General features: G+C 49.3%; 2 pseudogenes; both read right to left on the bottom strand.

Annotated features, from left to right (window-relative positions):
- Positions 1–30533: 30533 nt before the first annotated feature.
- On the bottom strand, positions 30534–31285 carry LOC132508289 (phosphoethanolamine/phosphocholine phosphatase-like; annotated as a pseudogene).
- A 6114-nt stretch (positions 31286–37399) lies between these two features.
- Positions 37400–52656, bottom strand: LOC132507976 (voltage-dependent N-type calcium channel subunit alpha-1B-like; annotated as a pseudogene).
- Between the last annotated feature and the right edge of the window lie 19433 nt (positions 52657–72089).

Raw genomic sequence — 72089 nt, 5'->3', positions numbered from 1 at the left:
AATTCGTCCCCGTCCCCTAACCCTATCCCTAGCCCGATCCCTAACCCTAACCCTTCCCCGAAGCCTTATCCTCACCCGTCCCCTAATCCTAACCCATACGCTAACACTAAATCATACCCTAACACGTACGCTCACCGAAAACCATTGTCATACCGTAACCTGTACCGCAAACCGTCCCCATCCCCTAAACATAACCCTAGCCGTATCCCTAACCCTAACCATTACCCAAAACCTTACCCTAAGCCATCCCCAAATCCTAACACGTACGGTAACACTAACCCATACCCTAACACGTACGCTCACCCTAAACTGTTGTCGTACCCTAACCTGTACCGTAAAACGTCCCCGTCCCCTAACCCTAACCCTAGCCCTAACCCTTACCATAACCATTAACAAGCCTTACCCTAACCCTTCCCCTAATCCTAACCCATACGCTAACACTAAAACATACACTAACACGTACGCTTACCCTAAACCATTGTCATACCCTAACCTGTACCGTAAACCGTCCCCATCCCCTAACCCTAACCCTAGCCCTAACCCTTATCCGAAGCGTTACCCTAAGCCATCCCCAAATCCTAACCCGTATGCTAACACTAACCCATACCCTAACACGTACGCTCACCCTAAACTCTTGTCGTACCCTAACCTGTATCCTAAACTGTCCCCGTCCCCTAACCCTAACCCTAGCCCTAACCCTAACCCTAAACATTACCCGAAGCCTTACCCTAACCTGTCCCCAATCCTAACCCATACGCTAACACTAAACCATACCCTAACACGTACGCTCACCCTAAACCATTGTCATACCCTAACCTGTACCCTAAACCGTCCCCATCCCCTAACCCTAACCCTAGCCCTAACTGTAACCCTAAACCTTACCCGAAGCCTTACCCTAGACCGTCCCCTTATCCTAACCCGTATGCTAACACCTATCTGTACCCTAACACATACGCTGACCCTAAACTGTTGTCGTACCCTCACCTTTGCCTTAAACCGTCCCTATCCCCTATCCCTAACCTTAGCCTTAACCCTAACCCTACCCCTTACCCTAAGCCTTACCATAACCCGTCCCCTAATCCTAACACGTACGCTAACACTAACCCATACCCTAACACATACGCTCACCCTAAAACATTATCGTACCGTAACCTGTACCCTAAACTTTCCCCGTCCCCTAACCCTAACCCTAGCCGTAACCCTAACCCTAACCATTATCTGAAGCCTTACCCTTACCCGTCCCCTAACCCTAACCCCTACGCTAACACTAAACCATACCCTAACACGTACGCTCACCCTAAACCATTGTCATACCCTAACCTGAATCCTAAACAGTTCCCATCCTCTAACCCTAACCCTAGCCCTCACCCTAAGCATAACCCTTAACCGAAGCCTTACCCTAAACTATCCCCTTATCTTAACCCGTATGCTAACACCTCTGTACCCTAACACGTACACTCTCCCTAAATCTTTGTCGTGTCCTCACCTTTGCCCTAAACCGTCCAAATCCCCTAACCCTAACCCTAACCCTAAACCTACCCCTTACCCGAAGCCTTACCCTAAACCGTCCCTTAATCCTAACGCGTACGCTAACACTAACCCGTACCCTAACACGTACGCTAACCCTAAACTGTTGTCATACCCTAACCTGTACCCTAAGCTGTCACCGTCACCTAACCCTAACCCTAGCCATAACCCAAACCCTAACCATTACCCGAAGCTTTACCCTAACCCGTCCCCTAATCCTAACCCATACGCTAACAGTAAACCATACCCTGACATGTAGGCTCACCCTAAACCATTGTCATACACTAACCTGTACCCTAAACTGTCCCCATCCCCTAACCCTAACCCTAGCCCTAAACCTAACCCTAACCCTTAACCGAAGCCTTAACCTAAGCCATCCCCAAATCCTAACCCGTACGCTAACACTAACCCGTACCCTAACACGTACGCTCACCCTAAACTCTTGTCGTACCCTAACCTGTATCCTAAACTGTCCCCGTCCCCTAACCCTAGCCCTAACCCTAACCCTAAACATTACCCGAAGCCTTACCCTAACCTGTCCCCAATCCTAACCCATACGCTAACACTAAACCATACCCTAACACGTACACTCACCCTAAACCATTGTCATACCCTAACCTGTACCCTAAACCATCCCCATCCCCTAACCCTAACCCTAGCCGAAACCCTAACCCTAACCCTTACCCCAAGCCTTACCCTAAACCGTCCCCTTATCCTAACCCATATGCTAACACCTATCTCTACCTTAACACATACGGTCACCCTAAACTCTTGTCGTACCCTCACCTTTGCCCTAAACCGTCCCCGTCCCCTAACCCTAACCTGTACCCTAAAACGTCCCCATCCCCTAACCCTAACACTAGCCCTAACCGTAACCCTAACCATTACCCAAAGCCTTACCCTAAACCGTCCCCTTATTCTAACCTGTATGCTAACACCTATCTGTACCCTATCATGTACACTCACCATAAACCGTTGTCATACCCTCACCTTTGCCCAGATCCGTCCCCATTCCCTAACCCTAACCCTAGCCCTAACCCTAACCCTACCTCTTACCCGAAGCCTTACCCTAACCCGTCCCCTAATCCTAACCCATACTCTAACACTAACACATACCCTGACATATATGCTCACCCTAAACCGTTGTCATACCCTAACCTATACCCTAAACGTCCCAGTCCCCTAACCCTAACCCTAGCCCTAACCCTAACCCTTAACCGAAGCCTTACCTTAACCCGTACCCTAATCCTAACCCGTACGCTAACACTAAACCATACCCTATCATGTACGCTCACACTAAACCGTTGTCATACCCTAACCTGTACTCTAAACCGTCCCCATCCCCTAACCCTAACCCTAACACTTACCCGAAGCCTTACCCTAAACCGTACCCGTATCCTAACGCGTATGCTAACACCTATGTGTACCATAACACGTATGGTCACCCTAAACCGTTGTTGTACCCTCACCGTTGCCCTAAACCGTCCCCATCCCCTATCCCTAACCCTATCCCTAACCCTAATCCTACCCCTTAGCCGAAGCCTTACCCTAACACGTCCCCTAATAATAACCCGTACGCTAACACTAACCCGTACCCTAACACGTAAGATCACCCTAAACCGTTGTCGTACCCTACCCTGTACCCTAAACTGTCCCCGTCCCCTAACACTAACGCTAGACCTAACCCTAACCCTAACCATTACCCAAAGCCTTACCCTAACCCGTCCCCTATTCCTAACCCATACGCTAACATTAAACCATACCCTAACACGTACGCTCGACCTAAACCACTGTCATACCCTAACCTGTATCCTAAACCGTCCCCATCCCCTAACCCTAACCCCAGCCCTAACCGTAACCCTAAACCTTACCCGAAGCCTTACCCTAAACCGTCCCCTTATCCTAACCCGTATGCTAACAGCTATCGGTACCCTAACACGTACGCTCACCCTAAAGCGTTGTCGTACCTTCACCTTTGCCCTAAACCGTCCCCATCCCCTATCCCTAACCCTAGCCCTAACCGTAACCCTACCCCTTACCCGAAGCCTTACCATAACCCGTCCCCTAATCCTAACACGTACGCTAACACTAACCCGTATCCTAACACATACGCTCACCCTAAACCGTTGTCGTACTTTAACCTGTACCCTAAAATGTCCCCGTCCCCTAACCCTAACCCTAGCCCTAACCCTAACCATTACCAGATGCCTTACCCTAACCCGTCCCCTAATCCTAACCCATACGCTAACACTAAACCATACCCTAACACGTACGCTCACCCTAAACCATTGTCATACAAAAACCTGTACCATAAACCGTCCCCATCCCCTAACCCTAACCCTTGCCCTAAACCTAACCCTAACCCATACCAAAAGCCTTACCCTAAGCCATCCCCAAATCCTAACCCGTACGCTAACACTAACCCATACCCTAACACGTACGCTAACCCAAAACCGTTATCGTACCCTAACCAGTACCCTAAACTGTCCCCGTCCCCTAACCCTAACCCTAGCCCTAACCCTAACCCTTACCCAAAGCCTTACCCTAAGCCATCCCCAAATCCTAAACCATACGCTAACACTAACCCATACCCTAACACGTATGCTTACCGTAAACAGTTGTCGTTCCCTAACCTGTACCCTAAACTATCCCCGTCCCCTAACGGTAACCCTAGCCCTAATCCTAACCCTAACCTTTATCTGAAGCCTTACACTCACCTGTCCCCTAACCCTAACCCATACGCTAACACTAAACCATACCCTAACACGTACGCTCACCCTAAACCATTGTCATACCCTAACCTGTATCCTAAACAGTCCCCATCCCCTAAACCTAACCCTAGCCCTAACCCTAACCCTAACCGTTAACCGAAGCCTTACACTAAACTGTCCCCTTATCCTAACCCGTATGCTAACACCTCTGTACCCTAACACGTACACTCACCCTAAATCTTTGTCGTACACTCACCTTTGCCCTAAACCGTCCCCGTCACCTAACCCTAACCCTAGCCCGAACCCTAACCCTAACCTTTACCTGAAGCCTTACCCTAACCCGTCCCCTAATCCTAACCCTAAACTGTTGTCGTACCCTAACCTGTACCCTAAACTGTCCCCGTCCCCTAACCCTAACCCTAGCCCTAACCCTAACCCTTACCCGAAGCTTTACCCTAACCCGTCCCCTAATCCTAACCCATACGCTAACACTAAACCATACCCTAACACGTACGCTCACTCTAAACCATTGTCATACCCTAACCTGTACCCTAAACCGTCCCCATCCCCTAATCCTAACCCTAGCCCTAACCCTAACCCTTACCCGAAGCCTTACCCTAAGCCATCCCCAAATCCTAACCCGTACGCTAACACTAACCCATACCCTAACACGTACACTCACCCTAAACCGTTGTCGTACCCTAACCTGTATCCTAAACTGTCCCTGTCCCCTAACCCTAACCCTAGCCCTAACCCTAACCATTACCCGAAGCCTTACCCTAACCCGTCCCCTAATCCTAACCCATACGCTAACACTAAACCATACCCTAACACGTACGCTCACCCTAAACCATTGTCATACCCTAACCTGTACCGTAAACCGTCCCCATCCCCTAACCCTAACCCTAGCCCTAACCCTAACCCTAACCCTTACCCGAAGCCTTACACTAAACCGTCCCCTTATCCTAACCCGTACGCTAACACCTATCTGTACCCTAACACGTACGGTCACCCTAAACCGTTGTCGTACCCTCACCTTTGCCCTAAACCGTCCCCGTCCCCTAACCCTAACCCTAGCCCTGACCCTAATCCTACCCCTTACCCGAAGCCTTACCCTAACCCGTCCCCTAATCCTAACCCGTACGCTAACGCTAACCCATACCCTAACACGTACGCTCACCCTAAACCGTTGTCGTACCCTACCCTGTACCCTAAACTGTCCCCGTCCCCTAACCCTAACCCTAGCCCTAACCCTAAACCTAACCATTACCCGAAGCCTTACCCTAACCCGTCCCCTAATCCTAACCCATACGCTAGCACTAAACCATACCCTAACATGTACGCTCACCCTAAACCATTGCCATACCCTAACCTGTACCCTAAACCGTCCCCATCCCCTAACCCTAACCCTAGCCCTAACCCTTACCCGAAGCCTTACCCTAAGCCATCCCCAAATCCTAACCCGTATGCTAACACTAACCCATATCCTAACACGTACGCTCACCCTAAACCGTTGTCGTACCCTAAACTGTACCGTAAACAGTCCCTGTCCCCTAACCCGAACCCTAAAACTAACCCTTACCTGAAGCCTTACCCTAACCCGTCACCTAATCCTAACCCGTACGCTAACACTAACCCATACCCTAACACGTATGATACACGTTAAATATCCCAGATAGCGAAAAATGGATAAAGAAGATGTGGTACTTACGTACAATGGAATATCACTCAGCAGTGAAATCTATGTCATCATGCCCGTAGCAGCATAATGAGTGGATTCATGTACGATGATTCTAAGTGAAATAAGTCACACACCACAAGAAACATCATAAGATATCACTAATACTCAGAATGTAACCTTCCCTACACATTAACTGAATTACAAAACAGAACAGGGTCTCAAATTTAGAAAACGAACTTATGCTTGCTTAAGGGGAAAGGTGAGTTGGGGTGCTGCATAAAACCAGAGGTTGAAGTTAGCACCATAAGCCAAATATGTAATAGACAAGACCTACTCCTTGCACAGCGAAATGCACGCAACACCCCATTTTCAATGCCTAGGAATATACCTGACTAGTAAGAATCTTAAAACCTATGTATTTATACGTTTCCATAGGAAAATCAAGTGTGAGTAAAACGGCATAAACGCAGCAGGGAAAATCAGCTAAATCCATTATAAAAACAAATTTCAAAAACAAAACACAATCACAGTGAAATAGAGAGCAATTCTTAAATAATTCATTCAGGGCTTGTGATGAATCCTGGATTTACCATATCTACACCCACAGCTGGGTGAGACATAAGGCTGGATACTTGGGGCTGATAGGATTGGTGAGGTTCGGTGAGCAAATGCAGACCCTTTGAAGTAATACTGCATGGTACCCACTCCATGGGTCCCCAACTCTCCAGGTTTAAGGGATTCTTCCTTCAGCTAAAACATGCATGGGGAACCCAGAGTATGGTCCACCGTGTGATCGGGAAACGTTTTTAAATGCATCTCAGTTTTTGTCCCCTGGTACTCGGGTTCACCATTCCAGACGCTTTACTAACACTCTCCCCACTTGGAGAGTCAGTGCCTTTAACCTCCTGTTTGCCACAGTTTGCAATTTCTGCGCAAGATGAACAGGAATAGGGAGAACCAATGAGAGACTAGCTGTAGGCGTCTGGACGGGCACATTTAACTCTAATTTCCCACCAGAAAGAGGAATTCACCAAAGGCTCAGCGAGCCGTGCCGGAACAAGATTACGGTCTGAAGCAATCCTGCGGTTTTGCGGCCAGCTCACAAGAAAGCGAGTTGAAGAAAGGAGCTCAGGGGCACTGTAATTCACAACCTGCACAGTTATAAATGACAGCTTTTGTCCAAAAATATATTGAAGTAAGGCTGCGAAGAGGACTTGAATGCGGGGCAGAATTGCAGGAAACCGATTTCAGGAGGTAGACTGGAATTGCATTTAAAGCATATGAAAAGAGGCAGAACGTCGACAATGATGCACTTGGCCAAAAAGGGCGTATGCGGTTTTTCCTGAATATATTCAGGAAAAAACTCATACGCCCTTTTTGGCCAACCAAGCAAGCGTGCAATGGAAATCCGCACTACAAGGAAGTCTCACTTCCCCACGGTCAAAAGGGCCATCTGAAAAAAGTGTAAAATCCAGAAAGGCAGGACAGGCCATGGAGAACAGGGAGCCTTGTTATGCAGATGGGCGGGATGTAAATTGCCAACAGCCACTCTGGAGAAGTGTATGGTGTTTCCTGAAACATCTAAAAAACAAAGCTACAGAGCCTAGGGCACTTCCACTTATGGTCCTATAGCTTAGGGAAATTAAAATCAAAAAGACACGGCCACCCCAAATTTTGGGACGGCTCTGTTTACAAGAACCTCGTCCACGGTACAAGTTAAATATCCCCGAAAGCGAAAAATGGATAAAGAAGTTGTGGTACTTACATACAATGGAATATCACTCAGCAATGAAATCTATGTCCTCAGGCCCATAGCAGCATAAGGAGTGGATTCATGTAAGATGATTCTAAGTGATATAAGTCACACAGAAAAAGAAACATCATAAGATATCACTAATACACGGAATGTAAACTTGGCTACACATGAACTGAATTACAAAACAGAGTCTCAAATTTAGAAAACCAACTTATGCTTGCTTAAGGCGAAATGTGAGTTGGGGTGCTGCATAAAACCAGAGATTGAAATTAGCACAGATACCGTTCCATAAGCCAAATATGTAATAGACAAAGACCTACTCCTTGCTCAACGAAATGGACTCAACACCCCATATTCAACGCCTAGGAATATACCTGACGAGTAAGAATCTTAAAACCTATGTATTTATATGTCTCCGTAAGAGAATCAAGTGTGTGTACAGCGGCATAAATGCAGCAGTGAAAATCAGCTAAATCCCGTTATAAAAATAAATTTCAAAAACAGAACACAATCACAGTGAAATAGAGAGCAATTCTTAAATAATTCATTCAGGGCTTGTGATGAATCCTGGATTTACCACATCTACACCCACAGCTGGGTGAGACATAAGGCTGGACACTTGGGGCTGATAGGATTGGTGAGGTTCGGTGAGCAAATGCAGACCCTTTGAAGTAATACTGCATGGTACCCACTCCATGGGTCCCAACTCTCCAGGTTTAAGGGATTCTTCCTTCAGCTAAAACATGCATGGGGAACCCAGAGTATGGTCCACCGTGTGATCGGGAAACGTTTATAAACGCATCTCAGTTTTCGTCCCCTGGTACTCGGGTTCGCTATTCCAGACGCTTTACTAACACTCTCCCCACTTGAAGAGTCAGTGCCTTTAACCTCCTGTTTGGCACTGTTTGCAATTTCTGCGGAAGATGAAAGGGAATAGGGAGAACCAATGAGAGAATAGCTGTAGGTGTCTGGACGGGCACATTTAACTCTAATTTCCCACCAGAAAGAGGAATTCACCAAAGGCTCAGCGTGCCGTGCCGGAACCAGATTAGGGCCTGAAGCAATCCTGTGGTTTTTCGGCCAGCTCACAAGAAAGCGAGTTGAGGAAAGGAGCTCAGGGGCAGTGTAATTCACAAACCTGCAGTTATAAATGACAGCTATCGTCCAAAAATATATTGAAGTAAGGCTGCCAAGAGGACTTGAATGCGAGGCAGAATTGCAGGAATCAGATTTCAGGAGGTAGATTGGAATTGCATTTAAAGCATATGAAAAGCGGCAGATCTTTGACAATGATGCACTTGCCCAAAATGGGCGTATGCGTTTTTTTCCTGAATATATTCAGGAAAAAACGCATACGCCCTTTTTGGCCAACCAAGCAATCGAGCAATGGAAATCCGCACTACAATGAACTCTCATTTCCCATCGGTCAAAAGGGCCTTCTGAATAAAGTGTAAAAACCAGAAACGCTTGACAGGCCATGGAGAACAGGGAGCCTTGTTATGCTGATTGGCTGGATGTCAATTGCCAACAGCCACTCTGGAGAAGTGTATGGTGTATCCTGAAACATCTAAAAAACAAAGCTACAGAGCCTAGGGCACTTCCACTTATGGCCCTATAGCTTAGGAAAATTAAAATCAACAAGACACAGCCAACCCAAAATTTAGGGCTGCTGTGTTTACAAGAACCTCGAGTGCAGTACAACTTAAATATCCCAGAAAGAAAAAAAATGGATAAAGAAGTTGTGTTACTTACGTACAATGGAATATCACTCAGCAATGAAATCAATGTCATCAGGCCTGTAGCAGCAAATTGAGTGGATTTAAGTACGATGATTCTAAGAGAAATATGTCACACAGAGAAAGAAAGTTATCATAAGATATCACTAATAGAGGGAGTGTAAACTTGGCTACACATGAACTGAACTGCAAAGCCGAACAGAGTCTCACATTTAGATAAAAAACTTATGCTTGCTTAAGGCGAAATGTGAGTTGGGGTGCTGTATAAAACCAGAGATTGAAATTAGCACAGATACCGTTCCATAAGCCAAATATGTAATAGACAATACCTACTCCTTGCTCAACGAAATAGACTCATCAATGAGGCATCTCCTCACACCTGTTAGAATGGGCATTATCAGAAAATCTACAAACAACAAATGCTGGGAAGGGTGTGGAGAAAAGGAACCCTATTCCATTATTGTTGGGAATGTAAACTGATACAGTCACTATGGAGAACAATATGGAGTTTCTTAAAAACCTAACAATAGAATTATCATATGATACAGCAATCCCACTACTGGGCATACACCCAGACAAAACCATAAATCAAAAAGAGACATTCACCGCAATGTTCATTGCATCACTATTTACAATATCCAGGTAATGGAAGCAACCTAAATGCCCACAGACAGACGAATGCATAAAGATGTGGTACATATATAAAATGGAATATTACTAAGCCATAAAAAGGAATGAAATTGGGTCATTTGTAGAGACGTCGATGGATCTAGAGACTGTCATACAGAGTGAAGTAAGTCAGAAAGAGAAAAACAAATCTTGTATATTAATGCATATATGTGGAACCTAGAAAACTTGTACAGATGAACCGTTTTGCAAGGCAGAAATAGAGCAACAGATGTAGACAACAAACGTATGGACACCAAGGGGGGAAAGCTGTTGGGGTGGTGGTGGTGGGAGGAGTTGAGAGATTGGGATTGGCATGTATACATTTATATGTATAGAATAGATAACCAATAAGAACCTGCTGTATAAAATAATAAAATAAAATTCAAAATTAAAAAAAATAAAATTTAAAATAGTAAAACAGAAAAAATTTCTTCCCTTCACATACATGTATTTATATCAATAAATTATTTCCTTGCTTATATCTGTAAATACAAAAAAGAGGAATAAAATCTACCTTGAACCAAAAATGAAAAAAAGAAAAAAAAAAAACAGAACCCACCAGTTACACAGAAGAAAACCGTATCAGGGCACTTGCTCCAGTTGTAAACAATTCTGAAGTTGGTCAGTGGTGGGGAATTGTCCCCCATTCAGCCAGCAGCCCCCATGCAACAGCGTCCTCACTGCTAAGCTGGGGGACCGTGCCGAGGCATCTGCGAGTAAACGTGAGCTGAGCCCCAGGCCAGCTGCTGTTGAACTGCTCCCACCCTTCCCAGGTAAAACACCTGAATATGTACAAGGACTTGAAAGCCTAGAGGAAGGGCCATGGAGCCACACAAGCAACAGCATGCTGGCCGACTTGGTGTCTGCAGGCCAGCCAGGATGGTCCTGGCCCTTGGTGCTCTTCTGGAAGATTTCCATTTCCCTGCCTGTGATACCCCTCCTGTCCCGGCCCCCACTGCTTTTTTCCTGCCTCACCTCTGCCCTGGGAGAAATTCCAGCGGCAAGTATGGGTGACACATCCTCTTCTTTAGCAGGTGGCAGCCTGGCAACTGCTGCAGAAAGTCCAGCAGAGCCCCCTCCACTCACACTGGGCCACCCACAAAGCCGTGGCCTCTCACCCCCTCCCACCAGCCCAGCTCCGAGACTGCTGACAGGGCAGAGAAAATGGCGTCAGGCACAGCTGCAGGGGCTCTTGCTGCCTGGAGCGGTGTTTATATTGATCTCAACTCAGGCACACCTGGGAAGGGCTGGCCGGCACGGTCAGGCTGCCCAGGTCAGCCAATCATCACCCCTCAGGGGCTCACAGTTGCAGAAAATGGAACTTGCTGAACCAGCCAGGTCCAAGGAACAGGTGTGGGCTCCTGAGAGTCAGGATAGACAAGGGGCTGCAGCTCTGGCTTGTTTTCTAATCATTTTATCTGGCCCATGAGTGGGAGACAACTTCCAGAAAACCCTCTCCTAATGAGAGGAACCCAGGAGTCAGGGAGAGGAGGGGTGGGTGGTGGGTGGAGACAGAGGCCTGGTGCCCCGGGTGCAGTGGAAGTCTCTGGAAGACCAGGTGGAGGGAGGCCTCACAGAGTGATGCCCAGGGTCACAGACCTGTTGGAGCTGCTGTTTGTTAGTTCAAGTCCTGCTCTGAGGTGCTCTGTGTCAGCTCTGAGCGACAGGTGAGCTGGGGGTGCTCTGCAATGAGGGCTATGTGCACGGTTCCTGTGTGCCCAGCCCTGCCATGGTACCTGCAAGGGTAGCTCTGTATCCTGGGAGGGGCCTGACCACGAGAGCCCTGTGGGCTGGGGTGGGAGTGGGGTACCTGCCCAGGTGAGCTCCATATCCTGGGATTGGCCTGACCACGAGAGCCCCATGGGCTGCTGGGGACCTGATAAAGGATGTCAGGACAGTCAGTGAAGCCACCGAGGATATACCTCCAGTAGTTCCTAATTCCTACACCCTGCTGGTCATTCTACCAACCACCAGGACATGGTATTCTGTATTAGTCTTCAATGATGCCTTCTTTTGTATTCCATTAGTCCCAGAGTCACAAGAAATTTTGGCTTGTGAGTGGCAGGACTCAACACACAACTAAAACAATACTTCCGGTCCGTCTTGCCCCAAGGGTTCAAAAATTCCCACACCATCTTTGGGGAAAGCTTAGCTAAAGACCTAAAAGTTCTACCTCTGGAAAAGGAAACCCTCCTTCAATATGCAGACGACATTCTTATCGCCAGCCCTACTAAGGAGGCCTCTGAACTACCAAGCCAATAAAGGATAGAAGTTGTCCAAGAAAAAGTTCAAATATCACAGACTACGGTGACCTGCCTGGGCTTCATTCTCACAGAAGGTCGGAGAAGCCCATCCCAGGAAAGGGAAGAAACCATTTGCAGCCTTACCTCTTTCTAAAACTAGAAGACAGCTTAGGGGTTCCTGGGGAGGCCAGGGTTTGCTGCTTCTGGATCCCTAACTACAGTCTACTAGCTGGGCCTCTATATGAAACACTGAAAGGAAAAGATGATGATCCTTTTGAATAGAATCCAGAAGTGGCCTTTCAAGAATGGAAAGAGCAGTCAATTCAGACCCTTGCCCTGGAACTCCCTAATTTAGCTAAACCCTTTGACCTTTACATTCCTGGTGAAAGGTGAATCGCCATTAGAGCATTAGTGCAAAAACTGGGACCACTTGAAATGGAACAATGCAAGAATGCCATCCAGGTAGGATAAACTACGGTCACCAAGGGGCTTGGCCCACTGCCACATCTGGCCAAGATACTGGCGGTATCTAAAAACCTGAAATCAGCAGCCCAAAAGGCCACCTCCCTCCTAAGGGAAAAGGACCCCACGTGGTGATCCTAACCACCAACCATGCCCTGAAGTTGCAGGGTTCGCTCTGTGGGCACACCAACCTCGAGTGAGGAGGCCCTCCAACTCCAACATCCAGAGAGATAACCGGGGGCAACGGGGCACCATGACGACTCGTGTGACCATCACTTGACCTGGAGTTTCTCTCATAAAACAACAAGAGTGTGTCCCGAAAGAGTAGACTACTGCTTGCAGGACTTACTGCACCCAGAGGGGAGCTAATAATCTTGGCGGGGGAACCGTATATCATGCTGTCACCATAGAAAAGCCTACAGACACCGTGATGATGGTGGCCAATAAGACCGGCTGGACTCCTGTTTACTTCAAAAGGCTGTTGACTCAGTGGCCACCATGGTCCTTGATCACCACTGACCCTGGACTGTCTGGGAGCTGAGCGGGCAGGGCTCTGACACCTGGTGCTGTTTTTACGTTAATTCAGGGGCCTAATTGAAGAAAGCACAGACTACTGGTCAGAGCATCTAGGCTGGCAGAAACGGTCAGCCTAAGTTGGCCGAACAAATGTGGGGCGGGGTGAAACCGGCCCCCACAGCGTCTCTGCACATCTCTTTCCTGGACCCTTAAAGGTCATTAGAATCTATAACACTTCCAATGCTGGTGCTCAGGCAGACGAGCAGGGAGGCAGGAGGCCTGGGGACAATCAACGTCACCTGGAGGCTGCTGGGGAGAAGTTTTGACCCTCGCCCCTGGGTATGAGGGCTCCCAACTCAGCACTCAGCAGTTACAGAAGAAGGGTCTGCACCCTCAGCACTCCAAGAATGAGGAACGGGACAAAAGGCAGAGGAGGGGTTTGTCCCCAGCAAAGCCCATTAAAAATCCCTGGGAGATAAAAATAGAATCTGGGCAATAAAATAAAGTCTAACCTTTTTTTATCCTTTGTGCTTTGTCTAATTTCATGTGCTCCTAGGGTCCCACATGCAGAGGTTCCACACCCGGCACTTCAGACCAGATTTCCTAGTGCAGAATGGCTGGGTCGACACCTCAGCTCCTGGGGCCCAGTGCAGACTCCGCGATATAGAGCCTGAGCTGCAGCCAACCCGGCCCTCGAGAGCTCCGCCCCCTCCCTCCCACTGACTCTGACAGGATCTCTACACAGCAGCCCAGCCCACAGCCCGCGGGGTAGCTCATGCTCTCACCTCTCCATTCTCTGATCAAAATATAAAGTTTCCTTTGCTTCTGAACCAAACTCAGTCTCGATCTGTTGGCTCCAATGACACTGGGCAGGGGGACACTTGTTGGGGTCCACTCTGGAGGATCAGTAACAGAATTTGAGAACATTGTAACTTCAATGAACAGATGTGTGAGCCAAACTGTAATTAACATAGAACAGTGTATAAGGCACGGGTAAAATAAGATGTTTCTAACACTTCCATTTGATATTTCCATCACTTTATTATAAGAAAGTTCAGTGAAAAGGTTTGTCTTATTTGTCAGGTCAATATTAGAGAAACGAAGTGATTTCTTTACAAGGATGTACATCTAATAATCTTGGTTAAAGCTTCAATCTTGTTTTAAATGCTTTTCCATTGAAAATGATACCTCTCTTTCAGCTCCCCCATTTCTGAGAAGTATAAAGTCTTATAATTTATTATTACCAAAGGGGAAAGGTGGGAGGAGGGATAAATTAACAGTTTGGGATTAACACATACACACTGCTATGTATAAAATAGATCATCAACAAGGAACTACTATATAGCACAGGGAACTACACTCAATATTTTGCAATAAGGGGAAATAATCTGAAAAAGAATAGATATTTTTATTGACATCATCTATCAATGACAGTTAAAATGTAACCTAAGGGAAGCCGGTGGTGAGTGCTTCTGACCCTGAAGACTTCAATCATCTAAAGTTTGGACTCTGCCTACTTCCCAAGGCCCTTAATGAACATATGTGTAGCCGTAGCCTAAAAAATTCCCCAGTTTGGGTTTCGGGGAGACACTGATTTTGAAAAAGCCCTGGTGTTCTCCTTACATGAATGGGACCCTTCCTACTGCTAAAACATGCCTGTCACACCCAGAGGATGGTATACCGTCTGATCGGGAAGAGTTTGGAAAAGGCATCTCATCTCCTCATCTCCTGGTTCTCGGGTTCACCCCTCCAGCGTCTTTACTAACAGTCTCCCCACTTGGAAATGTCAGCACTGTCAACATCCTGTTGCATACAGTTTGGAATTTGTCCAGAGGATGAAGCGGAAGGATGAGGAACAATGAGAGACAAGTCCTAGGTGTTCGGACAGGCACATGTCACTCTAATTTCCAATCAGGAAGACGAATTGACCAAAGGCTAGGGTTGCCCATGGAAACAGTATAGGGCTTGAGGAAATCCCGCTGCTTTGTGGCCAGTTCCCATAAACACAAGTTGAACAATGGAACTCAGGGGCAGTAAAATTCATGAAACTGAAGAGTTGAAAATATCTATCACTGAAAAATGTCTTGAGGAAAATCAGAGAAAAGGACTTGTAAGCAAGGGAGAATGGCAGGAAAGGGATTTGAAGAGGTAGAAAGGACTCGCCATTAAGCACAAGAAAAGGGGCTGAACATTGCCAACATTGCAGTTGGCCAAAAAGGGTGTATGCGTTTTTTCTGTATATATTCAAGAAAAGGGCATACACTTTTTTAGCCAACCAAACAGGTGGGCACTGGAAATCAATACTACAAAAGATATCACTTCGCATCAGTCAGAAGAGCCGTCCTCATAAACTGTAAACACCAGAAATGCAGGACAGGGCAAGGAGAAAAGGGAGCCCTGTGAGGCTTATAGTGGAAATGTATATTGCCAACGGCCACTCTGGAGAAGTGTATTGTGTTTACTAAAGCATCTAAAAAATGAGCTACAGAGCATAGGGCACTTGCACTCATGGGCGTATATCTTGGGAAAAACAAAAATCGAGAGGACACAGGCACCCCAATGTTTACCGCCTCTCTGTTTAAAAGATCCTCGACTAGGATATAACTTAAATGTCTCTGGAGGGAAAAAATGGATAGAGATGTGGTACTTAGGTAGAGTGGAATATTACTCAGCCTGGAAATCAATGAAATATGGCCAGTTGTAACAACTCCGGAGGAGTTACGTATGATCATTCTAAGTGACATAATTCAAAAAGAAAAAGACACATATCATAAGATATCACTTAAAGGTGGAATCCAAAATGGCTACACATGAAATAAATTACAAAACAAAAACATAGTCAAATATGTAGAAAACACGCATAAGGCTGCTAAACAGGAAAGGTGGGGAGGGGTGAGGCATTATCCAGGAGGTTGAAATTAGCAAAGATACCATTCCAAATACCAAATTGATAATCAACAAGGCCTACACGGTAGCTAAAAGAACTGCACTCAGCACAGTCAAGTCACTGGAAAAGAATATATACGACTGGTAAGAATCCGAAAAAGAATTTATTGATGTCTCTCTGTACGTGAATCAAGTGGATGTAGAGCAGCAAGAAACAGAGCTTTGAAAATCAGCTGTAACCGATATAATAATAAATTGAAAAAAATAAACGACAGAGAGACAGAGAAAACCTCTTACAACTTTTCCTCAGGGACGGTGATGCAACATGGATTGAACACATCTAGACCCACAGCAAGATGAGACATAAGGCTGGAAACTGTTCGTGCTAAGAGAAATGTGAGGTTGGATGAGGAAATGCACACCCTTTAAAGTAATACTACCTGGTACCCATTCAATGGGTCCCAAATCTGCAGGTTCAAGGGATCTTCCTACAGCTAAAACATGCATGGAAAACCCAGAGGACTGTACACCATGTGATCGGGAGATGTGTCTAAAATGCACCTCATTTATCCTCTCCTGGTGCTCCTGTTCACCATTCCAGCCACGTTACTTAGAATCTCCCCACTTGGAGAATCAGCACATTTAAACTTCTGTTTCGCACATTTTGCAAATTGTGAGGAGGATGAATGGGAAGAGGGGGAACCAATGAGAGAATAGTTGTAGGGGTTTGGACGGGCACATGTCACTCTAATTTCCCATTAAGAATAAGAATTTAAAAAAGGCTCAGCCCGCCACGCCGGAGCCAAAATAGGGCCTGAAGCAATCATGCGGTTTTGAGGCCAGCTCACAAAAGAGCACCTTAAAAAATGGAGCTCAGGGTCACTGCAATTCACAAACCTGCAGAGTTATAAATGAAAACCAACGTCCAAAAATATGTTGAGGTAAGGCAAAGAAGAGGATCTGAATGCAAGACAGAATTGCAAGAAACAGATTTCAAGAGATAGATTGGACTCGTCTTTAAAGCACATGAAAAGCGGCAGAATTTCAACAATGATGCAGTTGGCCAAAAAGGGCATATGCGTTTTTTCCTGAATATATTCAGGAAAAAATGCATACGCCCTTTATGGGCAACCAAGCAAGCAACAATGCAAATGTGCACAACAAAGAAGTCTCATTTCCCACCGGTCAAAAGGGCCATCTGAAAAAATTGTAAAAACCAGGAATGCAGGACAGGCCATGGAGAACAGGGAGCCTTTATACACTGATGGGTGGTGTGTGAACTGCCGAGAGCCACTCTGGAGAAGTGTATGGTGGTTCCTGAAACATCTAAAAAACAAAGCTACAGAGCCTAGGGCACTTCCACTTATGGCCCTATAGCTTAGGAAAATTAAAATCAACAAGACACAGCCAACCCAAAATTTAGGGCTGCTGTGTTTACAAGAACCTCGAGTCCAGTACAACTTAAATATCCCAGAAAGAAAAAAATGGATAAAGAAATTGTGCTACTTACATACAATGGAATATCACTCAGCAATGAAATCAATGTCATCAGGCCTGTAGCAGCAAACTGAGTGGATTTAAGTACGATGATTCTAAGAGAAATATGTCACACAGAGAAAGAAAGTTATCATAAGATACCACTAATAGAGGGAGTGTAAACTTGGCTACACATGAACTGAATTACAAAACCAAACAGAGTCTCACATTTAGATTAAAAACATGCTTGTTTAAGGGGACAGTTGAGTTGCGGTGCTGTATAAAACCAGAGATTGAAATTAGCACAGATACCGTTCCATAAGCCAAATATGTAATAGACAATACCTACTCCTTGCTCAACGAAACAGACTCAACAATGAGGTATCACCTCACACCTGTTAGAATGGGCATCATCAGAAAATCTACAAACAACAAATGCTGAAAAGGGTGTGGAGGAAAGGAACCCTCTTCCACTATTTTTGGGAATGTAAATTGATACAGTCCCTATGGAGAACAATATGGAGTTTCTTAAAAACCTAACAATAGAATTACCATATGATACAGCAAATCCACTACTGGGCATATACCCAGACAAAACCATAAATCAAAAAGAGACACTCACCGCAATGTTCATTGTATCACTATTTACAATATCCAGGTAATGGAAGCAACCTAAATGCCCACAGACAGACGAATGCATAAAGATGTGGTACATATATAAAATGGAATATTACTAAACCATAAAAAGGAATGAAATTGGATCACTTGTAGAGACGTCGATGGATCTAGAGACTGTCATACAGAGTGAAGTAAGTCAGAAAGAGAAAAACAAATCTTGTATATTAATGCATATATGTGGAACCTAGAAAACTTGTACAGATGAACCGTTTTGCAAGGCAGAAATAGAGCAACAGATGTAGACAACAAACGTATGGACACCAAGGGGGGAAAGCTGTTGGGGTGGTGGTAGTGGGAGGAGTTGAGAGATTGGGATTGGCATGTATACATTTACATGTATAAAATAGATAACCGATAACAAACTGCTGTATAAAAAAATAAAATAAAATTCAAAATTAAAAAAAATTAAAAAGTAAAACAGAAAAAAATTCTTCCCTTCATATACATGTATTTTTATGAACAAATAATTTCCATGATTATATCTTTAAATAAAAAAAGAGGAATAAAATCTACCTTGAACCAAAAACGACAACCCTAACCATAACCCTAATCCTAACCCTAACCCTAACTCTTAACCGAAGCCTTACACTAACCCCTCCCCTAATCCTAACCCGTACGCTAACACTAAACCGTACCCTAACACGTACGCTCACCCTAAACCGTTGTCGTACCCTAACCTGTACCCTAAAACGTCCCCGTCCCCTAACCCTAACCCTAACCCTTACCCGAGCCTTACCCTAACCCGTCCCCTAATCCTAACCCGTACGCTAACACTAACCCGTGCCCTCACATGTACACTCACCCTAAACCGTTGTCGTACCCTAACCTGTACCCTAAACCGTCCCCTAACCCTAACCCTAACCCTAAACCTATCCCTAACCCTTGCCCGAAGCCTTACCCAAACCCGTCGCCTAATCCTAACCCGTACGCTAACATTAACCAGTACCCTAAAACATACGCTCACACTAAAACTTTGTCGTACCTTAACTTGTACCCTAAACTGTCCCCGTTCCCTAACCCTTACCCTTACCCGAAGCCTTACCCTAACCCGTCCCCTAATCCTAACCCGTACGCTAACAATAACCCATACCCTAACACATACGCTCAGCTTAAACCATTGTCATACCCTAACCTGTACCCTAAACCATCCCCGTCCCCTAACCCTACCCTTAACCCTAAACCTAACCCTTACCCGAAGCCTTACCCTGACCCGTCCCCTAATCCTAACCACTACGCTAACACTAACCTGTACCCAAACACGTATGCTAACCATGAACCATTGTCATACCCTAACCTGTACCCTAAACGATCCCTATCTCCTCTCCCTAACCCTAACCCTAACCCTTACCCAAAGCCTTACCCTAACCCGTCCCCTAATCCTAACCCGTACGCTAACAGTAACCCGTACCCTAACACGTATGCTCACCCTAAACCGTTGTCATACCCTAACCAGTGCCGTAAACCGTCTGCTTCCCCTAACCCTAACCCTAACCCTAAACCTAACCCTAACACTTACCCGAAACCTTGCCCTAACACGTCCCATAATCCTAAACCATACGCTAAAGCTAACCCGTACCATAACACGTACGCTCACCCTAAACTGTTGTCGTACCCTAACCTGTACTGTAAACCGTCCCCGTTCCCTAACCCTAACCCTAACCTTAACCCTAACACTTACCCGAAGCCTTACCCTAAGCCGTCCCCTAATCCTAACCCGTACGCTAACACTAACCCTTACCCTAACACGTACACTCCCCCTAAACCGTTGTCGTACCCTAACCTGTACCCTAAACCGTCCCCGTCCCCTAACCCTAACCCTAACCCTTACCCGAAGCCTTACCCTAACCCGTCCCCTAATCCTAACCCGTACGCTAACACTAACCCATACCCTAACACGTACGCTAAGCCTAAACCATTGTCGTACCCTAACCTGTACCCTAAACCATCCTCATGCCCCAACACTAACCATAACCCGAACCCTAACCCTTACACGAAGCCTTACCCTAACCCGTCCCCTAATCACAACCCGTACACTAACACGTACCCTAACACGTACCCTAACCCTAACCCATTGTCGTACCCTAACATGTACCCTTAACTGTACCCCTTCCCTAACCCTAACCCTAACCCTTACCATAACCCTAACCCTTACCCTAACTCTTACCGTAACCCATACCCTAACCCCAACCCATAGCCCTAACCTAACCTGTACCCTAACCCTAACCCTATTCCTAACCCTAAGCCTATCCCTAACACTAACCTGTAACCTAACCCTTTTCCGTACCCTAACCCTAAAACGTACCCTAACCCTAACACATACCCTAATTGTAACCCGTAGCCGTACCCTGTTCTGTACCCTAACCCATATCCAAACCCTACCCCTAACCCTAACCCTTGCCCTAACCATACCGTAATCCTAACCCGTATCCTAATACTAACCCATACCCTAACCCTAACCCATACCCTAACCCCTACCCTTACCCGTACTGTAATCCTAACCCGTACTCTAACACTAATCTGTACCCTAACACATACCCTAACCCTAACCCGTAGCCATACCCTAAAGTGTACCATAATCCTAACCCGTAACCTATCCCAAACCCGTACCCTAACCGGTACCCTAACCCTATCCCGTAGCCATACCTTAACGTGTACCGTAAACCGTAAACTAACCCTAACCCCTACCCTAACCTGTACCCTAACCCGAACTCGTTGCCATACCCTAAACTGTACCCTAACCCTAGTTTGTACCCTTAACCTAACCATAACCCTAAACCATACCCTAACCCGTACCCTAATCCTAACCCATACCCTAACCCTCACCAGTACCCTAACCCGTACCCTAACCCTAAGCCGTAGCCATACCCTATACTGTACCCTAACCCTAAAACCTACCCTAACCTGTACCCTAATCCTTACCCATACCCCCACGCTAACATGTACACTAACCCTAACCCTAACTTGTAGCCATTCCCTAACTAGTACACTAAACTGTACCCTAACCCTAACCCATGCCCTAACCCTCACCCATACCGTATCGCTAAGCCGTACCCTAAACCCAACCCGTACCCTAACCCATACCCTAACCATAACCCGTAGCTATAATGCAACCTGTACCCTAACACGTACCCTAACCCTAACCCTAACCGTAATCTGTACTCTAATCCTAACCTGTACCCTAACCCTAACCTGTACCCTAACCAATGCCCTAACTGAACTCTAAACCCTAATTATCACTCCTAACTTAATTTTTTTTCTTTTGTATTTTAAAAAATATTTTTCTGGGGTTAATACAAATGAGCAGAACAACGAAATAAAACAGAAAGTAACCTGAGTGTCCCTCGAAAAGCTAAGTCTGAAATATTTGGTACTTCTGTTCTATGGACGGCTTTGTAGCCTATAAAATATCTGAGAGCTAATTCTGGTTTTCTACAGGGAGAAACATGGTGTTCCAGATGTAAGGAACACCTGGATAAAATGAGAAAACTACACATTATGCTGGTCGTTTCAGCGAGTGGGAAAGGTTGGCATGTGATAAAATATTATCTTTTTCTTTAATCTTTTAAAATTTCACTTGTTACAAAGAACTTGAATTATAATTGTACTTCAAAAAAGTAACAATGGAAATTTAAAGGAAAAACATATATATTGTGTTTAATTACATGTCATAGAATTATTATCCCTGAATCATTATTCTGTTAGTACATCAGTATAGAGATTATTTCTTAATATTTAGGTGAGAACTATTTCCTTCTGTTTTTGAGAATAATTCTGTAAACTCATTTCCAGTAATGGCACTCTTCCCCAAATCAAAGGTTTCACAAGGGAGATGCAAGCAGAATAATCATGAAAACACAAAGCAATACAACAGCAACAAAAATTTCTAACTTCCAATAACAGCTCAATTTAGAAGAGGGTTTATAACTTCAGAACAAAAGCATTCCTACTTGACTTTCTAACCAGTCAAAATCTGGGTATTCTACACAAAATCTGTGATGTTAATCCCATAAATCTACCCTTTACTGCTTCTGCCTCCATTAGATTTCCTAAGCACTAGTGTTTTAATGTACAGGTTACAAAAAAATCCTAATATGATTTATTTATAATGTGTGTGTTCTGTCTTATTCTAGTGTCTAAAGTCTTCTCCATGGCTGGACCCCAAATAATATTCCTTTATGTGCTAAGTGATATCTGAAGAGTGGGAGAGGTTTAGTACATACCCTAACCCTAAAGCATAACCTAATCCTAACCCGTACCCTAACCCTAATCCTAACTCATACCCTAACCCTAACCCGTACCCTGACTGTAACCCTAACCCTAACCCATAGCCATACCCTAAACTGTACCCTAACCCTAACCCGTACCCTAACCCATACCCTAACCCTAACCCGTAGCCATACCCTTACCTGTACCATAGCCCATACCCCAACCCTAAGCCTAACTCTAACCTGTACCCTAATCCTAACCTGTACCCTAACCCTAACCCTTACCCTAACCCATATCCTAAACCCTAATCCTTACCCCAACTTAATTTTTTTTTGTATTTAAAAAAATATTTTTCTGGGGTTAAAACAAATTAGCAGAAAAGCAAAATAAAACAGAATGTACCCTCATTGTCCCTCAAAGAGCTAAGTCTAAAATACTTGGTACTTCTGTTCAATGGACTGTTATGTAGCCTATAAAAAGTGTGAGAGCTAAATATGTTTTTCTACAGTGAGAAACATGATGTTCCAGATGTAAGGAACCCCTGGATAAAATGAGAATGCTACACATTATGCTGGTCATTTCAGGGAGTGGGAAAGGATGGCACGTGGTAAAATATTATCTTTTCCTTTAATCTTTCTAAATTTCACTTGTTACAAAGAATTTGAATTATAATTGTACTTTAAAAAAGTAACAATGGTAATTTAAAAGAAGAAATATATATTGTGTATTTTATTACATTTCATAGAATTATTATCCCTGAATCATAATTCTGTTAGTACACCAGTATAGAGATTATTTCTTAATATTTAGGTGAGAACCATTTCCTTCTGCTTTTGAGAATAATTCTGTAAACTCATTTCCAGTAATGGCACTCTTCCCCAAATCAAAGGCTTAACAAGGGGGATGCAAGAGGAATAATCCTGAACACACAAAGCAATAGAACAGCAACAAAATATTTCTAACATCCTATTACAGCTCAATTTAGAAGAGGGTTTATATATTCAGAACAAAAGCATTCCTCCTTGACTTTCTAAGCTGTTAAAATCTGTGTATTCTACAGAAAATCTGTGATGTTATTCCCATAAAACTACCCTTTACTGCTTCTGCCTCCATTAGATTTCTGAAGCACTAGTGTTTTAATGTACAGGTTAAAATCAAAATCTTAATGAGATTTATTTATAATGTGTGTATTCTTTGTCTTATCCTAGTGTCTAAAGTCTTCTTCTTGGCTGGATCCCAAATAATATTGCTTTACGTTCTAAGTGATATCTGGAGAGTGAGAGAAGTTTAATAAATATCCTAACCCTAAAGCGTACCCTAACCCGTACCCTAACCCATAGCCGTATGCTAACCTGTTCCCTAAACCATGCCCTAACCCTAACCCTAATCCTAAACTGTACCCTAACCCTAACCCTAACCCTAAACAATACCCTGACACCTACCCTAATCCTAAACCGGACCCTAACAGTAACCCATACCCTAACCCGTACCCTAACCCTAATCCGTCGCCGTACCCTAACAGGCAGCCTAAACCATACCCGTACCCTCACCCTAACCCTAAATCGTACCCTAATCCTAACACGTACACTAACACTAACCTGTACCCTAACGCGTACTCTAACCCTAACCTGTAGCCATTCCCTAAACTGTAACCTAACTCTAACCCTTACCCTAACCCGAACCCAAACCCTAAGCCATACCCTAAACCGTACCCTAACCCTAACCTGTAGCTGTACCCTAACGTGTACCCTAAACCGTACCCATACCCTAACCCATACCCTAACCCTAACCCATAGCCATACCCAAATCTGTACCCTAACCCTAACCCTAAACCGTACCCTAACTCGTACCCTAATCCTAACCCATACCCGAACACTAACCAGTACCCTAACCGTACCCTAACCATAAACCGTAGCCATACCCTAAACTGTACCCTAACCATAACCCTAAAACTAACACGTACCCTAAGCCGTACCCTAATCCTAACCCATACCCTCACACTAACATGTATCCTAACCCTAACCCGTACCCTAAACCGTACCCTAACCCATACCCTAATCCTAACCCATACCCTAACACTAACCTGTAACCTAACCCATACCCTACCTCTAGCCCATAGCCATACCCTATACTGTACCCTAACCCTAACCTGTACCCTAACCCTAAACCGTACCCTAACCCGTATCCTAACCCTAACCCATACCCCAACCCTAACCCGAAGCCATACCCTACCCTGTACCCTAACATGTACCCTAACCCTAACCTGTACCCTAACCCTAACCGATACCCTAACCCGAACCCGTACCCTAACCCATACCCTAACCCTAACCCATAGCCATACCCTAACCTGTACCCTAACCTGTACCTTAACCCTAAAGCTAACCCAAACCCTAACCCTAACCTGTATCCTAATCCTAACCTGTACCTTAACTCTAACCCGTACCCTAAACCCTAATCCTTACCCCTAACTTAATTTTTTTTTGTACTTTAAAAAAATATTTTTCTGGGGTTAAAACAAATTAGCAGAACAACAAAATAAAACAGAAAGTAACCTGAGTGTCCCTCCAAAATCTAAGTCTGAAATACTTGGTACTTCTGTTCTATGGACTGTTATGTAGCCTATAAAAAGTGTGAGAGCTAAATATGTTTTTCTACAGTGAGAAACATGATGTTCCAGATGTAAGGAACCCCTGGATAAAATGAGAATGCTACACATTATGCTGGTCGTTTCAGGGAGTGGGAAAGGATGGCACGTGGTAAAATATTATCTTTTCCTTTAATCTTTTTAAATTTCACTTGTTACAAAGAAGTTGAATTATAATTGTACTTTTAAAAAGTAACAATGGAAATTTAAAAGAAAAAAATATATACTGTGTTTAATTACATTTCATAGAATTATCCCTGAATCATAATTCTGTTAGTACACCAGTATAGAGATCATTTCTTAATATTTAGGTGAGAACCATTTCCTTCTGTTTTTGAGAATAATTCCATAAACTCATTTCCAGTAATGGCACTCTTCCCCAAATCAAAGGTTTCACAAGGGAGATGCAAGCAGAATAATCATGAAAACACAAAGCAATACAACAGCAACAAAAAATTTCTAACTTCCAATAACAGCTCAATTTAGAAGACGGTTTATATCTTCAGAACAAAAGCATTCCTACTTGACTTTATAACCAGTCAAAATCTGTGTATTCTACACAAAATCTGTGATGTTATTCCCATAAAACTACCCTTTACTGCTTCTGCCTCCATTAGATTTCCTAAGCACTAGTGTTTTAAAGTACAGGTTAAAAACAAAATCCTAATGTGATTTATTCATAATGTGTGTGTTCTTTGTCTTATCCTAGTGTCTAAAGTCTTCTCCATAGCTGGACCCCAAATAATATTCCTTTACATGCTAAGTGATATCTGGAGAGTGGGAGAGGTTTAATACATACCCTAACCCTAAAGCGTACCCTAACCCTAAAGCGTACCCCAACCCGTACCCTAACCCGTACCCATACCCTAACCCGTGGCCGTATCCTAAACCTTACCCTAACCCTAAACCCTTCACCCCTAACCCCTTACCCCTAACCCTAACCCTAACTCCTAACCCCTAACTCCCACCCTAACTCTAAACGTAAACCCTAACCCTAACCCCAGCCCCCGACCCCCGACCCCTGACCCTGACCCTGACCCTCACCTGTAAAAACAAGGTCATCTGACTATAATTCATTCCAGGAATACAACCCTATTGAGGGAGAGAGGAAGTAGCTACTCTAAGCTCTGGATGATAGACCAAAAAGCAGATTTAAAGAAACCTATGTCATTGCTGTTTTCCACTCCAACAGACAGGTATAATGAAGCAAGGAATCCCCCTGGCCCTCCAGGATCTGCCTGGGGGCCTAATCTGGGAAATTCTTATACATCAAAAGATGGCTCTGAGCTGAATTTCTGCAAAACAAGACTATCCCGTGCAAAGAACAATCCAGTAGAGTTTTGTATCCCATCAGCTACAGGAAGAGAATGGCTGCAGGCTACTGAAAGCCAGCAGCATTTACAACTTAACTCCCATGGCCTCCGCAGTGAGATTTTTGTTTGCTTCCCTTTTCTGACTCTCTTCTCAATATATGCACATTTCTTAATATAATGTTATAGTGGAAGCAAAACAGACCTTCAATTTTTAGACCTCAATTTTAAAACACTTAGAGGTTCTAGGGGTTTTGCTTTTAAATTCAAGTACCACATAATTTGAAAATTGTACAAGTTCTAATTATTCAGTTCCAATACACCAAACACTGGAGAGGTCCCTCTCAGCGGAAGCGCCACCGATTCCACAAGAAAGGGCAACAAGGTGCCCTCCTCCCTTCTCTTCTGCCAGGGTGACCACTATGTGTTTAAATCCACACCCCCTGGCAAGTTTCTAAGGTGAAATTATGACACCCTTCCCTTTCCCATCCCAGCAGGTGGCCAAGGGCCGGCCTGGGCTGGAGAAGTGCAGTAACCAGGGCTGGGCCAGCTGGCCAGAGTGGGGGTTGGCGGGGTGGCGGGGGGCGGGGGGGGTCCCAGCAGGTGAAATCACCATGCAGGATAAACCCCTTGGACTTCCCATGGGCCAAGGGCGAGTCTCTCGAGGCACCCAGCCCCTCTCAGGTTCTGCTTGCAGAGACATCGCGGGGGAGGGGCACTTGGCTGCTTAGGAAAACCGCGCACGAGGGAGCTTTACACCTGCAGATGTGCTGTAAAACGGGAGTGGGTAGGCTCGGGCTCGTCCTCAAAGCCTTTACTCCAAAGGCGAGCCCTTCCTGCTGCCGCCAAGTTAGGGAGCTCCGCGACTGTACCAAACAGCTCTGGTGTAATTCGTCGTTCCTTCCTCCACCCACCCCCACCAACCCCTGTCCCCTTACCTGTGGTCCGCGGCCCTCCGCTCCGCGCTCGAATGCCACTGAGGTGCCAGGGACCCACGGGACGGGTCGTTCCCAGCCGCCGCGCGCTGGCTCCTTAGACTCCCACCGGCTCTCGCGGCGCCGACGGCGAAGAGCCCCGAGGACGCCCCGCGCCAGGTGCACTCTGGCCGGGACGCCCACTTCCGGGAGAGGCGCGCAGACCGCCGCAGCCAATGCCGAACAAAACCCGCCCCTGCAGCGCCACGTCCGCGCGGCACAGCACGATCTCGGCTCTCCGGGCACCGGCGCCGGGGGCCGGGCGTCTCCTCTCCTACGAGCTCGAGAAAGGAAGCGGCGCCCCTGAGAGGCCGCTAGCGATGCCCCGGGGCGCGGGCCCCTGCGGCGCGGAGACCGCTCCAGGCTGGGCTCACCGACACCAACGTCGCCAGGAGGAGCGCTTGGCGGGACTCGGCAAACAACCCAATGTTTTAAATGGAAAAAGGACTTGAAAAGACCCTTCTCCAAATAAGACATACAAATGGTCAACAAGCACATGAAAAGATGTTAGTCATCATTAGTCACGATGAAATGCAAGTTAATACCACAACGCCATACCCCTCCACACACTAAAAATCCTATAATCAAGAAAGCTAAAAATAACAAGTGTTGGCAAAAATTTAGAGAAATTGATACAGAATTTCCCATAGGGAAAATGAATAAGTTCTGGAGGTGGATGCTGAGAATATTTGTACAACAACGTGAATGTAGTTAATGCCATAGAACTGTATGCTCAAAATGATTTAAATGGTAAATGTTATGTTATATGTGGAGGGGGGGTTAACATAATTTAGCCACTGCTTTATACCAGACCCCAGAGTCAAAGCTTTTCATCCATTTTCTCACTTTTACTTAACCTCCTAGGATCTTCACACTCCCATTTAGCAGATGAAGCTGAGCCTGAGAGGTTAAACTAAGTGACTTGCCCAAGGCTCACTCGGCCAAGTCTACACTGTTCAATGTTACTGTATTTACTGAGCACCTACTAGAGCACCTACTGAGCAATACCTCCAGCACCTGCTAGAGACATTGTGGGAGGACCAGGGTGAACGGGGGCTGAAAGCCCTGCTCTCAAACACTGAAGTTTCTTGGAGTGGAGGGGATGGCCTGTGTCACACTTGTGGAGGCTTTTATTCCACCCCACCGCACCGCCACAGAGGAGGGAAGCAGCTGGCCTGATACTGAATATTAGCTCAGCTGGGGAGGAGTCCTGGGGCTTTGAAGAAGGCATCTCCTGCCCCACTCTCCACATTGCCCCCTAGAGTCCAGTACGTGGGCACAAGCATCCCTGTGGCGGGGCAGGAGGCACATCTCATGGCACCCCTCTCCTCCCGCCCTGCAGTGGTGACACTGAACCCATACACCCGCCAGAAGTACAACGAACTCTCCTTCTCTGAGGGCACCATTATCTGCATCACCCGCCGCTACTCTGATGGCTGGTGTGAGGGCATTGGCTCAGAGGGGTCTGGATTCTTCCCCGGGAACTATGTGCAGCCCAGCTGCTGACAGCCTGGGATCTCTGGGATGCTGACCCAAGCACCGCCTTGAGTGAGCCTCTTGACTGCCACACCAAAGCCTGCTCCAGTCAAGACTGGACCAGTCCTGCACACCTCCTGGGCTGTGAGCTGTGTCTGTTCCTTCCCCCCATTGCAGTGGGAATGGGTCCTGGTAAAGACAGAGGAGGTACCCAGAGGCCTGCTGGAGACAGGAAAGAACTGGAAGCCAAGGAGTTTGGTGACCTTACCCACAAGGGACCCTTACGCCATGCAAGACAGGGTCTCCAGCTGCAAGTGCCAACTTTGAATAAAATTCTGATGACCTCCTGATGATTGCCCTGCAAGGCTAGCGGGCCGAGGGACTGAAAGGCAACCAACTTTACGGCTCCTGCTAATTGAGCCTCCTCTGCCTGCCCTAAGCAGCAGTATCTCCCATCTCCTCGGTGCTCATGGAGCCCTCCACACTAGACCCCTGTGCCCCTCTGCGAAGGTGGGATTCACCCTGCTCTTTTGCCTGTTGCCTGCTTTGTTAAGTATTCAGTCTTGGTTCCCCAAGCTGGGCACTCCTCTAAGAGTGGGGACCAGCTCCCTCACTTAAGTGGGGCTCTCTGAGAACAGAGATCACCTCGCCCTCATCCCTCAGACTGCAGCGTGAGAGATCTCGCACACCTCTGCGCCTTCACCTCCTTTACAGCTCTGAAACACCAAAAGAGGGAGATGGGCCTTGGGTTTCCACTGGCTCTGCTTTAAAGCATCATGGCTTTCTGTTCCATACGGGAGGAGGGGGACTCAGAGGGCCCAGTCAGTGGGAGGACTTTGGTTAAGTCCCTGGTTTCTTGCTGCATAGACGAGGCTGGGGTGCAAGGAGACATCTTCTCTTCGGGCTCTGTGAGGTCCCTGGCTGGCCAGACACGAGCCCCGGGACAGTGTGCTACCTCTTTCCACCAGCAGCAGGTGACTGTTCCCTCCAGCTTTTTTTCCTGTGGGGATGCTGACAGGGTGGGGGTTGTGGGCAAGGAGTGTAGTGTAGGGTCACAGCAGGTAAAGCAAGATCTAGACCTGGGACCGTCGGCAAGGAGCGCCACCTCTCTCCGCGGGGAGTCCGGTGCGGGGGAGGTCGGGGGTGGGACATTCTAGGGCCTGGGTCCCCTGGACAGAAGACTGGAGGAGGGAGGCCATGCAGCCCAAGGCAACAGTTAACCGCAACGCGGCGGGACATGTTCCTTCTCTACCCTGACAGGAAACCCCGTCCTCCCAGCTGGGAGGACAAGTTTTTTGGAAACACTGCTGCCTGCTCAGATATGCGTGCCACCCTGGTGGGGCCAGACTCCGGAATTCGCTTGCAGTGGAACTGAGGGAGGCAGCCGAGCTGGGTTAACTGCACAGATGGGGATAGCTCCCAACTCCCTCCTCCAGTCCCCAAATGGACCAACCTGGGATTCCGGGAAATCCCGGAGGGATATACCAAAACGAAAGGGAAAGGGAGTAATAAAATTAGCTTTCTCTTTCCCGACCCCCACCGCCCCACCCCCACCCCGCCCGGGCCCGGGCAGGCCACGTCCTCAGCACGTCCTTAGCACCTGCTGCAGGTGTAGGCGCACTTCGGTGGAGGTTTCCCAGGGCACCACCCTGGCGCGGAAGGAGCTGGTCTCGGCCTTCTGCGCCTCCTGCATAAGGCGGTGCATGGGGTAGCGGCAGCGCGGGAAGGCCACGTCGCCGCCTGCCAGCAGCCCCATGGGGCAGAAGTCGTTGGCGCCGTCGCTCACGTAGAAAAGTCGCTCGAAGTGCACGCCGTCGTGGGCCCGCTCGCGCAGGTAGTCGCTGAGCACCTTGTGCTTGCACATGTTGTCGGGGCAGCGAGCGCAGCTGTGCGCGTGGAAGGGCCGCAGCGCCAGCAGCCCCCAAGGGTCGGGCGCCGACGGGTTGCTGAAGATGCGGCGGAACAGGCCGTGGTGGCCGGCGGCGCGCAGCGCACTCTCCATGTCAAAGGTGTTGGCGTCTGAGATGAGAATAACCTCAAAGCAGGAGCCCTGCTAGGCCACAAACTGCAGCAGCTCGTCCATGCCGGACGACAGGGGGATGGCCTCGTAGATGGCGCGCAGGTCCCGCGGCCGCACGCCCTACTCGCCCAGGTACTGGAAGACACGCTGCCTGTACTCGTTGTAGAAGCCCTCGCGCTAGGTGGCACGCAGATTCTCAGGCAGCCGCTGGCCCGCCGCGGCGCGCGCACGACGGAGTCGTCGCTGTTTTCGTCCACGATAGTCTCGTCAAAGTCGAAGGTCAGGAGGAAGCGCGGCGCGCCCGGCTCAGCCATCCCGCTGTCCTCTACCAGCTTTGTCCTGAGCGATCAAATACTTTTGTGGACACCCAAAAGAGTCCCTCAGAGGAAAGGGGGACAGGACCTCTGAGCTGCTCCTGCAGGGTGGGGAGCTGCGGCTGCAGAGGTCTGTCCCGGCTGAGTTTGGAGTGTAGAGTGGGGAGAGGGCCTAGCTGAGGTATTTGGGCGCAGGATGGAGCAAGGGGTGCTTACAGGAATTGGAGGGGACGCTGTGTCTTATCCATCCCCGGATTTCTGGGCTCCGGCTGTCACGAGTCCCTCCAGTCCAGAGGGTCCGTGAATGATGTGCATCTGGGCCGTTCCCTCCACTTGCCCCCCATCCCCATGTTATGTATTTTTAACCACAATTTTAAAAATGAATGAAGCACTGATAATACATGTTACAACATGGATAAACATTGAAAACATTCTAAGTCAAAGAAGTCATACTGAAAAGGCCACTCATACCACAATCATCTTGTGTGCTTTAAATCCATAGCAGTTTTGAAAATGAGGGGATGGGACTTCCCTGGTGGTCCAGTGGTTAAGAATCTGCGCTCCCAATGTAGGGGGCACAGGTTCGATCCTTGGTCGGGGAACTAAAATCCCGCGTGCACAGCATGGACAAAAAATAAAATAAAATAAACGTCATTGGGCTGGTTTGGGTCATAGCATTGTCCTTGAACCCATCAGAGCACCCATAGGATGGAACATGGGATTGGCTAGATGTGGATCGTATGCCCATCTTCAAGGTGGATGGAATGTAGCATCAGCCCTCTGGAACTGTTTGGACTGGAAACAGGTAAGAAGTTCCCAAAGGAAAGCTGAGGTTCTGGACTTTGGCATGAGAACAGAAGCTGGCTTGGGGAAAGCGGCAGATTCCACATCACTGACAGCCCACTGCACAGCTGTGGGGTCTGAAGGCCAAGAAAGGAAGTGGTTGATTTAGGGTCAGGAGCTGCAGCCACCCACCCAGTGCTCTTGCTCCCACAACAGCAAGAACCTCTTCCTCTTGCAAAAGGCACAGCCCTCATTGATGTCTCTGGTGGTGGGAGCCCAGGAGTCACACCTGCCCCCTGGCCACATTACTCACCCATCCCCCAAGAACAATATTGCTCATTTATCCAGTCTCCTCCCTCTTTTACAAAGAGCAGAGACTAAATGCTATGGTGGTTAGGAAATTCTTGCTCAATGAAGCAGTGGAAGGCTCAAGGATTATTCCATATCATAGAATCCATAATTGACAGCTTTCAGAGCCCACATGGGTGCACATGGCTCTCCAAGACCATGCAGCCTCAGTGTGCAACTGTCCATTGGGTGGCCCAGTTGCTCCCGTATCTTTGACACTTAATGAGTATGAAAATCAAAAGTTTGTTACAGCTGGAAGCCCAAAGGATTGCAAGGCCATGGTCTGCTGTATGGTTGTTGTGTCAGGGACACACTCAAATATTTAGAAGGTTATTACCTCTCTTGGCAGGCTATGAGCCTGTGAGGGGGAGGCCCTTTTCTCAACCACATGGATGTTAGTAACTGAAACATCCCAAAGGGCTGTCTGTGCTGCCCAGGTAGCTGTTCAATTGCCCAGAAGCATGGTCAACTCAGTAATTGGCCACAGAGGCTTGACAGGGACCAGACTGGCCTGAGCTGGAGGACCACAGATGACTGCCTGGATGGTCAGAGGTCAAGGGCTGTCCTGAGACTTGATGTCTATTGATGCCCACTCAGATGGGACAAAGGATGCCTGCAGTCCCAGGAGGGCCTCACCAGCCCTCAGGAGGCAGCACCTGGGGGCTGGAAGGTCGCTGCACCAAGTTCTGTATAAATTCATAACATGACCATGGAATGACCTCAGTCAGGCCTGTGCTGGACCAGGGCTGCCCAGGCCAAGTGGGGCCAGCACTACTCTTTCCAGTTCAGATGGTAGGAGGAAACCCTGTGGACTTCTGAGGCCCTAACAACTGTTGACTGAGGTTGAGTTGGATCTGAAACAGTCAGTGACCAGAGCAGATATTTCATTCTTCTGCTATTAGGTTCCAGGATGGGAGGTAGATAACCAGCGGTCCAGGTGAAGCCCACACTCATGAGTGACCCAGGGCAAGTCCTGTCCATCCTAGAGGACTCAGAGGTGTGGGGTTAGGGGGGTCATGGGCCAGTTATGCTTAACACTAACCCACTAACCCTAATGCCCAAATCTCTACTGTTAACTCCCTAACCCTAACCTCCTCATCTGTAAACCGAAACCCTAATACTCCTAACCCCTAGCCCCTAGATACTCAACCTTGACCTGTAAACTCCTAACCCTTACCCTGACCCTGACTCAGACCATCTAACCTAACCCTCTAACCCTGACCCTCTAGCCTGCATCCTTTAACTCTAATCCCTCAAAACCTCATCCTCTTTTTTTTATTATTATTATTTGGTTGCACCTGGTCTTAGTTTGCAGCAGGCAGGCTCCTAAGATGTGGCTCCAGGGCTCCTTAGTCATGGCTTGTGGGCTCCTTAGTTGCAGCTTGCCAACTCCTTAGTTGTGGTATGCGGGGTCCCTAGTTGTGGCATGCGAACTCTTAGTTGCGGCATGAATGTGGGATCTAGGGCCCTGACCAGAGATCAGACCCAGGCCCCCTGCACTGGAAGCACAGAGTTCTATCCACTGTGCCACCAGGGAAGCCCCTCATCCTCTTAATGTACCCTTTAATTCTGTCCCTGATCCTCTATCCCTGACCCTGACCCTACATTCTAACCCTGAGCCCTGAGCCTGAATTTCTATCCTTACTCCTGACCCTCTAACTCTGAACCTTACTCTACTCCCTAACCCTAACCTCTGAGCCTGACCATGATCCTACACCACCCTTAACCCTAATCCAAATATAGGCCCATATCAGAACAGACTAAAAATTTGAACCCTACTCCAATCCCTTTTCCCAGTGTAATTAGAACCACAATTTTCATTGTTGTCTGAAACCTAAGCCTGTTCAATTATGCCTTTTCTAAATGAACTCTAATGTACAGTAAACTAAACAAAACCTTAATTATTATACCCACATAATCCTACACTGTTAGTGGTTATATAGACAAATCCTTTGCCTGTAACCTAACCCTAACCTCTAATTCCTAACCCCAACTCTAACTTACACCCCAACCTCAACCCCAAACCTAACTCTAACCTCTAACCACTAACCCACCCAACACAGCCACCCCAAACCTCAGCCAATGCCTGCTCAACTCCCAAACTATATTCCTAACCCTAAAACACAACCACATACCCCGTGAGTCCTTATCCTGGCTCCTCCAGCCACAAGCCTACCCTGATCCTCACCATGAAGCTGGGTCTAATCCACCCTTGCATCCTATCAGTCGCAGAGCAAGTTGAAGAGGTTCTCACCTTCTCCTGAGCCCTGTGCACTCTGCCCCCGTGCCCCATACCCACAGAGATGGCTCATCCGCCTGGATCCGCACCCCTTGCATATATCACCCAGCAGCATGGTGGGGTTTTGTTTTTGATGTTTTGCTAAGTTTTATTTTAATCCAAGGACTTTGCTTCATACAAAATGTCATTGTAGAAACAATAGCAGAATCCAAAGTTTGGCTGATAAATATTACTCAGGCAGCAAACTAGTCAATCACAGAATTTTTTTTCAAAGCAAGTCCCAGTTGTGTTGCATAGTTGGGACTTCCCTTTTTGTTTTTGTTTTTTTTAAACACTGTTCTTAAATATAAAGTTTTGCAACAAACCCTTGATTTATATCAAATATAATTAAAAATTAACAAATGAATACATTTTATCAAAAAGTATGAAGATATACATGTCATGCACATACTTGAATATATGTACATATGTATATATTTTACATGCACACATAACTTATTCAAACTACAGCCACTGCTTGACTGGTTCCAGATGCAGACAACTGGTTGATGCACTTCAAATCTGGCAACTCACTGTGAGATTTTGGGGGAAACGTGACAGCTGAGAAGTACAGAAGTACAGAAGTACAGAAGTACAGTACAGAAACAAAAACGCAGAGTCGGGAAAACAAGACAGTATATCCCCCGCTCTCTGTAATTTTCACCAATTCCAGTGTCTAGAAGAATCCAGACAAGCCAGCATGGCTGTGTGGGTCCGGAAAAGTGGATTCTCTGCCCAACATGGCCTGGGGAAGCAGCTGTGGTTCTGCACAGAATGAATACACTCAAAATAATATGGGCTGGGGGACCAGAGACAAAACATCAGTACCAAAATACACATCCTTCTGCTCTGCAACAGGAGCCAGGGATGACATGCACAGTCCAAGATTCCGATTTTAATTATATCTTATTTGAGTAAAATACTCTGTTATTTTAAAGTTTCAGAGTGTTTTGCCTTCGAGTAAGGAAATTCTATAAAATGGTTTGGTCACAATCATGCTCAAACCCTAGAACAGGTGGCGGTCTTGTGTGTTTTATTTCTAATATTAAACGTGTGTCTTGTTGCATAGCCCTATGGGTTAACGGCATCCACTTATGGGGACACACAGACACGCACACACACACATCACACTCCAAGTTTCTTTAGGAGAATCATGGGGTAAAAGCCAATGGGAACATTCAAATGATCCAGCAAAGAGATCATCTCACATTTCAAAATATGGAGGACACACCAGAATCTACTCATCTAAATGCTCCTTTTGTTCACAAAACAAAGTGTTTTATGCACCACATCCTAACAGTGGTCTTTCTCTTTTGAATGTGGCCTTGAAGCAACACTTTGTTTGGCTGCCTGCTTTCCCACCTCTTGTGCCAGAAAGAGTGTGGGCTCAGATGCCCAGCTCAGCAGCTGCAGCTGAGCTGCTCCTTCCTCCGAACTCCGGCCTCATTTCCATTTGGTTCCCAGCTGCCCTCACCTACTCAGATGCAGGCACTCCTCCTGCCCCCACCCCATCCAATCTCCCCCACTTCCCCCCAGCCTCTCCCTGATGAGTCTTCTGTGAAAAGAAATTTGCACAACTACAGAGATTGCGCCCTGCCTCTCAGGCACCCCGTCCCTGAGAATCGGGTGTAGAAAGACTGACCGGCCCACGCGGGCCATGCTACACATGCCCTGCAGCCTCTACTGGTTCGAGGAAAAAGGGCAAACGGCCTCTTCATTCCAACTACGACGGACCTACTGGATGTTTTCTGCATGTTCTCAATTACATCCGCTTTCTACTCAGTTGCTGTTTGGAATAGTTTCCACAAAGCCCACTCGCAGTTCACACAGGTCTCCCATCCCGCCCCCGGGAGCCTGCGCGAGGGGCTAGGAGGTCAGGCACTTGGTCGAGAGCCACGGGAGCCGGGGTGGTCTGGTTGGCCGCCTGGACTGGACACAGAGCATCTCCTCGAGCAAGCCGAGAACACGCATCCTGAGAGGCTGAGATCCTCCTATAGGTTTGATGTTTTACAGTCATGTTAACATTCCCTTCCCCGTTATTCTGTTCTTTTTATTTTTATTTTATTTTTATTTTCTGATCAAGTATATAGAGTCAAGTATATAGATCAAGTATATAGAGTATATAGAGTCAACAAACGAGTGTCGTGAATAAAAATCAAAACCAACAGCAAGAACGTTGTCCAGATTTGGTCCCTGTCAGGGCTGACTGTGTCTGGGAGAGGACAGAGCATCGGCGTGTGTTTCTAGTGCCTATTTGCCATTTTAGGTACGAAGGGCGCCACCGGATTGTTGGTGTGCGGGGGCTGACGAGACCTGCTCAGTTTACCACCGACTCTGTCCTGAGATCTCGCCCGCTCCTCTGCACCACACGTTTGGATGAAGGATGATCCGCACAAGATTCAGACCTCCTGCAAAACGTTCCCAGCACACACCTCGGTTGTGGGTCCTTCACTCAGTGCCGCTCAGCACACACAGCCGCGTCCTGTGTAGGCTCTGAGCTGTGAGACCCAGGGAGGCAGCGCGAGAGAGGTAGAGGGGGAGCCACATCCCTCTACAAACCGCTCCACCCAGCGTGAGGGAGGAGACACAGGGGCGAGGCTCTCCTCCCGGGGCTGCTGCCCCCGCCTCAGCGCCCGAGCGCCCCCGGAGCCCAGCGCGGATGATAAAACTCATCACCTGGGACGCGCCCGCCGGTCGCGGTGCGGCTAGCACCAGTGGTCTTGGTCGGGGTGGTGGTGGCTGCGCCGCCCCGGCCGCCCCCGCCAGAGCTGAGCCCCAGAGTGCAGTGGTAGCCGTTGGGCACCCGGCGGAGGGGGTGGGACTGGGAGGTCAGGGAGGACACATAGGAAGTCCGGGAGAAGCGGCCCGAGTTGGTGGCCACGGCCTCCTCGAAGGTAAGCGTGTCCTCAGGCTGGGTGTGGGCAGCAGCCTCGCTGTCCAGACGCCGCCCCAGGTACGGGTCGGAGCCAATCCGAGTGCTGGGGGCCAGGGCCTGGCTGAGGGGGGTCTCTCTGGAGCAGCGCGTTGTGTTCTGAAAGGCCACGGCTAAGCCGGCCTGGGGAGAAGGCAGGGAGGCTGGTATAAGCCCCAGCAAAGTGGACGGGCGAGGAGTTGGCCGTCTTATAGGCGATGCTGGGACGGGGGGTCAGCAGGGTCTGGGGCAGCTGCCTCCGCCCGCCGCGGCCACGGGTGCTAGCACCAGATGTTGGCAGCAGGAGGCTCCGTTCGCTGAAGCACTGCCTTGCAGGAAACGGGAACACAGCAAACCCCAGTCAAAGGACAGGGAGAACAGAGCACAGCACAGGGAGAGCTACGGCGGGGGGCGGGGGCGGGCAGCTGGGATGGACCCGGGGCGGCCCCAGGAGGGTGGGATGGCAGTCTGGGGATGGTGGTGACAGCAAGGGATAGGCACAGGGCCAGGGACCAGGAGACCACAGCCCAGCCCACCTCTGTCAGAAGGAAAGCAAAGAAGGGATTGGACAGCGGGAGGGCCAGGGCTCCGCCCGGCGGGACGGACGGGCCCGGGAAGCAAGGAGCGCAGGCTTGGGCCTAGGAACAAGGACGGGAAGGGGCTACCTCCCGGACCCCAGCGAGCGCGGGCGAGGCGGTGTCCTGAGGCCCACGTACCTGTCTCGGGGGTCCTGGCTCCTGCCCAGCGGCTGGCGACGGGGGGGGTGACTGCTGAGGGGGGGAGCTGGGGCTGTGGAGGCTCACGGCCCCCAAAGCGGTCGCAGGAGTAGAAGCGCTGCTTCTCGGAGGAGGAGGAGGGCTGCCTTCGCTCCTGGGACCGGCCCCGCTCCTGCCTGCGCTCCCACCGGCAGCCTGCTGGCCCGTCCCCCCGGGGGCGGCCCTGGCCCCGCGGCGCTGTTAGGTGCTGGCGCGGGGGAGAGGAGAAGTCAGCACAGCCAAGCCGGCAGCGAGACAGACCCCACCCCGGCCTGGCCCCCCAGGGCCAGCAGAGGGTCCCAGGGAAAAGCTGGGGGGGGTGCTCCTGCCTGGTCTCAGGCTCAGGGCTGGCTGTGGGGTTGTGAGGTGCAGAAAGGAAGAGGGTTCCCATGTGCTCTTGAACCCCCAACTCGAGCCACTGCCCCTCGACAGACCTCTCACACGCACTGCCATCTGTGTCTGTGGACAGGCTGGGCCCCTTCTCCAGGGACCTCAGCTTCCTGTCCCTGCGGCGATAGCAGCGGTGGTGATGGTGGGGGGCGGCCTGGCTGGCCGGAGCATGGTCCAGGGCGGCGTTGCAGAGACGAGCCACGGGGGTGGGGCGCTGGGGCGCCAGAGCGGAGATGGAGCGCTTCATGGGGCTGGCGTCTGGGGTCGGCTGCAGGCGGGGACACGGGTGGGCGCACGGCCTGAAGAGTGGGGTCCAGGGAGGCCCAGGGCGGTGGGGAAGCCACCATGACACGGGGGCTGGGCAGACCACAGGACTCGTCCCATGGGGAAGAATGGGCCTGGGACTCTATCCCTGAAGTTGGGGCATCTCCCCAGACTAGGGAGGCTGTGCCCCAGGGAGCTGGGGGGCAGGAGGGAGCATGGCACCCCGGAGGGCCTTGCCTGCAGTCTGGCAGGGTCCCTGGGGAGGCCCACTGCGGGGCTGGGGTTCAGGGACCACCAAGCCCTTCCCTCTCCCTGTACTGCTCTTGCCCACCCGAGACCCACCGCTTCTTCAGAAGCACTCTTTGCACAAAATGCTGTTTGTGTGCCTGTCTGTCTGTCCCAGGCCGGGCAGGGCCCAGGAGGCCTCTTGGCCTCAGCATCCCTACAGGACAGGGAGGGTGCCAGGAAGAGGGAGGCTATCGGCCTGGCTGGAAGGATCCTGGGTGGGGCCCAGAGCTGCCCTGGCAGCCATGGTGAGACCACTGTGCCAGCCCTTCCGTCCATCCAGCACCGTGAGGCTGCTCCCCCAGGGCTGAAAGCACAACCCACGGAAATGGGCTCACCCAGAGCCACTGCTCGGGCTCAAGCGTCAAGGAGGGAGAAGAGGCGCCAGCATGGCACCGAAGGGACGTGGCCAGGCCAGGAGGGCACCAGGCGCAGTGGGCAGAGACGGGGGAGTGAGGGGTTGGAAGAGGAATGCTCAACCCAGGGGCTGAGCCTGGGAAACAGTGCTGCAGCCCCCTGGCCAGGGGCTTCCTGCCAGGTGGTCAAGCGAGTCCCAGAGAAAGAACGTCCAGTGTCCAGAGAGGGAGCAGGGTCACCCCCAGGGCCTCCGAGAGGACATGAGGGAAAAGGGTGGCTTGAGGAGGCCCTGTGTGTGATTTCTGGGGGAGTGAAGAGTTGGAATGGGAGAGGCGTGTCCCAGAAACAGGGAAGGGCTGGGTCAGTGACACGAGGCAGTGGGGACTCTTCCTGGCCTGGCCACACCTCTCAAGGCCAGCATCGTGTTCTGAGGGTTCCAAACAGGGCCGGTGGTGTCCAGGCTACAGTGCATTCAGGGAGGCTCCACCCCAGCAAAGCCCGCGTGTGGGACACAAGCTCCCCCATGCCAAGTCTCCTCACCCCCAACCCCCCTCCCATGACCCCAACCCTCCCAGACCACCCACCTGAGTCTCCGCTGCCAGGCAGGGCATGGAGGCTGCTAGGCCCTGGCTCTCCAGCCCGGGTTGGGGCTCCCCGTCAGAGCCTCTCAGGGCCATGCTCTGCATCTGGACAACCACAGCCTGGGGGGACAGCAGCCCCCCAGTCACACCCTCCCCCATCCCACTTTCACCTTCTCTCCCATGCCAGCCTCCCCCAATCCTGCTCTCGCCCTCACCCTCCCACTCTCACCCCACCCCCCACTCGGCCCCCAGCCCTGGGAGCCCTCACCGGTTTTCCTGTCTGCACCACTGGGATCTCCGTGAAGTGGCCACGCTCCAGGGGCGTCGTCACCTCGCAGGGCACCTCCTGGGTCCTCTGAGTGCCCAGGAGACCAACTCCTTGATGCCACCCTCTTGGGTATGTGTGTGGAGGAGAGAGGATTGTCCTGTGGGCCTGGAGGTCCATGGGCCACAGAACCTGGCTCCCACCTGCCAGAAACCTCCACCCCGACCCTGTTCTGGGCTAGAAGGAGCCCAGAGGAAGGAGGCCCCTTGAATGTGGCCACTCTCCAGTTGAGGTACAGCAATGGTCGTGCCCACTCAGAGTTGATGGGCAGAGAGGGGACCCTAGTCTGGGGACATCTGGCCTAGACAGGGGCTCACATGTGCGGTGGGACAAGGCCACACACATGCACACGGGTGAGGCACCCAGCCTGCGCGGCTGCTCCATCAGCCCTGATGGCCCACGGCTACTCACCAGCCCCCCTGACCCCAGCCACGGAGGCCTTCCTGGCCTGAGGTCTAGGCACAAGTGTCACCTTTGGTGAGACCACTTTTGGAGGCCTTCCCCACCACACGCAACCTAACCGCCTGCCCTCTCCTTGTCAGTGTTTGTCTTTGTTATCGTGTCACCCAAGGGGCACCAAAACAGCCCAGCATTTGCCTGTGTTTCTGCTCGTTCTCGTGTACAATGAGGCATCACATACATTCTCCATCACCCAGGTTGAGTGGCAACAATCACACTGAGCTCAGAGGTGAAGCCGGATGGCCTAAGCTGGCCACGCTGATGACCAGACCCACCATCACTGGGGTTTCTGAGAACATCCTTCATCTTCTCAAGTTGCAAGCATCTCCCCTGCACTGTGCTGTCTGGAGCTGCTCTAGCCTCAGGAAAGGCTGACCCTGAGAGGAAGCATGGCCAGGAGGACGGATGTTGACCCCAAGGCCTGGTCACCTCTGAGGTCACATCATGCCGAGGCCGGGTGGGCACTTACACCAGCCATCAGAAGGCTCAGTAAATGCCCCCACTGCCTGGCCCCAGTAGATTGGGCCCTCTCTCACATGCAACAAAAAAGGGTGGTAACTGATTTGTGTAGAAATTATAACCCTGGAAATAAGCGACGTTCATTTTCCTGAACCAAAAGCCCGGCTCAGATCAGTCCACAAAGACACCTCCCCACCCCATCTCCTCCAACACACACATGGACACTCAGAATCCACTGTTTAACTTTAAATGCACAAATGGGATCATAATCAGCATGGAGAAAGGAGAGTGTGGGAACACGGGGGCTCCCAGGCGCCGGGAGGCCAGCCCTCAGGGCCTGCACGCACTCAAGAGTGCGGTTTTCGCACGGGAGCGTTACCAGTTGTGCTTAGGTTCTCCCGGTGTCCTGTGGCCTCTCCACCTCTGGACTTGTGCCGTCACAGTGTCAACTCCTGTCCCATGAGCTCGGGCTAGGGAGGTGACTTGCTTTGGCCAATGGGGCACAAAGAGAGGCCTGAACGCCTGCACCCTAACCCTTCCCCTCGGGCTGTTCTCCGGCCTCCCCACACGACAAGCCCGGACACAGGAGGTGAGAATATGCTGTCCTGGGCCCACCGGTCCCACAGGAGCTGGCCCGGGCCCAGGCCCAGGCCCAAAGCACTGCCAAAGCACTTAGGGCTGGCTGCCCAAGTATGGCAGCTATCTGATCCACAGTCCATGACCCAAAACCAGGCTTCAAAAAGAGTGTCCAGAACATGCACAGGAGAGAAAGAAACCGGGAGCCCTAGCCATGCTTGCTGCCTGGCCTTGTGGTTCTCCAGGATGGCAAGTGGTTGTGAGGCCCACCCTCAGCCCCTGCCGGTGAGACAGAGCGCACGTTCCTGCTTTGGGCTCAACCAATGAGTTGCTTTGGCCAACGGGATGTTAGCAGATGTGAGACACGCCCCTCTAACTGGGGGAGGTGGCTGAGAGGGTCCTGCCCTCCAGTGCGGCTCAGCCTGGCACCAGCTACCACCCCTCAGAGTGCCACAGGGATGCCTATTCTGGATCACTTGGTTTTGGGGTTGTTACCAAGAGTTACGTGATAGGGAAAGACCTTGCTAATTTGTCTACAAAACAGACATCAATATCAAAATGGAGATCTGAGAGGGAAAGTGTCTTAAAGGAAGATGAGAACACTAACAGGCCGTTAACAAAAAGCGGTGAGAAGCTGAGGTGGAAACAGATACCTTCTTAATGGTCTGCAGGCACCGAAGGCCAGCGAGGAAGCAGGGGGGAGCCCTCACCTGAGAGAGAAACAGGCTCCCACTGTGGGAGGCATGCGGTGGAATAACAGACTGTCTAAATCAGGTGACCCCAGTGCCGTCAGAGCACCTGTCTACTGTTACAGGAATTAGCCTCAGACGCACCACACAACCGGCTCCGGCGGCAGACTGGACCAGCTGGACCCACCGCGAAGCGTCTGGGTGGAGGTGGGTGTGGCTGGGTGGCGGTGAGACCCGAGGGCTCCCTGTCCTGGGGCACTGCCCACGAGAGCCCTGGGGGGACCCCTGCCCTCCTCCCGCCAAGGCCCCACGCCCTGCCCGGTGGTACTCACAACTGCCCCGCCATTGCTGAGGGAGGCGGAGCTCTTCTGCCGAAGGAAAACCCAGGCTCTGCGGAGCACGGCCGGCTGCGTCTGCTCCAGCGTGGCCTTCAGAGGGTGGAACAGGGACCCGGGGCCCATCTGCAGAAGGGGCGCCAGGAGGAGGGTCTCTGAGGCCGGGGACGCCCCATGGATCCTGGGCAACGAGGTGCTCGGCCACCTGTCTGGAACCCCCAGGGCAGGATGGGGATCCCTGGGCCTGCCCTTTGCCCATCAGAAGCCCATTCCCAGTCTGGCCTGTAAGTGACTTCAGGACAGTCATTTCATTTGTTGGAGCCTCAGTTTCCCTTCCTACACAATTTGGGGACTGGATCTGATTACAAATGGCAACAAGATTTCATCTCATTATCAACTTGGATTGATTGGTAGAGGCTGCCAGAGTCCCAGGTTGAGCAGAATTTGGAGGAGATTTCAGGGCTGGAGTGTGGACACCAGACACTTCGCACCCTGGGGGTGAATGTCCTGAGTGCTGGACACAGGACAATTTTATAGATGAGAGTATACACACGGTCACCAAAGGTTTTGGCTGTGTGGTGAAGTCATCATCTTTGAAGGATGACCTCTGGAAGAAAGTCCTCCAAACTATCCCAGCCAGAGGCATGAGTGGGACACATCATGACCCTGGGCAGTCGGTTTGAACCTCTTTGGGCCCTGCCTGTGTGCACCTCCTACTAACGGAAGCACAGGCTATATGGGGTTTCTGACTCTGTGGGCCAGAGAGGTGGCCGCAAGAACCTCTCATCTTCCTTTTCCCACTGCACCTTCTTCAAGAAGGGGCTGGGTCCCCTCTGCTGCCAAACAGTGGAAGGTGGCAGAGTCTCGGGGTTATTTCCTGGAACTCCTGGAACCTGGTACCTGGGACAGGCCTCCGGGAGCTTGGTGAATCTGGTCTCTGGTGGTTTTGTTCTGTTTATAGAAGTCGAATATCATGAGAGCTGCGTACACTTTCCCCACTGTCATCTCATTGGCTGGAGAGCACGGCAGGCAAGGGAGGGAATACAAGAGAAAGGGGACATGCAGGGTGAGCTGGGGTGAGGAGCCAGCACCTACCATGAGGACTCCTGGACCCACGGGCAGGACCGTGGGGCTTGGCCCACCTGGAGCTCCACTGACTCTTTCCTAGGCCCCGCTGGGCTCCACCCAACACAGCACAGCTGAGTTTAACCCCAGACACCTCATCCTTCTGCCAGCTCCAACTGTAGGCATCTCCCTACCTTTTCTCTGGATTTTCTGAAGGGAATTCCCTACACTAGGAGTGTGGGTGACTCTGCCCAATGGAATACGGCCCAGACATCTCCTCCCACAGCCCCTGGCGCCCACCTTGGAGACGAGTGCTCTGGGCTATCAAGGACGTGAGCTCTCCTCTCTAAGGTGACTCAACAATTGCCCTCACCCAGGACTCCCTGCTCTGCCTCTGGGTGCGACAGAAGAGGGGTGGACAGGGGGAGTTTCTCACCCTACTTACGTTTATGGGGTGGCACCAGTAAATCCAGGGTCTTCTGGGGCAAATTGGCCCACACAGAGGAAATGCCCTTCCTCAACTCTGCGTCACACTGATGCTACTTTGTGCCAGCTGGGGCAGGATAAGGGTGGAAAGGGAGAAGAGATGTTAGGGGCCATCCCACAGCCCCCTTGGAGGAACACGCAGAGCTGGGGTGGGCGGGGAGAGACCCCATGCTGGAGGAAAGGTGCACGGGGGAGAAACACTGCCTTGGAGGCTGGTCACACAGCTCCCCGCCAGAACCTGTCTAAAGAGGTGTGGGAGCTGACCCGCCCAGTGGCGAGGGTGCAAGGGCGTGTAGGCGTGGGTGGCGATGGGGTTGGGAAGGGACACGGCAGTGTTCCAACCATTCACCAATCATTCCATAAAAGTTACTGAGCGCCCACCGAACACTAGGTGTTGTTCTAGGTGATGGAACAAAATCAAAAGAAACTGCCCATGTGGAGTTACATGATTTTAATCTACAATAAAGTAGCAGTAAGTTAAAAATCCAGTATGTTGGATACAGGAAAAACCAAGAGGGGAGGGACAGGAACTATCAGGAGGGCTGCAGTTTGGACAGAACGGTCAGGAAAGGGCTCACAGGGCCCTGAAGGGGGGCAGGGAGCCAGGAGGGCGAGGCTGGAGCAGAGGGAGAGGATGTGCGGGTGGGGGCCGCTGAGACAGGAAGCAGCAGAGGGTCCAAGCTGAGGAATAAAGTACTCTGATCCATCTTTTTTTAAACATCGTGTTTATTAAAGTGTGATTTACGTACATAAACATTCACTTTGTTAGTTCTTCCACTCTGTGAACTTTGGTAAATGCATATGACCGTGGATCCACCATCACAATCCAGGCAGGAGCTCGGCACCCCTGCCAAGCTCCCTCCGTACCCTTTGTGGTCCACCCCTTCGCCCTCTCCCAGGGCCCTGGCATCAACGATGTGTTTTCTGTCTCAACTGTTTCATCTTCTCAGAATGTCATACAAATGGCTTCACACAACATGCTGTCAAGTCTGACTTTTCACCCAGCACGATGCATCTGAGCCCCACCCACGTCAAGCACATTGGTAGCCTGTTTCTCTGTTGCTGAGTGAGAACCGTCTCATCGCAGACACACCACAGCTTGATTATCCGTCACCATTTGGCTGATGGTTGAGTTGTTTACAGTTTGGCGCGATTATGAATAAAGCCACAAACTTTAGCGTATAGGTTTTTGTGTGCGTGTATGCTTTCATGTCATCTCCCTTAGGAGTGGGATGCCTGGGCCACATGATCAAGAATGGTGAAACTGTTTTCCAAAGCGGCAGTACCACTGTATCCACACTAGGAAAACGAGAATTCGAGTTTTCTGCATTCTCATCAGTAATATTAATAATAATATTGCCATTCTTTAAATGGCTAAAATACTTTATTCTTTTTGCAAAATTGTTTTTGTTACTCAAGTTTGTGTGCTTTTCTACGTATATTTTAGCATCAGTTTATAAATTTCAACCCAGAAATCCTGTTGGGATTTTGATTGGCATAACACTGAGTCTATTGATCAATATGAGGAGAACTAACAATATTGAGTCTTCCAATGCATGAACATGATATAGTGCTTGGTTTATTTATTAAGGAAGATTCCTTGGTCAATATTCTGAAATTTGCAGCATACACTCTAGCATATATATTTTTAGAGTTAGCCAGTTATTTGATTTTTTTGGTGCAATTTTAATGGAACTTTTTCAATTTCAATTGTTCATTGCTAATCTGTAGAAATACATTTGCTTTTCATATACTGACCTTGCTATACTCAGGTATTAGTTTTAGTAACTTCTTCTTACAGCTTTAAACAGCAGAAATATATTGCCTCAGTTCTGGAGGCCAGAAGCTCAAAATCAAGGTATTGACAAGGTTGTGATCCCTTGAAAGGCTCTAATGAAGAATGCTTCTTGTCTCTTCCTAGCTTCTGGTGGTTCCCAGCAATCATTGGTATTCCTAGGCTTGTAGATGCTTTGGTTTTATTAACTTTTTATTTGATTCTTTAAGATTCTTTGTATAGATAATCATGTCAATCATGAATAGAGACAATTTTATTTATTTATTTCCAATTGGTACACCTCTTATTTCTTTTTCTTGATTTGTTACAATGGCTAGAACCTCAAGTATGATATTGAACAAAAATGGTGACAGGAGACATCCTTGCCTTGTTACTGATCTTAGGGGGAAAGGAGCCAGGCTTTCTTTGTTAAGCATGTCATTAGCTATAGGTTTATCATAGATATCCTTGATCAGATTGAGGAAGTTTGCTTTAATTTCTAGTTTATATAGAATTTATGTATCATAAATGGATGTTGAATTTTGTCAAAGATTTTTCTGCATCTATTGAGATAATCATATAGTTTTTCCTCCTTTATATATTGTTATATTGATTGATTTTTTATTTTATTTTATTTTATTTTGCAGTACGTGGTCCTCTCACTGTTGTGGCCTCTCCCGTTGCGGAGCACAGGCTCCAGACGCTCAGGCTCAGCGGCCATGGCTCACGGGCCCAGCCGCTCCGCGGCCTGTGGGATCTTCCCGGACTGGGGCACGAACCCATGTCCCCTGCATCAGCAGGTGGACTTTCAACCACTGCGCCACCAGGGAAGCCCTTGATTGATTTTTAAACTCGAACCCACCTTGCATTTTTCATTCCTGGGATAAACCCTACTTTAATCACCATGTTCAGTTTGCTAAAGTTGTGTTGAAAATTTTATTGTTCGTATTCATGAGGGATGTTGGTCTGTAATTTTTTTGCTTGTAATGTCTCTGTCTAGTTTTGGTATCAGAGTAATGCTGGCCTCGTAAAATAAATTGGGAAGCACCTTCTCTTTTTCTACTGTCTAGAGGACTTTGTATAGAATTATTTCCTGCTTAAACGTTTGGTTGACTTCATCAACGGAACAAATCGGGCCCATGATTTTCTTTGTTGGAAGATTTTTAACTATGAATTTAATTTATTTAATATATACAGTATTACTAAGGTTGTCTATTTCCTTTTTTTTCAGGTTATCTATTTTTGAATGAGCCTCATAGTTTGTGTCAAGGAATTTTTCCATTTCATTTAAGTTACTGAAGTTATTGACATAAAGTTGTTTACAAAATTTCCTTGTTATCCATTTAATGTCAGCAGGATCTACAGTGATATTCCCTCTTTCGTTCCTTATATTGGTTATTTTTATCTATTTTTCACGATCAGGCTAGCTAGAGGTTTAATAATTTTACTGGTTTGATTTTTAACGTGATCATTCTGGCTGTTGTGTTGAAGGTAGACTGAAAGAGGCAAGGGCAGAAGCAGACCAGTTAGAAGGTTACTGCAACAATGCAGTCAAGAAGAACAAGAGTGACTTGGACCAGGAGGTGGCAGTAGGAAAGGTTAGACAAGTGATCATATTCTGAGTGTATTTTGAAGGTGGAGTCAGAAGATATTACAAGGGTTCAGATATGGATCAGAAGTAGGGTAAGAAAAAAAAGTAGAACATAAAAATGACTGCAAAAGTTTTGGCATGAGCAACTCTAACAGCAGTTTCCACTGATGGAGACAGGGAGGAATCTGGGGAGTATCTGGAACTGAAGGGTCAGCACGTGAACTCTGGATGCTCACTGGGCCTCCAAGTACAGACGGTGAATAATTTGTGGGGTATATAAGCCTGGGGTGTAGGAGCAGGTCTGAACTAAAAATACAAAATTGGAATTCACAACATTGAAAGCCATGGGAAAAGGTGAGAATGTATGCCTGAGGCACACAGTGACCTTCAGAGGTTGGGAGAAGCCAGAAAAAGAGGTGTCACACAGAAGGGAGTCACAACTGCAGAAAGGCTGTGGACAGGTCCTTAAGGCAAGGGCTGAGAAGGGGAGGTCCCTGCGGAGCTTGACAAGAGCAGTTCCAGCAAAGTTTTGCACTGTGAAACGTGGACTGCAGACTAGGAAAGGAGAAATCAGAGACAATGCAGACCTGTGTCTCCTGTGGCTAAGAAGGAGAGAAGAAAAAGAGAGAAGTCGATGGAGGGGGAAGAGAGAAACTTTTTAAAAATAGGGAAAATAACAGCACATTTACATATTGATAGAAATAATCCAGCAGAGAGAGAAAGTTGACAGGGCAAGAAATAGAATACAGAATTTCTGTCATGACATCCTTGGGTAGGTGATGAAAACAGGGCAGAGTGTGCAAGCGGGAGGACTGGGCTCTCCTCATCTGTTACACAAGAGAGGGCGGAGCTCAAGGGCATGGATGCAGGGAGGAAGGCCATGTGGGGGGAAGGCCCCTCTGGTGACTCATTTTCTCTGCGAAGGGGAAGCTGTCATCACATGCGGTGGGGAGGGGAGGAGAAGTGGGAGATTCATTTCCTTCTTGATTTGGCTCAGGCTGTGTCGTTCTACCAGTAACTCAGGTGAGGGCCTGATGGGGGGACTGGGCTCACTATGGGGAAGGGGCAGACTATTCACCCCATAAGGGGTACTGGCTCATATGACGCTGGCTCCAACACTGCAGAACTCTGGGAAATCTGGAGTCATTCAATTTCACTCCATCTCAGCTTCCTCACGTGAAAATGGGATCACTGCAGCACTAACGTGCAGGATGGTTTCAGGGGACAAGGTCAGTCTGACAGAGGTACCAGGGGCAGTTGTTCTCCATCCAGTCCAGACAGGGCCCTCCTCCCACCCCTGCACAGCTGCCTGGGGTGGCTCTTGGGGCGGTCACACAGCCCTGGCTTTGTGCCCTCCCTCAAGGCTGGCTTGCTCACCTGGAGCCAGCTTGATCTCCAGTGCGGTCCGGATGAGGACCATCAGCGTGAACGTGAAGTGGACGGTCATGTCCTCGTTGGAGATGGGCATGTTCATATGAACCAGGCGCTGGGGACAAGGGGGGCAGGTCAGGGGCAGGCCTCCCAGGGTCCCCCCGCCACAGGGCTACACAGTGCTCGAGGGCCCTGGAGGCTGGGCTGGCCTCCCAGAGGTGGTTCCTGCAGGTGCCCAGGACCAAGAGAGGTTGGATGGATGGGAGTTTTGCCAGCATTCACACTACCCCTGGACCCCCACCCTCATCTGAACTGAGGGTTCCCTTGGCTGCAGAAAAGTAGAAGTCCAGGTACATCTTGTACAATGGGGCCAGGCCATAAGCCTGGATCCCTCTGAAAAAACAGGCATGTCTCAGCCAGAGGGGCCCTTGCCCACTGCCCATGACAGAACAAGTGTGTGGCCTAGGCTGAAGAGGGGTCTGAGCTGGCTGCAGGATGCCAGAGGCAGCCCACAGACAGGAGCATTGGACGAGGGGTGGGGCAGCCAAGACCACAGGCTCAGAGGTCTGCTCCCAGTGAGGAGACCCGCAGCCCCGGGAAGGCCTCTGCCTCTCACCACCCAGCTAGGGGGCCAGGAACAGATGCTTGATGCCACCAGCCCAAGGCAGCAAGGGAAGCCTTAGAGAGCAGCTCCTTCCAAGGGGAAGGACCCAAACAGATGTGACTGAACAGGGCCTCAGGCTCAGCCAGCTGCCTGGGGACCCAGGGCCATCCCACAGGAACACAAGTGCTCGGACCAGACTGGGAGCCCTGCAAGCTTGCTCCCTGTTTCCCCATCAAGAGAACAGCCCCCTTTCCTCTCTTCCATTTTCCAGGACAGAGCAGCTGGAGACAGGTGTGTCCCTGAGGCTCTGAGAACTTATGCGATCTCCAGGAGGAAAAGGGTCTCAGGTGTGTCTGGAACATCCTGAGCATCGGGGGGCCACCTCACCTGCCAAGTAGAGCCCTCAGGGCACCATGAGCCCCCTGTCCTCTCCCATCCAGGATGGGAGCTAAAGGTGGGGGCACAGGGCCCCTCCCTGGGGTCTGCCTGCCCTCTGCCAAGCCTGCACCCTGTGACAGGGCAGCCTCTCTGTCCCTTCTCTGGGTAGGGCCACTCTGCCCCCAGGCCTGCCCCCAGCATCCTGGCCCCAAATCCAGTCTTCAGCCTGATGGAGGGCAGGTGGCTAGAGACACGAGCCCAGACTCTGTCCCCTAATGCTGGCAAAGCCCCACTTAGTACCTCCAATCATGGTCCTAGGACCTTGCTGGTCACCTGTGTGACACACACAGCTTCCCAGAGCATGGTGTCCCTGCAGACCAGCACCGATGGCAGTGGGAGAGGCAGAGGGGTTCCACGCCAGGGGAGAGTCAGGGAGTCAGGGGCCAGCGGGAAGGAGGGGCAAGCAGGTGTTTTCCAAGAGAGGAGAGCTCCGTCCGGGGCACCTTTACCAGAGCCCCTTCTGCCTGCCCAGGCCCCAGAGAGCCAGGAATCTCAGGGAGCAGCAGAGGGGCAAGACCAGGGCAAACAGACAGGAGGCTCTGCCTGGGCCTAGACCCTCTTGGACATGGCGCTCTGTGCATCTCCTGGACCCTCCCCAGCTCACCAAGCCCATCCACTTCCACCCAACATGAGGCCTCACCTGGTCTCTTCACTGCCAGAACCTTGGAGTTGGCCAGCACACCTGGGGAGGAACTCCAAAGGCTACCCCGTCACAGCCCTGGCTGCCCACCCTGGCCCCAGGTGTCAGTGTGGACACAGCTCTCCTTGGGGACGAAGCTACAGCCTTTCATGCAGGGCCTCCAGGCAGGCTCGACTCACATGTTGGGCAGGGGAGGACCAAGGAAGACGTCTGCATATCGCCTGGAGGAGCCACTTAGCTCCTAGAGGCTGTGCTGAGCCAGGGGATAGATGCAAGCCCAGAATCAGAGCACAGAGACAGACAGCGTGAACAGAATCAGAAAGATGAAAGCTCTGGTGGGAAGCCTGCTCAGAGAGGGAGACAGCAGTCAGGCCCCAGACACATGCTGGCTGAGTTTCGGGAGCACTGAGGGCTGCAGGAGGGCTCTTGAGAGGGTGGAGCGCTGGAGGGATGGAAGGTGCTTACTCACCAAGTGGGTGACGGAGGATGCAGGTGCAGGTGGGAGCAGGCTTGCGGATGGGGCCATGTGGCCTGCTCGCCCACTCGGGAGAGAGGCCTGGCTGTGTCCTCAGTTTACCCCCCTCCTTGCAGCTCAGCCTGCTGGGCCCTCAGCAGCAGGGTGGAAGGGACATGGGACCACCCAGGCCCCAGAGGCTGTTCTCATCCTGCAGGGCCCTCTGGAGCCCCAGGAATGAAGTCAGGATGCCTCTCTCCAGCACCCTTCCTTCTTAAGGATCCATGAACCCATGAAGCCCTAGAGAAAACACTCCCTCCCCAGCCCGGGAATTTCTGCACATGTGGGGCTGGGGGCGGGCGCCTCAGGTGCACCCTGCAGAGGCCTTGCAGGCCGCTGCTCCCCCAGGGTCAGACCCTCAGGGCTAGACAACTCCACCCACATCAGGGGCTTAGGGGACAGAGGAGCAGAGTGTGGTCCTGAGCTCAGAACAAAAACAGGCTCTGTCAAAAAAGCTGGTCTGTCCCCTCCTTTCTAGGGAAGAGAAGGGAAGGAGAAGAGGCAGATGGTGGGCTCCTGCTCCATGTTCCTGAGCCTCCCCGGGGGCTCAGAGGAGCAGCCCTGGGGGACAAGGGGCCAGTGCAGAGACACCTCGTGGTGTCTGCTTCCCTTTGTTTGGGAAGGAAGCAGAGATGGTAGGGGCAGAGAAAAGAAAGAAACAGTGAGACAGCACAGCAGCAGACAAACAGATGGACAAGTCCCAGAAGAGACACAGGAGCCCGGCCGCAGCACAGACAGCCTGCAGGGTGTGGGCGTGGGGTCTACCTCGTATGCAACTAGAGCAGGGCATTTTTTCCCCAGCCCCAGGGGCGGGGACATGTGTTTCAGCATCTCAAACATATCATTGTAACTGATGCGCCCACTGGAGGCCCAGCCCACAGGACAGAGGCAGAGTGGGGTCCACGGGAGGGGCGCAGCAGGAGGGAAGGGGGAGGAAGCAGACAAGAAAACAGACCCAGTTAACCAGTGTCAGATTAAACGCCAAAAGTCAAAACAGGTAAAATGAGGGATTTCTCTGCTGGGCTCGATCCCCTCCTTGCCCCCAGCCTCACCTCCACACTCTAGTCCCACGCAGGGAGCGGGCGGGGGGCATCTGAGCTAATGAACATGGAGGGAATGACAGGCTGCATCAGGGCAGCTTTGGGTTGTCAACTCTGATTTTACACTTTCAGAAGCCACGGATAATGCCAAATTGGAAAAGAGCTGTTTCACCATGCCAGGGCAGCTGATAGAGTTAACCGACCAACAAGGCCGGCTGGAGATCCACAGCAGAAACATCAGCTTGCCTGATGAGGCAATTCATGCTCAATTTTCTTCCAAGTTAGCCAAGAGGCTTAAAAAGTGGAGAAAAGTCTAAAGCAGGCCAGAAAACTAGAGCGAGAGCCACGCTGTTCTGCAGGGAGCCCCGAGGCTCTAGAGACGAAGTCCACAGGGGCAAGGCAAGCTCCAGGCCCAGAGACACCTGAGGCTGGCCCGGGGCAGGGCTGCTGCTGGGTCAGGGCTGGGTGGGAAACGGGAGACTGAAGAGGGGGCGGGGGGGCAGCTGGGGTGAGATGTGGCTTGGTGCCACTCTTGTACCCTCCTGACAGCACGCCAGGAAGGGCTGGGACCAACATAAGGGATAAGGCTCCAGACTCAGGGAGGTGTCCAGGGGTTGTTGACTGTGTCTCCTCCGAGGCAGATGGGCCACCAGTCCTGAAGCCTCACCTCCACCCCCGGGGTGGCTGCCTACGAGACCTGCTTGGGCTCCCAGAGACACAGGCGGGTTCAGGCCACTGAAGAGAGAAGGGGGACAGCCTTCTCCTGGCAGGTGGATACACCCCAGGGTCTGGCCCTCCACCCAGGGCTCCTGGGCTCAGCTAAGTGGATCCATCCAGAGGTGAAGCAGGACCTGTCTTTGGGTCCCCACTGCCTCTGCCCTCTCCTCCCCCCAGGAACCAGAAAGCCCTGGGCTGTTGGACTCTCCTGACCAGAGGGGCAGCTGCTCCTGGTCTACCCGGGCCCACACCCTCCTCCTCTGGGGCCCTTGGCCTCTGGACTGTCTGACCTTCAGTCCACCTTCAAGAGCCCGGAGGCAAATCTGGGTGAGACGCCTGCTTCCTTGGCACAGGTGGGACCTGGTCCCCGTCCTCAAGGCCCGGCCAGAAAACTTTGTGTGCACTGTCTCATGAGGCTGCCTGTCCCCAGCCAACTGGAGGGGTCGGGAGTTAGATGGGGAACCGAAGTGTCCAGGAGGTTGGAGTGCGGGCAGGACAGGGCAGGAGGGGCGAGAGGTGAGGTGTCATCATTCCCAGACCAGACAGGGAGTGTGTGCTGTGTTTGCATTTTGGGCCGGGAAGAGTATGTCAGATGGAGGCTCTGAAGTAGCACACCTGGCAGGCCAACCTACAAGGGCAGTTCTTCCCTAAGCCAACGGGCGGCGCAATACAACGCAACAAACTACATAACCTTCTAATGAATCTGGCAACTGGAAAGGAAACGTCACAGGTCATGGCAACCGAGGCACGAGGAGCCCGTCCCACCTGCCCAGCCTAGCGCAGTCTGGAGGTGGAGCCGGGGCAGGCTGGACAGGCAGCTCCCGGCTGAGGCCTGGGTCGGAGAGACCCAGGAGGCGCGGCAACCCGCAGACAATTTCCAGAGCCCACTGCACCTGGGAGACCTTCCCTACAGAACAGCCTCGGGCCCTGTGTGTCCGCCCTGCACACAGCACCCCTGGGCCTCGTTCAGGGCTGTCTGGCCGCCCCTCCCCTCACTCCCTGAGTGCCTGAGCCCCCAGGGCCCCCTTGGCTGAGCCTTCTCTGCACACCTGGCTCTCCTGACTCTCCCTGCCTCTCTGAGCACACTGTGTCCTTCCCTGGGGTCTGCAAGTCTGGCTCAGCGTCCCCCTTGTCCCCGGGCGGGCACCCCAGCCAATGCTGACGCTTGCCTTTCCCGCAAGATGGCCCCCTCAGTCTCATCAACTCCAAACTGTGTTGCGTTTACTTCTGGGAAAGAGGGAATGAAGAGGAAGCCCCATTCCGGCCTCACGCAAGGTGCTTGCTAACCTTGTGGACCCAAGGGACCACCACAAAGAGGCTGGAAGCCTGGCAGAGGCACAGCCCCTACCATCACCACTGTTCCTCGGCCCATCTTCTCTCTTCTGCCATCAAACCCCTCAGCCGCCACCAGAGGAAAAGTGTGGGCCTGATCCTGTCACTCTGGTTCCAAAGCTGTTCTCTCTGTGTATAAAACGAAGTCAAAGCTAGCTGTTTGGCCACCCTTGCAGCCCCTCTGTGATGCGTCCTCCCTGCGAGCCAGGCACCCAGCCCCTTCCCCTGCCTCCTGCCCCCACCCTCCTCTAGAGCGAGCTCCGTCCACCCCGCTCCTTCAGTTCAGCTCAGCTGCCACCTCCGCTGACTCACCAGCCAGAGGTAACCTCTCCCTCCGCAGACACACCTGGCCTGCAGCTCCTCTGCCCCATGCCCGGCTGGGCCGAGCAGAGCTGAGAGCACACGCCTGCTTCACTGTGGACCCCAGGCCCCAGCACATGACACAGGCTCAGGGATGTTTACTGGACAGATGGGTGACCATGAGGATGAGCAGACAGATCGCTCACAGTAGGGGGTAGTGATCCTCCTTTTGAGTCTCTACACTTCACCACACAGCACTGAGGCAACAGCAAAAGGGAGGGTGGGGGAAGGTGGCACCAGAAAGCAACAACTCCATGCCTTCCTCATCCCCCCACAGCATGCATGCGTACACACACATGTGCACGTACATGCCCAAGCATACCTGCATTCACACACATGTACACACACATGCAAAGATGCACTGCAGTCACATGCACACAATCACACGTGCTGCACATGCAAAAACACGTGCATACACACATATGTGCCTGCCTGCATGTAAACACACTCACATGCACTCAGGTGTACACAGACCTGTGCGCAGACAGCACAAACATGCACATGCTTGTGCACACTCACGTAATACACACACATACACACAAAAGCTCAGGTAATTTCATAAAGTTTGTTTTTGTTTCAGCCTCCCCAAGAATGAGGAGACAGCAGATGGTCCCTGGGAAATAAAGATGGTCACGGCCCTGCATCTGTCACAGAGGCTAGTTGAAGGCTCAAGCACGCTCTGCCCTGCCAGTCGTGGGGTACAGACCCAGCCTGCTCAGCTGCCTAAGCCGAGCCTTCTGCTGCCTCAGCCGCTCGTGGGAGAAGCAAGTCTGAGTGTCAGTTGCAGGTCATGTCTGTGCTACTTCTGGACTGGGGGTCTTGTGTTATCTTGCATGGTATCTTGCTCTGGGCTGAGGCTTACATTTTGCTATCTACTCTTCCATAAGCACTTCACCATATTCCTGAATGCCTATGCCTTCCAGAGGCCCCAGTTCTAGAACCCTGGATTTGGGAAACAGTCAGCCGTCTCTGTGCACAATCACAAAGCTGCAGTCTGACCCAAGTCCACTTCTTGTATGTCTTAATTCTGCTCCACCTGGGGCTGATTGGGGAGGTGCTAGGTCTACAGTCCATAAAGATCTGGGAGACATTATCCCCCTCTCGCAGGCCTGCACTGACTTGCCTTTGCCTGTTAGTCCAAGTCATGCTCTCTACAACATCTCTGTTTTTCTCCTCTAGAAAAAAATATGCTCAGAAGCAGCAGCATCTCTTTAGACCACAGTCAGGATGACCCTCCTGGAATGAGCCTCAATCCTGCCTCAACTGGACTCTCTCCTGCCCTCTGCCTGACAAGGACCAGGCCTTGGGTGTGGTCAGTCTCCCCTCCAGTCTGACTGGGTCTTCCTGACCAGAGAACCCAGGAATACCCCTGAGCCTGTGGACTCAAGCATGTGCTGTGGGCAAATGTGATGATGCATCAAAAAAATGACAGGACTCTCCAAGACCATGAAAAATCACATACAACACAAACCATAAATAACAGCCAGGCTTGTTCTACACTGTGTGAAAACTGTCAATTTCTCACTACACTGGAACACACTCAGAGATGCTCTGAGCCTGGAAGACCCCAGGGCCCTGGTGCTGCCCACACTGGAAAGGGCCTCGCATAAGGCCTTCTGGATCTTCACTGTGATGGGATGGGGGATCCAGGGAGACTGCATAAGAAGTGGGTACAGGAGCCCAGCCAAGCTCCCAGGCTTTTGGGGCCTGGAGAGTTAGAAAGTTCCAGAGTATTCCCCTTGGTGAACATGGATTCAGAGTCCCAGGTGCTCTGTGGCAGCAGGATCCTCCCATGAGGACGCTGAACATCTCCTCCAGGCCTCTACCACACAAAGGGTGACCAAACACAGAGCTGTGCCACAGGGATGAGGGAAGGCCAGGGAGCCTGAGGGAGAGCAGGCGGGAAGCGGCGGCACCCCAGTTCCATGGTCTTCTTGTCCCCCTGGAGCCCCCGCCCTGGTGCACAGTTCACTCCCGGGTGCACCGTGAGTGACGCGCTGAGCAGGCCTGAGTCTTACTAATGGCCAGATCTCTCAGGCCCTCTGCGTCGTGTGTTTTGCTGCAGAGAGTACACCCTTAATAACTCCTCAAGTCACGGATCAAGAGTGTGAATGAATGAATGAGCAGGGAATGAGTGAGCGAAGAAGGAACATACAAATGGACAGATGGTGGATCCGTGATGCCGTGCTGACCCCGAGGACGAAATGTCACAGGTGTGCAAGCCTCTCCCACGAAACACAGTCTCCACTGCCTCCTGACCCCAAGCCACTCCCTTCAGGACACCCTTCCTCCGCACCCTAAACTGTACCCTAGCCCTAACACGTACCCTAAACTTAACCCTAATCCATACCCTAAACCTAACCCATAGCCGTACACTAAACTATACCCTAATCCTAACCTGAAATCTAACGCTAACCCTAACCCGTACCCTAAACCTAACCCATACCATAACCCTAACCCATATCCTAACACTAACACATACCCTAACCCTAACTCGTAGACGTACAATAAACTGTACCCTAACCTGTATCCTAAACCTAACCCTAACCCTAACCTGTATCCTAACCCTACCCTATACCCTAACCCTAACACGTAGCCTAACCCTAAACCATACCCCAACCCTAACCCGTACCCTAACCTGTACCCTAACTGTAACACATAGCTCTACCCTAACCTGTACCCTAACCCTATCCAATACCCTAACGATAACCCTAACCGTAAGCAGTACCCTAACCCTTCCCTGGGCTCTAAACCTAACACATACTCTAACCCTAACACGTACCCTAAAACATACCCTAAACCTAATATGTAACCGTACCCTAACCTCTAGCTTAACCTCTACCCAAACGCTAACCCTAACCCTAATCCTAACCCTAACCCGTACCCTAATCATAACCCGTATCCTAACACTAACCCGTGCCCTAACCCTATCCCATAATCTAACCCTAACCTGTATCCTAACCCTAACCCATACCCATACCCTAACCCATACCCATACCCTAACCCATACCCTAACCCTTCCCTGTACCCTAACCCTAACATGTACCCTAAAACATACCCTAAACCTAACACGTAACCGTACCCTAACCTGTACCCTAACCTCTACCCGAACACTAACCCTAACCCATAGCCGTACCCTTACATGTACCCTGACACGTACCCTAACCCTAACCCGTACCCTAACCCTACCGCATACCCTATCCCTAACCTATACACTATCCCTAACACGTACTCCAACCTTAACACATACCCTAACCTGTACCCTAACCCTAACACATAGCTGTACCCTATCCTGTACACTAAGCCTAACACTAACCCGTGCCCTAACACTACCCCATACCCTAACACTAACCCTAACCCGTACACTAACCTGTACCCTAACCCTAACATATAGCTATAACCTATTCTGTATCCTAACCCTAACCGGTACCCTAACCCATACCCGTAACTGTACCCTAATCCTAACCCATATCCTAACACTAAACCTTACCCAAACACGTACCCTAACCCTAATTCGTATCCATACACTGAACTGGACCCTAACCCTAAAATGTACCCTAATCCTAACCCGTATCCTAACACTAAACCATACCCTAAACCGTACCCTAACCCTAACTAGTATCTGTATGCTCAGCTGTACCCTAACCCTAAACCGTACCCTAACCCTAAAGCTAACCCTAACCCGTAGCCATACCCTAACCTGTACCCTAACCCGTACAAAAACCCTAGCCCTAACCCTTACCCTAACCAGTACCCTAATCCTAAGCCATGTCCTAATACTAACCTGTACCCTAGCACATATATTAACCCTAACCCATAGCCATACGCTAAACTGCACACTAACCCTAACCTGTGCTCTAACCCTAACCCTAACATGTACCCTAACCCTACCCCATACCCTAATGCTAAACCGTACTGTAAACCTAGCCCATACCCTAACCCTAACCCGTATCCTAAGCTGTACCCTAACAGTAACACGTAGCTTTACACTATCCTATACACTAACCCTAATGGGTACCCTAACCATAAGCCAACCCTGTACCTCTACCCTAACCCTTCCCCGTAACCTAACCCTAACACGTACTCTAACCCTAACACATACCCTAAAACATACCCTAACCCTAACACGAAACCATACCCTAACCTGTACCCTAAACTCTACCCGAAACCTAACCCTAACCCTAACCCTAAACCTAACCCATACCCGTACTGTTCCCCGTACCCTAACCCTAACCCAATGCTAACCCTAACACGTACCCTAAACCATACCCTAACCCTAATCCTTAGCTATACCCTAACCTGTACCCTAACCCATACCCGAATCCTAACACTAACCCTAACCTTAACCCTAACCAGTACCCTAATCCTAAACCGTATCCTAACACTAACCTGTACTTTAACCCATACACTAACCCTAACTAAACATACATTAAATGGTACCCTAACCCTAACTCGTACCCTAACCCTAACCCATACCCTAAATCTAACACGTTCTCCAACCTTAAACCGTACCCTAACCTGTACCCTAACCATCACACGTAGCTATACCCTATCCTGTACCCTAACACTAACCAGTACCATAACCCTAACCCAAACTCTAAGCCGTACCGTAACCCTTCCCCGTAACCTAATCCTAACACATAGCCTAACCCTAACATGCACCCTAAAACACATCTTAACCCTAACACGGAACGATACCCTAACCTATACCCTATTCCCTGCCTGAAGTCTAACCCTAACCCTAAACCATACCCTAACCCGTACCCTAATCCTAAACCGTATCCTAACACTAACTTGTACGCTAACAGCTACCCTAATGCTAATTCTTAGCTGTACACTAAACTGCACCCTAAACTTAACCCGTACATTAAACCTAACCCATCCCCTAACACTACCCTATTCCCTATCCCTAACCCATACCCTAAACAGAACACGTACTCCAACCCTAACCCATAACCTAACATGTACTCTAACCCTAACACCTAGCTGTACCCTATTCTGTACACTAACCCTAACCCGTACCCTAACCCTAGCCCGCACACTAGCCCTAACCCGTAACCTAACCCTAACCCGTACCCTACCCTGTATTCTAACAGTAACACGTAGCTATACCCTAACCTGTATCCTAACCCTAACAGATACCGTAACCCTAACCCTAACCTGTACCCATACCCATACTCTAATTCTAACCCGTATCCTGACACTAACCCACACCCTAACACGTACCCAAACCCTAATTTGTATCCGTACACTGAACTATAACCTAACCCTAACCTGTACCATAATCCAAACCCGTATCTTAACACTAACCCATAACCTAACCCTAACTAGTATCCGTACGCTAAAATGTACCCTAACCCTAAACCGTACCATAACCCTAAACCTAACCCTAACCCATACCCTAACCCTACCACGTATGCAAACCTTAAAAGGTATCCTAACCCTATCCCTAACACTAACCCATACCCTAAACCTAACCCATAGCTGTACCCTAACCTGTACCCTAACCCATATCCAAACCCTAACCCTAACCCTTACACGAACCAGTACCCTAATTCTAAACCATATCCTAACACTAACCCGTATCCTAAACCATACACTAACACTAACCTGCAGCCGTACACTAAACTGTACACTAACCCTAACGCGTAACCTAACCTGAACCTTAACCCATACCCTAACCCTAACCCTTACACTAACACTAACCCGTTGCCATACCCTAACCTGTACCCTAAACCATACCCGTTCCCTAACCCAAGCCCTAACCCTAACCCTAACCCTAAACTTTACCCTAAGCCTTACCCTAACCCGTACCCTAATCCTAACCCACACACTAACACTAACCCGCACCCTAACATGTACCCTAAACCTAACCCATTGTCATACCCTAACCTGTACCCTAAACCATACCCGTTCCCTAACCCTAACCCTAACCCTTATGCTAACCCTTACCCTAACCCATATCCTAATCCTAACACATACACTAACACTAACCCATACCCTAACACATACCCTAACCCTAACCCATTATTGTACCCTAACATGTACCCTAAACTGTACCCGTTCTTTAACCCTAACCCTAACCCAAACCTAACCCTAACCCTAACCCATACACTAACACCAACCCATACCTTAACACGTACCCTAACCCTAACCCATTGTCTCACCCTAGCCTGTACCCTAAAATGTACCCATTCCCTAACTCTAACCCTAACCCTGTCCCATACCCTAATCCTAACTCGTATCCTAAGACTAACCTCTACCCTATTCCATAACCTAACCCTAACTTGCAGCTGTACAGTAAACTGTACCCTAACCTTAACATGTACCCTAACACTAACCCTAACACGTACCCTAAACCTAACCCGTACCCTAACCCTAATCTAAACACTAACCCTAATCCATACCCGAACCTGTACCCTAAATGTAACATGTAGCTGTACTCTATCCTGTACCCTAACCCTAACTGGTACCCTAACCCATACCCGTACCCGTACCTCTAACAGTACCCTACCTGGTAAACTAACCCTAACCCGAACGCTAACGCTAACACGTATCCTAACCCATACCCTAACCCTAATACTTAGCCATACCCTAACCTGTACCCTATCTCATACCCAAAGCATAACCCTACCCTAACCCTAACCCTAACCTGTACCCTAATCCTAAGCCGTATCATAACACTAACCCATACTCTAACCCATACACTAACTCTAACCCATAGTTGTACACTAAACGGTACCCTAACCCTAACTCATACCCTAACCCTAACCTGTACTCCAACTTTAACCCATACTGTAAACTGTACCCTAACCTTAACATGTAGCTGTACCCTATCCTGTACCCTAACCCTAAGTGGTACCATAACCCTAACCCTAACCGGTAACCTAACCCTGCCCCGTACCATAATCCTAACACGTATATTAACCCTAACATGTACACTAAAACATATCCTAACCCTAACACGTAACCATACACTAACCTGTACCCTAACCCATACTCGAAGCCTAAACTTAACCCTAAGGTGTACCCTAACCCATACCCTAATCCTAACCCATATCCTAACACTATCCTGTACACTAAGCCGTACCCTAATCCTAACTCATAGCCGTACACTAAACTGTACACTAAGCCTAAACCATACCCTAACCCTAATCCTCACCCTAACCCGTACCCTAACCCTATCCCATACCCTAACCCTAGCCCGTGCTGTAACCCTAACCCTAACACTAACCTGTACCCTAACCCTAACTCGTAACCTAATGCTAACCTTAACCCTAACCCGTACCCGTACCCTAACCTGTTCACTAACAGGAACACTTAGCTCTACCCTATCCTGTGCCCTAACCCTAACCAGTACACTAACCCTAATCCTAACCTTAACCCGTACCCTAACCCTTCCCCGTACCCTAACCCTAACATTTACTCTAACTCTAACACGTACTGTAAAACATACCCTAACCCTAAAACGTAACAGTATCCTAACCTGTACCCTAACCTCTACCCGAACCCTAACCCTAAACCTAACCCTAACCCTAACATATACCCTTATCTGAATCCGTACCCTCACACTAACCTGTACCCTGACCCGTAACATAACCCTAACTCATAGCCATACAGTAAACTGTACCCTAACCCTAACCCGTACCCTAACACTAATACAAACCCTAACCTTAAGCTGTACTCTAACCTGTACCCTAACACTAACACGTAACTGTTCCCTATACTGTACCCTAACCCTAACCAGTACCTTAACCCGAAAGCTAACCCTAACATGTACCCTAACCCATACCCTAACCCTAATCCTTAGTTGTAACCTAACCTGTACCCTAACCTATACCCGAAGACTAACCCTAAACCTAACCCTAATCAGTACCCTAATCCTAAACTGTATCCTAACACTAACCCGTACTCAAACCCGTACGTTAACGCTAACCCATAGTCGTACACTAAACTGTACCCTCACCCTAACCCGTACCCTAACCCTAACCCTACTCATACCCTGACCCTAACCTGTACTCCCACCTTAACCTGTACCCATACCTGTAACCTAACCATAACACGTAGCTGTATCCTATCCTGTACCTTAACCCTAACCAGTAACATAACGTTAACCCTAACCCTAACCTGTACCCTAACTCTAACCCTAACACTAACACATAACCTGACCCTAGCCTGTACCATAATCCTAACACGTACCCTAAGCCAAACACGTACCCTAAAACATACCCTAACACGTAACCATACCCTAACCTGTACCCTACCCCTACCCAAAGCCTAACTCTAACCCTAAACCTAATCCTAAACCTAACCCTAACCCGTAGCCTAATCCTAACACGTAACCTAACACTAACCCATACCCTAACCCTAAATCGTAGCCATACATTAAACTGAACCCTAACACTAACCCGTACCCTAAACCTAACCCATACCCTAACCCGTACCCTAACCCTACGCCGTATGCTAACCCTAAACCATACCCTAAACCTAACCCATACTCCCACCCGAACCTGTACCCTAACCTGTACCCTAACCCTAACACATAGCTGTACCCTATCCTGTACACTAAACCTAACTCTAACCCATGCCATAACCCTACCCCGTACACTAAACCTAACCCGTACCCTAACCCTAACCCATACCCTAATCCTAACCCATACCCTAACCTGTACCCTAACCCTAACACCTAGCTATACCCAATACTGTATCCTAACCCTAACCGGTACCCTAACCTTAACCCATACCCGTACCCATACCCTAATCCTAACCCATATCCTAACACTAACCCGTACCCAAACACGTACCCTAACCCTAACTAGTATCCGTACGCTAAAGTGCACCCTAACCCTAAACCATACCCTAATCCTAAACCTAACCCATACCCTAACACTAACCCATGCCGTAACCCTAACCCATACCCTAAACCTAACCTGTAGCCATACCCTAACCTGTATCCTAACCCATACCCAAACCCTAACCCTATCCCTTACTAACTAGTACTTAATCTAAGCCGTATCCTAACACTAAACCATACTCTAACTCATACACTACCCTAACGCATAGCCATACACTGAACTGTAACCTAACCATAACGTGTACCCTAAACCTAAAGCGTACCCTAACCCTAACCCTAACCCTAACCCCTTAAACTAACCCTAACACGTACCCTAATCCTAATCCATACCACAACCCTAAACCATACCCTAACCTGTACCCTAACTGTAACACATAGCTCTACCCTATCTTGTACCAAAACCCTAACCGGTACCCTAACCCTAGCCCGTACCCTAACCTGTACCCTCACCGTTCCCCATACCCTAACCCTAACACATACTCTAACCCTAACCCTAAAACATACCCTAACCCTAACACGTTACCGTACCCTAAACTGTACCCTAACCTCTATCCGAACCCTAACCCTAACCCATACCCGTACCCGTACATGTACCCTAATCCTAACCCGTATACTAACACTAACCCGTACCCTAACCCTAACACTAACACTAACACTAACCCTAACCCATACGCGAACCCTAACCCGTAGCCGTACCCTAACCTGTACCCTAACCCATACCCAAACCCTAACCCTAACCCTAACCCTTACCCTAACCAGTAAACTAATCCTAAGCCATATCCTAACACTAACCCATACCCTAACACGTACACTAACCCTAACCCGTAGCCATACACTAAACTCTACCCTAACCCTACCCATGCCCAAACCCTAAACCTAACCCTAACCTATACCTTAACTTTGCACCTTAACCTAATGCTAACCCATACCGTAAACATAACCCATACCCAAACCCTAACCCATCCCCTAACCTGTACCCTAACAGTAACACATACCTCTACACTATCCTGTACCCTAACCCTCAGCAGTACCATAAACCTAACCCTAACCCTAAGCCTAACCCTAACCCTAACCTGTACCCTAACCTGTACCCTAACCATAACACATACCTGTATCCTATCCTGTACCCTAACTCTAATTAGTGCCATAACCCTAAACCTATCACTAACTCGTAAACTAACCCTACCAGGTACCCTAATCCTAACACATACCTTAACCCTAACACGTACCATAAAACATACCCTAACCCTAACAGGTAATCATTCTCTAAACTGTATCCTAAACTGTAGCCTAACCCTAACCTGTACCCTAATCCTAACATGTATCCTAACACTAACCAGTACCCTAATCTGTACCCTAACCCTAACTTGTAGCCATACACTAAACTGTACCCTAACCCTAAATCGTACCCTAACCCACACCCGTACCCTAACCCGAACCCGTACCCTAACCCTGCCCCGTACCCTATCCCTAACCCATACCCTAAACCTAACCCGTACTCCAACCCTAACCCATACCCTAACCTGTACCCTAACACATAGGTGTACCCTATCCTGTACACTAAACCTAAACCTACTCCATACCCTAAACCTACTCTGTACCCTAACCCGTACCCTAACCCTAAACAGTACCCTAACCTGTACCCTAACCCTAAGCAGTAGCTATAACCTATCCTGTATCCTAACACTAACCCTAACCCTAACCCTAACCCGTACACTAACCCGTACCCTAACCTTCCCTGTACCCTAACCATAACTCATACTCTAACTCCAACATGTACCCTAAAACATACCCTAACCCTAATACATAACCGTACCCTAACCTGTACCCTAACCTCTACCTGAACCCTAACCCTAACTCTAAGCCTAACACGTACCCTTATCCTAACCCGTATTCTGACACTAACCTGTACCCTAACACATAACATAATGCTAACTCATACCCGTAGACTAAGCTGTACCCCTAACCCTAACCCGTACCCTAACACTAATCCAAACCCTAACCCTAACCTGTACTCTAACCTGTACCCGAACAATAACACGTAGCTGTACCCTAAACCTAACCAGTACCCTTAGCCTAACCCGAACGCTAACCTTAACAAGTACCCTAACCCCTACCCTAACCCTAATCCTTAGTCGTATCCTAACCTATACCCTAACCCATACTTGAAACCTAACCCTAACCCTAACCCTAAACAGTATCCTAATCCTAAGCCGTATCCTAACACTAACCCGTACTCAAACCCGGACACTAGCCCTAACCCGTAGTAGTACATTAAACTGTAACCTAACCCGTACCCTAACCCTAACCCTACCTGTTCCCTAACCCTAACTCATACTCCATCATTAAACCGTACCCTAACCTGTAACCTAACCATAACACGTAGCTGTACCCTATCCTGTACCTTTACCCTATCCAGTACCGTAACACTAACCCTATACCGTACCCTAACCCTAACCCTAACACTAACCCGTAACCTGACCCTACCCCATACACTAATCCTAGCACGTACCCTAACCCTAACACGTACCCTAACCCTAACACGTACCCTAAAACATACCCTAATCTTAACATGTAACCATACCCTAACCTGTACCCTAACCCCTAATGCTAACCCTAACACATACCCTAAAACATACCCTTATCCTAGCACGTAACTATACCCTAATCTGTACCCTAATCCCTACCCAAAGCCTAACCCTAACTCTAAACCTAACCCTAACCCATACCCTAATCCTAACACGTAACCTAACACTAACCCATACCCTAACCCGTACCCTAACCCTAACTCATAGCCGTACATAAACTGTACCCTAACACTAATCCGTACCCTAACCCTAAACCGTATCCTAACCTGTACCCTAACCCTAACCCTAACCCTAACCAGTACCCTAACCTGTACCCTAACACTAACACATAGGTGTACCCTATCCTGTACACTAAACCTAACCCTAACCCATACCCTAACCCTACCCCGTAAGCTAAAGCAAACCCCTACCCTAACCCTAACCCATACCCTAACCCGTACCATAACACTACACGTACCGTAAATCTAACACGTACCCTAACCCTAACATGTAACCATAACCTAATCTGTACCCTAAGCCCTACCCGAAGCCTAACCCTAACCCTAACCCTACCGGTAACCCATACCCTAATCCTAACCCATATCCTAACACTAACCCGTATCCTAACCCATACCTGAACCCTAACCCATAGCCGTACCCTAACCTGTACCCTATCCTGTGCCCAAACCCTAACCCTAATCCTAACCCTTAACCCATACCCTAACCTGTACCCTAGCCATAACACATAGCTGTACCCTATGCTCTACCCAAACCCTAACCAATACCGTAACCCTAACCCTAACCCATACCCTCACCCTACCAGGTACCATAAACCTAACATGTACCCTATTCCTAGCACGTATCCTAAAACATACCCTAACCCTAACAGGTAACCATTCCCTAACCTGTACCCTAACCCCTACCTGAAGCCTAACCCTCACCTGTACCCTAACCCTAACCTGTACCCTAATCCTATCACATTTCCTAACACTAACCAGTACCCTAACCCATACCTTAACCCTAACACGTAGCCGTACACTAACCTGCACCCTAACCCATACCCAAACCCTAACCCTAACCCTTACCCTAACAGTAACCAATACCCTAACCCTGCCCCATACCCTATCCCTAACCCATACTCCAACCCTAAAGCTTACCCTCACCTGTACCCTAACCCTAACACGTAGATGGACCTATCCTGTACACTAAACCTAACACTACCCTGTACCCTAACCCTACTCTGTACCCTAACCCTAACCCATACCTTAACCCTAACCCGTACCATAAGCCTAACCCTAACCCTAACCCGTACCCTAATCCTAACCCGTATCTTAACACTAACCCATACCCTAACACGTACCCTAACCCTAATTTGTATCCGTAAACTGAACTCTACCCTAGCCCTAACCCATACCCTAATCCTAACCCGTGTCCTAACACTGACCCATACCCTAACCCATACCCTAAACCTAACTAGTATCCATATGCTAAAATGTACCCTAACCCTAAACCATAACCTAACCCAAAACCTAACCCTAAACAATGTCCTAACCGTACACCATACCCTAAACCTAAACCATATAATAAACCTATACCTAACCCTAACCCATACCCTAACCCTAAACCGAAGCTGTACCCTAGCCTGTACCCTAACCCATACCCAAACCCTAACCCTAACCCTTACCATAACCAGTACTCTAAACACAAGCCGTATCCTAACACTAACCCATAACCTAAACTGTACACTAATCCTAACCCGTAGCCATACACTAAACTGTACCCTAACCCTAATGCATACCCTAACCCTAACCCTAACCCATACCCTACCCTGTAATCTAACCCTAACCCGTACAGTTATCCTAATCCGTACACTAACCCTAAACTGTACCCTAACTTGTACCCTAAAGGTAACATGTAGCTCTACCCTATCCAGTACCCTAACCCTAACCTGTACCATAACCCTAAGCCTAACCTTAACCCTTACCCAAACCCTTCCTCATACCCTAACCATAACACGTACTCTAACTCTAAAATGTAACCTAAAACATGCCCTAACCCTAACATGTATCTGTACCCTAATCTGTACCCTAACCTCTACTCGAACCCTAACCCTAACCCTATCCCGTAACCTGATCCTAACCTGTATCCTAACACTAACCCATACCCTAACCTTAACTATAACCATAACACGCACCCTAAACCTAACCTGTACCCTAACCCTAATTCAAACCCTAAACCTAACCCATACCTGAACCTGTACCCTAAACTCAACACATAGCTATACCCTATCCTGTAAATGAACACTAACTGGTACACTAACCCTAACCCTAACCCATGCCAGTACCCTACCCCTACCCAGTACACTAACCCTAACCCGAACGCTAACCCTAACACATACTCTAACCCATACCCTAACCCTAATCCTTAGCTGTACCTCAACCTGTACCCTAACCCATACCAGAAGCCTAACCTTACCCTAACCCTAACCCTAACCTGTACCCTAATCCTAAGCCGAATCCTAACACTTACCCATACTTTAACCCGTACACTCACCCTAAACCATAGTCATACACTAAACGGTACCCTAAACCTAACGCTTACCCTAATCCTAACCCTAAAACATACCCTAACCCTAACAAGTAACACTAAGCCATACTCGAAGCCTAACCCTAACCCTAGCCCATACCCTAAACTGTACCCTAATCCTCACCCGTATCCTAACAGTAACCCATACCCTAACCGGCATCCTAATTCTAACTCATAGCCATACCCTAAACTGTACCCTAACCCTAACCCTTATGCTAACTGAACCCTAACACTAACCCGTACCCTAACCCTATCCCATACCCTAACCCTAACCCATGCCATAATCCTAACCCTAACCGGTACTCTAACCCTAACCCGTACCTGTAGCCGTACCCTAATCCTAACCCATATCCTAACACTAACCCATATCCAAACATGTACCCTAACCCTAACTAGTATCCGTATGCTAAACTGGATCCTATCCCTAAACCATACCCTAACCCTAAATGTAACACTAACCCATACCCTAACCCTAATCCGTATGCTGTCACCCATATTCTAAACCTATCCATAACCCTAATGCATACCCTAAACCTAACCCCTAGCCATACTCTACCTTGTATCCTAAACCATACCCAAACCCTAACCCTATCCCTAACACTTCCTAAGCAGTACCCTAATCCTAAGCTATATCCCAACACTAACACATATCCTAACCCATACACTAACCCTAACCCATAGCCATACACTAAACTGTACCCTAACCCTAATGCTACCCTAACTCAAACCCTAACCCTACCCCGTAAACTAACCGTAACCCGTACTCTAATCCTAATCTGTACCCCAACCCTAAACCGTACCCTAACCTTTACCCTAACCATAACAAGTAGCTCTACCCTATCCTGTACCCTAAACCTAACCGGTACCCTAACCCTAACGCGTACCCTAACCCGTACCCTCACCCTTTCCCGTACCCAAACCCTAACACATACTCTAACATTAACTCATACCCTAAAACATACCCTAACCCTAACACGTTACTGTACCCTAACCTGTACCCTAACCTCTATCCGAACCCTAACCCTAACCCGTACCCGTGCCCGTACCCATACCTTAATCCTAATCCATATACTAACACTAACCCATACCCTAACCCTACCCCATACCCTAAACCTCATGCGTATTCTAACCCTAACACTAACGCTAAACCAGACCCGAACCCTAACCCGTAGCCGTAGCCTAACCTGTACCCTAACCCATACCTTAACCCTAACCCTAACCCTAATCCTTACCCTAACCAGTACCCTAATCCTAAGATGTATCCTAACACTAACCCATACCCTAACACATACACTAACCCTAACCTGTAGCTGTACACTAAACTGTACCCTAACCCTAACCCTAACCTGTACCCTAACTCTGCACCGTACCCTAATGCTAACCTGTACCGTAACCCTAACCCGTACCCAAATACTTATCCATCCCCTAACCTGTACCCTAACAGTAAACGTAGCTGTACCCTATCTTATACCCTAATCCTCACCTGTACCCTAAACCTAACCATAACCCTAACCCGTACCCTAACACGTACCCTAACCTTACCATGTACCCTAATCCTAACACGTAACATAACATTAACACGTACCCTAAAACAGACCCAAACCCTAACAAGTAACCATTCCCTAACCTGTACCCTAATCCCTACCCGAGGCCTAACCCTAAACCCTATCCTAACCCTAACCTGTACCCTAACCCTAACATGTATCCTAACACTACCAGTACCCTAACTTACCCTAACTTACCCAGTACCCTAACACCCTGACCCTAATTCATAGCCATACACTAAAGTGTACCCTAACCCTAACCCATACCCTAACCCATACCCTAACCCATACCCTAACCCTGCCCTGTACTCTAACCCTAACCCATACCCTATTCCGTACCCTAACCCTTGCCCACACCCTAACCCTAACACGTACTCTAACTCTAACATGTATCCTAAAACATACCCTAACCCTAACATGTAAACGTACCCTGTACCCTAAGCTCTACGCAACCTGTACCCTAAGCTCTACCCAAAGCCTAACCCCAACCCTACCCCGTATCCTCACACTAACCCATACCCTAACATGTAACGTAACCCTAACTTGTAGCCGTACAGTAAACTGTAGCCTAACCCTAACCCGTACACTAACCCTAACATGTATCCTAAACCTATCTGTACCCTAACCCTAACCCGTACTGTAACCCTAATCCAAACCATAACCCTAACCCACACCCAACCTTAATCCTTAGTCATACCCTAACCTGTACCCTAACCCATACCTGAAGCCTATCCGTAACCCTAACCCTAACCCTAAACAGTATCCTAATCCTAAGCCATATCCTAACACTAACCCATATTCTAACCTGTACACTAACCCTAACCCGTAGTCGTATACTAAACTGTACCCTAACCCTAACCCGTACCCTGCCTGTACCCTAATCCGTACTCCAACCTTAACCCGTACCCTAACAGGTAACCTAGCCATAGCACGTACTTGTAACCTATCCTGTATCTTACCCCTAACTGGTACTGTAACCCTAACGCTCACCCTAACCCGTACCCTAACCCTTACCCTTTCCCTAACACACAGACTCTAACCCTAACATGTACCCTAAAACATACCCTAACCATGACATGTAACCATACCCTAACCTGTACCCTAATCCGTACCTGAAGCCTAACCCTTATCCTAAACCTAACCCTAACGCATACCCTAATCCTAACACGTATCCTAACACTAAACCATACCCTAACCCTACCCCGTGCCTTAACCCTAACCCGTATACTAACCCTAAACCTAACCCTAACCCATACCTGAACCCTAACCCATAGCTGTACCCTAACCTGTACCCTAACCCGTGCCCGAACCCTAACCCTAACCCTTACCCTAACCACTACCCTAATCCTAAGCTGTATCCTAGCCCTAACCCATAACCTAAAATGTACCTTAACCCTAACTCTTATCCGTACACAAAACTCTACCCTAACCCTAACCCTAAACCTAACGAGTACCCTAATCCTAAGCCGTATACTAACACTAACCCATACCCTAACCCATACATTAACCCTAACCCATAGCCGTAC

The sequence above is a fragment of the Lagenorhynchus albirostris genome, chromosome 17 (genome assembly GCF_949774975.1).
Source record: "Lagenorhynchus albirostris chromosome 17, mLagAlb1.1, whole genome shotgun sequence".
NCBI lineage: Eukaryota > Metazoa > Chordata > Mammalia > Artiodactyla > Delphinidae > Lagenorhynchus > Lagenorhynchus albirostris.
Note: the sequence above shows the minus strand (reverse complement) of the source record. Positions and strands in the feature narration are given on the sequence as shown.